The following is a 72,089-nucleotide window of genomic DNA, read 5'->3' on the forward strand; positions in this document are numbered from 1 at the left end:
GAGCGAGGTTAAGCACCAGATTTGGCGAATCGTATAGATGCCCCTTTTTTGGGGGGTGGCTGAGAGCTGATGCTTTTAGTATGGGAGGGGCCAATATCCAAGGCTCCTTCCTAGACTATTAATATCAGCCCGCAGCTGTCTGCCTAGCTTTTGCTGGTTATATTTTAAAGCGGGACCCTATGTCAATTTTTTCTGGGGTCCCCCTGTAAACTAGCCTGTAAAGGCTAAGCAAACAGCTGTGAACTGATATTAATAGCCTGGGAACCTTTATGGCTATTGAATCCTTCCCAAAATATTAACATCAGAGCTCAGCCCTTGGCTTTTCTACTGCTGTTTTATTAAAATTACGTGGGAGCCCATGCAGTGTTTTTGATTTTTTTTTTCTTTATAAAAAACAGTTGCTGTCTGGTTACAGCCTATGTATGTTTGTTCTGTTAACGCTCATACATAGGCTGATGTCAATTTGTGTGTATATGTGTGCGTTTGTTTGTGTTTACTTACCGACTTAGTAATGAGGGTGTCGGGCTGACACCTTTTCATTATTAAGCCTAGGGCTTGGTGTCAATGACAGCTGCTGACACCAAGCCCTAATCTCATTACCCTTATGCTACTGCATCAGCATGAAAAAGGTGGTGTTGAACCAAGAAATTACGTCACAAAACTTATTTAGCTCAAAAAAACACTCATTGCTGTATAATAATGCATGCAAAAACACACAAAAAACACATACAAAAATGTGAGATTTTGCAGCAGCATTTTTCCTGCCAAGAGATGCTTAAACCTTGCAGAAATTTCTTCAAGCAAATTCACAACGTGCACACATAGCCTAAGGCTTAAACATTGCTTCTCCTCTTATCTTGGATATTACTGTTTGATCCAGAAATTTGCTTTGCCTGTCATTTTTACAGTGAGAAATATATATTTTTTTATAAATTAAGCAACTCATATTTTTCATGATGCATTAAAACTCTAGCAAGATAAACTTAACATTTGAAACCCTATTCACTGCAATATTAAACATAGTCTTATCCTCGTGCCTAGGATAGCATATTCTTGTGCCAATATTAGAATATATTTTATAGCTCAGACTCACTTGCTTAAATTTAGGATTTTAACCTCTTAACCCCTTTCCGACATAGGGAATAATAGTATGTCGATGTTGGACTCCCTCCCTTTGATGAGATCCACCCTTGGCTATTAACCCGTTAAATGCCACTGTCAAATGCCGACGCGGCATTTAAAATGTGATTCCGGCAATTGCGCTGGAAATGCACCCATAGGTGAACCCCTCACGTGATTGCGAGTCACCGATGTCTTGGCATGACAACCAGAGGTCTCCTGCAGACCTCTATGGTTGTCACTACCAGATTGCTATGAAAAATGGAGACGCTATGAGTATCGGAAAATGGCTCTTTTTTTTAACAAAGTTTTTAATTTTTTTTCACCACTTAGATAAAAAAGAATCTATACAAGTTTGGTGTCTATGAACTTTTAATGACCTGGAGAATCATAATAGCAGATCAGTTTTAGCATTTAGCGAGCATAGTAAAAAAGAAAAACAAAAATCAACTGTGCACTTGGAATTTTTTTCTCACTTCCAGTAACATAGTAACATAGTAACATAGTAACATAGTAAGGCCGAAAAAAGACATTTGTCCATCCAGTTCAGCCTATATTCCATCATAATAAATCCCCAGATCTACGTCCTTCTACAGAACCTAATTGTATGATACAATATTGTTCTGCTCCAGGAAGACATCCAGGCCTCTCTTGAACCCCTCGACTGAGTTCGCCATCACCACCTCCTCAGGCAAGCAATTCCATGCATGATATGTTAAAACCTATGGTGTCATTCAAAAGTACAACTCGTCAAAAAACACGCCTTCCCATGGTCATATTGACCATATTATGGCTCTGGAAAGACAGGAAGCAAAAAACAAAAATGCTAAAACGAAAATACCTCCGGTCATGAAGGGGTTAAGGACTAGGCGATTTTTGTATTGATCTCCATATTTTTCCTCACCTCCTTCAAAGAGTTATTTAATTGCATTGCTTAAGAAAGACTGGTGTGCAAACAAAACACAATTCTGCCATTTTTTCTTAATACAATGTTAACCCATTGGGTGCTATAATTTTATATTTTGATAAGTGGCATTTTAAGGACACAGCGATGTCAAATATGTTTATGTGTTTGTTTTTATTATTTTTAATTTGGGAAAAGGATGGTGATTCAAATTTTTTATTTTTTTTTAATTTTTGAAAAAAATATATTGTTTACTTTATTCTTTTAGTTAAATTTGGAGACTCGATTTTGATATTGTCCAATTGCTGATAGGTATACTGCAATGCAAGTGAATTGCCACATTGCTATGATCAGGTTACCTTGGAGCAGCATGAAAACTTTCACTGGAGTAGGTGGTAACTATACTGACCGCAAACCCTGATCTTATCACCGCAACTAGAAGTAGCCGTGGGGTGTGCCTAACAAAACCTAGACACCTCGACACAGCCAGAGGACTAAGTACCCCTATAGATAGAAATAGGAATTTCTACCTTGCCTCAGAGCAGAACCCCAAAGGATAGGCAGCCCCCCACAAATATTGACTGTGAGTAGTAGAGGAAAAGACACACGTAGGCAGGAAACAGGATTTAGCAAATGAGGCACACACTAGCTAAATAGGAAAGGATAGGACAGGATACTAAGCGGTCAGTATTAAAATCCTTCCAAAAATATCCACAGCAGAAAATACAAAAACTCCACCATCTAACTAAAGATGTGGAGCGTATATCTGCATCTCCAGAGAATCCAACAAGACCGAGAAAACACTGACACAGTCTAAGCTGGACAAGAGAAAAACAAATGAATAGCACAGAATATAAGCACACTGCATGTGTGCCACAGAAACAAAAACCAGACACTTATCTTTGCTGAATTGACAGCTGAGCAGGAGAAGCCAGAAAGTGATCCAACACTTCAGAAGAAACATTGACAACTGGCAAGGACTAATGAATCCTGCACACCTAAATATCCCAGTCAGAACTGCAATCAGCAGATACACCTGGCCAGAACTGTGACTCAGAGACAACTGCATTCCCACCTACAACCACTGGAGGGAGCCCAAGAGCAGAATTCACAACACACATATACTGTAAATCTAGGTCCTCTATAGAGCTTACGTTGTGGTTGAGCTTCTCAAGAGTACCAATATGGCAGCAAGTAGGGCCTTCAGCAGCAGCAATCGTAGTTCAGCTCCTGCCGCAGCTGTTAGACACAGATACCAGGCATACAAAATAAGCAGGCATCTATCTTGTGTGGAGAAAGTTCTGCTTCATCTACAGGAGCCTCCTCTATCACTTACATGTATGTGATTTTATGTTCAGGGCTACATTTTCGTAGTTCACAAATATACAACAAAATTCTCCAAGTAATAAGTGTCAAAAATATGTAGAAAACTTCCTTTAATGGAATCTTTCACCACATTTGGCCTATCTAAACTTTTAAAATGGCATACAGGATATAGAATACTGAAAAAGTCATACCTGTATGCCTCATATCAAATGTATTGTTATTGATAAATCATCTTTTATCACTTTATATAAATGACTTGTTCCATGCTATGGGGAGGACGCTGCCTGGAAGATAGTAATATATAATATATATAATAGTTAATTTTACTTCAAGGGAGATTTACCAGTGTGATGTGTAATGCTAATGGCCCCTTTCTGCTCTCCTAACCTCACTGCAGAACTGTGTGTAATTATACCTGACACATCTGCAGGTTCCTCTCAGCTTCAGCTTCAGACAGGCAGACAGTGCTTTATTATTTTTGCAATACAGCAGAGCTGAAGAGCTCCAAAAATGTATTTGCAAGAAGAAAAATTTAATTTCTCCTGTTTTGTGTTAGCTACATGTCTCACACTGGTAACTTTCCCTTATATTTAAAATATTTGGTGGCAGAATTATCTTACAGGCAAAATCCTCCCAATAGCCTGGAAAAGGTCATTTACATAGAAGAAAAACATGGAATTTTCAGGAATAAGATATCAGATCACAGATATCAAGGTATTATTTTATTCAGCTTCCTATGACCTGCATGCCCATATAGACGGCTTAGGAGCGTTGATCCTACTGACAGATTCCCTTAAAGTTTGCAAAAGAGTTTATTTGACAATTTTCTACTAATGTCTCCTATTTCTTCTACAAACAATTTAGTAATTACTTTAAATTTAAGTCACTCTGTAAAACATGCATTGCATGCAAACCTGTAAGCAACATTATAACTTTTTGCATAGTTCTTAATTTAGTCTCTGTTTTTTAATTTTCTTCTTTACTCAGTCAGTAAAATTAATTTATAAAAATATCAGTTTAAAATGTAAATAAAAAATGTAAATAATTATAAATACTAGTATAAAACTAGCACACTGAACTCACCTTTCCAGTGCATGGCAAAAATAATTATTTAACCCCTTAATCCCATATGACGTACTATCCCATCAAGGTGACCTGGGACTTAATTCCCAGTGATGGGATAGTATGTCATATGCGATCAGTCGCGCTCACGGGGGGAGCGCGGCCGATAGCGGCCGGGTGTCAGCTGAATATCGCAGCTGACATCGGGCACTATATGCCAGGAGCGGTCACGGACCGCTCCCGGCACATTAGCCCCCGGCACACTGCAATCAAACATGATCGCAGTGTTTCGGCGGTATAGGGAAGCATCGCGCAGGGAGGGGGCTCCCTGCGTGCTTCTCTGAGATGATTGGTACAAGGCGATGTGCTTACCTTGTACCGAGCGTCTCCTCCCTGCAGGCCCCAGACATTTACACCCCCACACCCTCACCGTTTTCTGCCGAACTGCATGCAATGATTGTAACCAACTGATTGGACTATTAAAGACTACAGTTTCACGCGAGCTGGGTGAGTGCCCATATATGCCTTTCTTTTGTCGTGGATTTGAAAACTAAGTTATTCTATATATATATATGCTGAGCACCATCTCACCAGTGGGGCGTAACGCCGCATGTCACCTGGAAAGTTGGAAAAAAAAGGGTAGAAATTGTGATAAATTTCCTCTAATGTTGGCAGTGTTCCTAGTGCCATTCAGTCTGCTGTTGCTTTTAAAAATAATTACTTTTTCTATAAAATAGTTTTTATTGTATAAATGCACCAAAACATAAAAAAATAATCTAAATGAGGTATCGCTGTAATCGTACTGAACCAAAGAATAAAACTGCTTTATCCATTTTACCAAACGTGGAACGGTATAAACGCTCCCCCAAAAGAAATTCATGAATAGCTGGTTTTTGGTCTTTCTGCCTCACAAAAATCGGAATAAAAAGCGACCAAAATATGGAAAAATTATGGGTCTCAAAATGTGGTAACGCAAAAAATATTTTTTGCAATAAAAAGAGTCTTTTAGTGTGTGTCGGCTGCCAATCATAAAAATCCACTAAAAAACCCCTTACAAAAGTAAATCAACCCCCCTTTCATCACCCCCTTAGTTTAGGAAACATAAAAAAATTAAAAAAATGTATTTATTTCCATTTTTCCATTAAGTCTAGGGTTAGGGTTAGGTTTAGGGTTAGGGTTAGGGCTAGGGTTAGGGCTAGGTCTGGGGTTAGGGTTAGGGCTAGGGTTAGGGCTAGGGTTAGGGTTAGGGCTAGGGTTAGGTTTAGGGTTGGGGCTAGGGTTAGGGTTAAAGTTAGGTATATGGTTAGGGCTAGGGTTAGGGCTGGGGTTGGGGTTAGGGCTAGGATTAGGGCTAGGGATTGGGTTAGGGCTAGGGTTAGGGCTATTGTTAGGATTAAGGCTAGGGTTAGGGCTATTGTTAGGGTTAGGACTAGGGCTATGGTTAGGGCTAGGGTTAGGGCTAGGGTTGGGGTTAGGGTTGGGGTTAGGGGGGGCTAAGGTTAGGGTTGGGGCTTGGGTTGGGGCTAGGATTAGGGTTAGGGCTACAGTTAGGGTTGGGGCTAAAGTTAGGGCTGGGGCTAAAGTTAGGGTTAGGGTTGGGGCTAAAGTTAGAGTTAGGGTTAGGGCTAAAGTTAGGGTTAGGGTTGGGGCTAAAGTTAGGGTTAGGGTTTAGATTACATTTACAGTGGGAATTAGGATTAGGGGTGTGTCAAGGTTAGGGGTGTGGTTAGGGTTATGGTTGGGATTAGGGATAGGGGTGTGTTTGGGATAGTGCTTCAGTTAGAATTGGGGGTTTCGACTGTTGAGGCACATCAGGGCTCTCCAAACGTGACATGGCGTCCGATCTCAATTCCAGCCAATTCTGCGCTGAAAAAGTAAAACAGTGCTCCTTCCCTTCTGAGCTCTCCCATGCACCAAAACAGGGGTTTACCCCAACATATGGGGTATCAGCATACTCAGGGCAAATTGGACAACAAATATTGGGGTCCAATTTCTCTTGTTACCCTTGGGAAAAAAAATGTGGGGGCCTAAAAAAACATTTTTGTGGGAAAAAAATAATTTTTATTTTCATGACTCTGCATTATAAACTGTAGTGAAACACTTAGGGGTTCAAAGTTCTCACAACACATCTAGATAAGTTCCTTGGCGGTCTAATTTCCAATATGGGGTCACTTGTGGGGGATTTCTACTGTTTAGGTGCATCAGGGGCTCTGCAAATGCAACGTGATGCCTGCAGACCAATCCATCTAAGTCTGCATTCCAAATGGCGCTCCTTCCCTTCCCAACTCTGCCATGCGCCCATACGGTGGTTCCCCCCACATATGGGGTATCAGCATACTCAGGACAAATTGGACAACAACTTTTGGGGTCCAATTTCTCCTGTTACCCTTGGAAAAATTCAAAACAGGGGGCTAAAAAATAATTTTTGTGAATTTTTTTTTTATTTTCACGGCTCTGCACTATAAACTGTAGTGAAAAACCTGGGGGTTGAAAGTTCTCACAACACATCTAGATAAGTTCCTTAGGGGGTTAGTTTAAAAAATGGTATCACTTGTGGGGGGTTTCTACTGTTTAGGTGCATCAGGGGCTCTGCAAATGCAACATGATGCCTGCAGACCAATCCATCTAAGTCTGCTTTCCAAATGGTGCTCCTTCCCTTCCGAGGTCTGCCATGCACCCAAACGGTGGTTCCCCCCCCCCCACATATGGGGTATCAGTATACCCAGAACAAATTGGATAACAATTTTTGGGGTCGAATTTCTCCTGTTACCCTTGGGAAAATACAAAACTGGGAGCTAAAAAATAATTTTTGTGAAAAAAAAAGAATCTTTATTTTCACGGCTCTGCGTTATAAACTGTAGTGAAACACTTGGGGTTCAAAGCTGTCAAAACACATCTAGATAAGTTCCTTAGGGGGTTCTACTTTCCAAAATGGTGTCACTTATGGAGGTTTCATTCTTTAAGCACATCAGGGGCTCTCCAAACTTGGCATGTGTCCCATCTCAATTCCAGTCAATTTTGCATTGAAAAGTCATATGGCGCTCCTTCCCTTCTGACCTCTGCCATGGGCCCAAACAATAGTTTACCGCCACATATGTGGTATTGCAAGAGATGTGGTGCACTCCGCATGGAAAAAAGGTGCAGGCTGAACACAAAGTCACAGTGTCTATAGACTCAGTGTGACGGACTCAGTGCTACAGGACCCTTGCAGACTTCGCCTACTCCAGACTGCTTCTGCACCTTTTTTACCCTCCATTAGAAGTGTGGTTTTGACAAAGACCAGCCTTGGTCGAAACGTTAACCGTAACTTAAAGTATCCGTCATTTTCTCTGAACACTAGTAAGCATTTGGTGATGCCTGTACTAATAATAAAAAATACAACTTTCACGTAAAAACCTGCAAGTCTTGAGTGTGCGGCTGTTTTTTCTATAGACATATGTGGTATTGTCGTACTCAGGACAAATGGCACAACAACTTTTGGGGTTCAATTCCTTCTCTTACCCTTGGGAAAATAAAAAATAGGGGGCAAAAAATCATATTTGTGAAAAAATATGATTTTTTATTTTTACGGCTCTGCATTATAAACTTCTGTGAAGCACTTGGTGGGTTAAAGTGCTCACCACACATCTGGATAAGTTCCTTAGGGGGTCTACTTTCCAAAATGGTGTCACTTTTGGGGGGTTTCAATGTTTAGGCACATCAGGGGCTCTCCAAACTCAACATGGCGTCCCATCTCAATTCCAGTCAATTTTGCATTGAAAAGTCAAATGGCGCTCCTTCCTTTCCGAGCTCTGCCATGCACACAAACAGTGGTTTACCCCCACATATGAGGAATCAGCATACTCTGAACAAACTGTACAACTTTTGGGGTCCATTTTCTCCTGTTACCCTTGGTAAAATAAAACAAATTGGAGCTGTAGTAAATTTTTTGTGAAAAAAAGTTAAATGTTCATTTTTTTTTTAAACATTCGAAAAATTCCTGTAAAACACCTGAAGGGGTAATAAATTTCTTGAATGTGGTTTTGAGCACATTGAGGGGTGTAGTTTTTAGAATGGTGTCACATTTGTTTATTTTCTATCATATAGACCCCTCAAAATAGCTTCAAATGTGATAAGGTCCCTAAAAAATATTGGTGTTTTAAAAGAAATTGCTGGTCAACTTTTAACCCTTATAACTCCCTAACAAAAAAAAAAATTGGTTCGAAAAATTGTGCTGATGTAAAGTAGACATGTTGGAAATGTTACTTATTAATTATTTTGTGTGACATATCTCTGATTTAAGGGCATAAAAATTCAAATTTTGAAAATTGCAAAATTTACAAATTTTTCGCCAAATTTCCATTTTTTTCACAAATAAACGCATGTTATATCTAAGAAATTTTACCAATATCATGAAGTACAATATGTCACAAGAAAAACAATGTCAGAATCGCCAAGATCCTTTGAAGCGTTCCAGAGTTATAACCTCATAAAGGGACAGTGGTCAGAATTGTAAAAATTCGTCCAGTCATTAACGTGTAAGCCACCCTTGGGGCTTAAGGGGTTAATATAAGTCCAAGCAGAAGCCAGAACTCGCAAATTACACAAAAATGTGCTTTGTTAGATCAAATTCAAAAACAGTGATGAAAGAGACAGTGACATAATATTAGCAAAATGTCAGAGAGAGAACAGCTACAAACTCCAGGATGTGCAGGGTCAAAAGATAACAGATGGAGTAGAAAAAAAAATAGAGGAAAGTTACTCACAGAGAAAATTTTCTATTTTAGTGGTAGGGCTCTAATAAACCTGCTCACATTCAAAATAGTGTTATATAAATCAAATTAGTGAGATAGTGCAAAATGTAGACCTCTAGATTAAATAGATAATTGCGCAGTAATAATAAAGTACAATGATAAATTTACAAAATTATATTCATTTTTCTTCATACTCTGTTCCTGCAATCTCTCCGTGGATATCTTTCCTTGATGTCTTATACAACCTCTTCTACAATTTTTTATATTTTTTCCTTTGTTCTCGATTAAAGTATCACAACAGTCTCTCTTGGGGTAAGGAATCTTTTGTAAAGTCTCTTCTAAATTCATCAGAATTCAGACCAGAATTGTCAATGTCATTACAGCTAAAACTCACGTGTATATATTTTTTTGCATCTGTGAAATTGTTCCAAGATGGATTTGAGGGATAAATATCCTCGATCCCACATGCCCCATTCATATATAATATTAGTGTCCTAGTAATTTTTGTCAAGTTTAAATGCATTTTCCTTTGTTGAAGTAACCTCCTACAATTTTTGCATATTTAATTTGAGGTTGCGATCCAGCTCCTGAAGTTCATTGGAACCCTTAAAGGGCAGTAATTTGTTATGTAATTTCATTGTATTCCCTTTAACATGATCAAGTTCAATCTCTTCAAGTGAAATGATTAAATTTATAAGTCGCAGTGAGCAATCAGATAAAATTTTGCTCCACGCTTTATAAAGTTTTCAGTGGAAATCGTGCTAGGAATTTTCTTGAACATTAAACCTCTCAAGACCATGTTTTTATCAACATATGTTTTAAATGTAGTAAGGTCCCACTACGTCTTTGTTTCACGGATTAAAAATGTTTCAGTTATTGACATTTGTTGATTTGAAGGGAACCTGTCACCACTCCAGGGCGTAAAAGAGGCACCGTCAGCAGCACTAAGGCTGCATTCTGTGCCCTGGTGGGGGGTGACAGGTTCCCTTTAAAGTGCTATTTCTGTGTAAACCATCCTTATTAGTGCTGAGTGAATGTGCTCAGATAACGTCTTATCTGACCATGCTCGGTTGTTATCAGAGCATGTGGACGTGCTCGTATATTAAGGTACTGTCACACTAGACGATATCGCTAGCGATCCGTGACTGTGCAGCGTCCTCGCTAGCGATATCGTCCAGTGTGACAGGCAGCAACGATCAGGCCCCTGCTGGGAGATCGCTGGTCGGGGAAGAAAGTCCAGAACTTTATTTCGTCGCTGGACTCCCCGTAGACATCGCTGAGTCGGTGTGTGTGACACCGATTCAGCGATGTCTTTGCTGGTAACCAGGGTAAACATCGGGTAACTAAGCGCAGGGCCGCGCTTAGTAACCCGATGTTTACCCTGGTTACCATCCTAAAAGTAAAAAAACAAACACTACATACTTACCTACCGCTGTCTGTCCTCCAGCGCTGTGCTCTGCTCTCCTCCTGCTCTGGCTGTGAGCGTCGGTCAGCCGGAAAGCAGAGCGGTGACGTCATCGCTCTGCTTTCTGGCTGCCCGGCGCTCACAGCCAGACCAGAGAAGCAGAGCGCCGAGGACAGACAGCGGTAGGTAAGTATGTAGCGTTTGTTTTTTTACTTTTTAGGATGGTAACCAGGGTAAACATCGGGTTACTAAGCGCGGCCCTGCGCTTAGTTACCCGATGTTTACCCTGGTTACCGGGGACCTCGGGATCGTTGGTCGCTGGAGAGCTGTCTGTGTGACAGCTCTCCAGCGACCAAACAGCGACGCTGCAGCGATCCGGATCGTTGTCGGTATCGCTGCAGCGTCGCTATGTGTGACGGTACCTTTATGCTCGAGATCCTGCCTGCTGGATGATTTGTGGCTCAGACAGCCTCAAGACATGTGGGGGTTGCCTGTTTGATATGCAATCAATCAATCAATCCCTACATGTGTTAAGGCTGTCTAACTGCTGCAAATCATGCAGCCGCAGGGACTTGAGAATAATATACGAGCACCCCCAGATGCTCAATTAAAACCCACACACGGTATAAGACGTTGTCTGACCACATTCACTCATCACTTCTTATAAAAAATATACGTTAATCTATCTATAGAGTCCGAATAATTTTGCACATTTTTTAATAAATGAACATCCTGATTCATGCTAATTTGCATGTTATTCAATTCTATATAACCACATGGGGATACAATGTATTAGCGGAGCAAATGCTTCAAAAGAAATAGTAAGAGCGGAGCACAATCAGATAACGTGTCTGGTGCACAGCAATAGTATTACTCCAGCAATATACTGTAAGTCCAAGCAGAAGACATCATCAAGGTATTCCACAAAAAGGTGCTTTATTAGATCAAAATTAAAAATGGTGATGGTAGATGCAGCAGCATAAAATTGAGCAAAATGGCAAGCAAGGAACAGCTCAAATCTCCAGTCTGAACATTGGCAAAAGATAATGGAGAAAAATGAGGAGAGAAAAGCTCCTCACAGACAATTTTTTGTTTACCGTTAGTGACCTAATAAACCTGTTCAGATCCAATATAGTGTTATACAAATCAAAAGTTACTAAAATTAAGCTTCCCGACAACTCTATTAGAATGATTTCATCTTCAAAACTCCTTAGTGAAACATACTGAAAAAAGCTTTTAAAGTGTCTGTGAAAATAAGAGCATATTATCAAAATGAACAGTGCTTGAAAAAATAATTGATAAAGGTGCAATTAATTTCGAAAAAGGAGAGACAATATGCAAGCAGCAATTTATGTCAATTTTATCATTGTTTTATTTTCAAAAGTAATTTGGTCTTATAATGCTTTCTTAATGTTGTTTTTATCTTTTGAATATTTCAGAGAAGGAAACAGGTGTAACTTGAAATTGATAAATTACAATGAGGTAAGTGACAAATCACAAAATTATCCAAAATACACTTTCGATAGCTGACATTATATAAATTAAATAAATGAAATTAGTTGGCTATGTGCTATTAGTTAACATGGTTTAATAAAAGATTAGAAAGTGAAAAGTTTGAGCTAGTATTCATGTAAGCTATGAGTTTTATATAAAAAATAACTGCACGTTTTAGTAAAAATGAAAAGTAAACTTTGGCGAATTCATAAAGACTAGGTTCTCATACAGTACAGACCAAAAGTTTGGAAACACCTTCTCATTTAAAGATTTTTCTGTATTTTCATGACTATGAAAATTGTACATTCACACTGAAGTCATCAAAACTATGAATTAACACATGTGGAATTATATACTTAACAAAAAAATGTGAAACAACTAAAAATATGTCTTACATTCTAGGTTCTTCAAAGTAGCCACCTTTTGCTTTGATGACTGCTTTGCACACTCTTGGCATTCTCTTGATGAGCTTCAAGAGGTAGTCACCGGAAATGGTCTTCCAACAATCTTGAAGGAGTTCCCAGAGGTGCTTAGCATTTGTTGGCCCTTTTGCCTTCACTCTGCGGTCCAGCTCACCCCAAAACATCTCGATTGGGTTCAGGTCTGGTGACTGTGGAGGCCAGGTTATCTGGCGTACCACCCCATCTCTCGCCTTCTTGGTCAAATAGCCCTTACACAGCCTGGAGGTGTGTTTGGGGTCATTGTCCTGTTGAAAAATAAATGATGGTCCAACTAAACCCATACTGGATGGAATAGCTTGCCGCTTGCCGCTGCAAGATGCTGTGGTAGCCATGCTGGTTCAGTATGCCTTCAATTTTGAGTCCCCAACAGCGTCACCAGCAAAGCACTCCCACACCATCACACCTCCTCCTCCATGCTTCACGGTGGGAACCAGGCATGTAGAGTTCATCCGTTCACCTCTACTGCATTGCACAAAGACACGGTGGTTGGAACCAAATTATTAACTAATGAAAGAACAAATAAGACCCTATCTCAGCAGCAGCTCTCCCTACACTAGCTGAGTCTAGAGCAGAATGCGCCGAGCATTATGTTATATTTATATTTAAATGACTGCTGATGGAGCAGCTGGTGACCAGAGCACCATTCCATCAGCCTCTTCCATTAGAAAATAAGTTTTCCCATGCTCCATCAGCCGTCATTGCATTATATTATCTAACAAGAGAGGATGGTATGTAATAAAGACTGAGGGAGCTTAGGGATGAACAAGTACAGAGGGTACAGGTAGATGGTCCAATGGATGTGGTTTGGACTGCAGCGATTGGTAGAATATTGGTTGCTGCTTCGTATATTGTGAAAAAGGTTATCAACCTATACTATGCACAGCTGCACGTAATCAGTTTGCACTTACTTATGCTGCTCTGTAGGTCCAGCGGCTTGCAATAGGAGTGGCGCTGTAGTCCGTAATTCCTGTGCGGTCTTAAGCCAGCGAGTAGCAAGGATGCCACTACCTCGTGCATTCGCTGTCTCTCTCGCGCACCCATCCCTGCTACTTGTGACGTCACACTAGCTCTGCCCCATCTTTACGCCGTGTCCTCAGCGTTGCTTCTGGCCAGAGCTCATGAGGTACTGGCATCCTTGCTATTCACTGGCATACTACCGCACGGACTACAGCGCCACTCCTATTGCAAGCCGCTGGACCTACAGAGCAGCACAAGTAAGTTCAAACTGATTATGTGCAGCGGTGCATAGTATAGGTTTATAACCATTTTCACAATATATGAAACAGCAACCAATATTCTACCAGTCGCTGCAGTCCATACCACATCCATTGGACGATCTACCTGGACCCTCTGTATTTGTTCACCCCTAATTGAATCAAGTGAGTGCTAATTGACATCAATTTATGCTCTTTGTACAGAGGCAGGATATATTAATCGATGGATCTAACTAACTAATGAGACTTCACTTTATTCTCTACTAGCACTGCTCATCGCAGCGCCGTGTCAAATACCAATCCCATATTGCACTGTTTTATTAGCAGACTGCACACTTGCAAAGTAAATGGAATATACTAACACCACCACCAACAAATTCACGGACTACCCTTATTTAGTGCATCTATTTAATACATTTTATATTCTATTCCCTGTATTAGCAAGCTGATAAAGCCAAGGACAACCTTCTACACACAGTGATCCCCCATGCACATACAAGAACAGCAGCAACAATATAAGTAAGTACTGGAAAACATAAACAATTGTTGATACTAATCACAAATAATTTGTATCCTTTCTAGTCTCAGCATAGCGCAGTGACTTTTTCTATTCAATTCACTGGTAAAACTTCTCAACAGGGACCTGCACAGAACCTGTTTATGCCTCAAGCTGCATCTGAGGACCCCATCTTATCCTCCCTAGGTGACTAGCGCCAGTGTAAAAGTGATCAGGATCCTGCTGTGATGTCGTTGGTCGATGCAGAAAGTCCAGAACTTTATTTCGTTGCTGGACTCCCTGCAGACATCGCTGAATCGGCATGTGTGATGCCGATTCAGCGATGTCTTCACTGGTAACCAGGGTAAACATCGGGTTACTAAGCGCAGGGCCGCACTTAGTAACCCAATGTTTACCCTGGTTACCAGCGTAAAAGTTAAAAAAAACAAACACTACATACTTACCTTCCGTCTGTCCCCGGTGCTGTGCTTCTCTGCACTGGCTGTGAGCGCCGGCCAGCCGGAAAGCACAGCGGTGACGTCACTGCTCTGCTTTCCGGCCGCTGTGCTCACAGTCAGTGCAGGAAAGCACAGCGCCGGGGACAGACAGCGGAAGGTAAGTATGTAGTGTTTGTTTTTTTTAACTTTTACGCTGGTAACCAGGGTAAACATCGGGTTACTAAGCGCGGCCCTCCGCTTAGTAACCTGATGTTTACCCTGGTTACCGGCATCGTTGGTCGCTGGAGAGCTGTCTGTGTGACAGCTCTCCAGCGACCAAACAGCGACGCTGCAGCGATCGACATCGTTGTCGGTATCGCTGCAGCGTTGCTGAGTGTGAAGGTACCTTAAGTGGCAAACGTATAGTTGCAGCTTTATTTGTGGAGGCTGAAAAAATTAAATATATTTTGATCCAACAAGTATTACATGCTTTGAGGTCCCTTTTTGTAGTAGATAACACATTTAAAAATCATTGAACCATTTTCATTGGCTATATTTCTCAGCCATACACTATTCCGTGTGGATTACATTTCTGTGACCTCTAAAACTTAGAAAAAGCTTTGAAAAATGTTGAATGCTTCCATTGCTCAACCATACAGTGTTACATGGTCTGTGAAAATTTCTGTCATTGTGAAAGCTGAAAAAAGATTTTAAAAATTTTGTAAACTTCCATTTGCCAGCCAAGAGTGTTGAAATCATCTGACATGTGCCAGTAAAGATGTGTGCTCAGCATCAAAGCCCACATCAAAGGGAGAAGACCTAACATATGTGATACATGAAGGGTTTAAAAGAGGCCAGAGAGATCTGTGATTTTTGCAGTTCTCCATGACTTTGAGGACTCCAGAAAGATGGTGAGAAATGATGACACTGTAGGCAGTGCAACTATCTTGCTCCTGTGAATACTTAAACAATCTTTGCTCACAATTAATTTCAGGGAGAAAGGCGTGCACTCTGTAGAGAGGAGCTGGTGCCGGCTGAACCTGGACTGGATCCAGATCAATCATAGATTTGGGCAAACAACCGCACTCAGACAATATTTTGCATCAGAGATGTGAAGTATTTATTAAGGTAACACCACAGTGGTCAACAGATTTCTGAGGAGGAACGTTTCGACCTGAAAGGTCTTTCTCAAACCTCACTGAAAAAACATGAAATATACTACATTAGAGATGGTGAAAATCAAAACATCAAGACAAAATACAGCAAAATCAAGATAGTAGAACATAATAGGAGGTAAAAACACAGTGGACGCAATGAACAAAAAAAGGGGGGGGGGCGGCGGGGGGCAGAATATGCATAGTATGATACACATGTAAAAAGTAACTGTGTTGCCAGAGATCTATAGAAATGCTGTATACGTCAAAAGAACAAAAATAAAGTACAGTAAATAACCATATTCTGTGAGAAAAAATATATACATATGTACAAATCTTAAAAATAAACCATGAACGAGGCCCAGAGGAGTATACATGTAGTATGAATATTGAATCAGCGTTCAGGCAGGCAGATAAACGGATGGCGGCAAGCTTCACAGACTACTGTAAACATACAGATATATATATAAATACATAGCTTAATGAAAACAATGGGTAGAGCAAAACTGACCTTAGTGAATTGTAATGGAGAAAAGAGGAGGAGGACGAAACTTGTCCGGTAAATGGAGACAGAGGCTCCTATAGAGGGTGACAGAGAGTGAGACAAAGCACACATACTATGGAGGAGGCCAGAGGCCGAACCTAATAGACACATACCACAAATGGTCCAGGAGACAGGGGAACGGAGGTCCGGAACGGCACGGACAGGGCACAGAGTCCCTAAAAGCACTGTGGATAAGAGACCAGGAGTGAGGATGCTGATCATGTGGAAGTAAAGCAGGGAGTGAGCCAGAGGGAGAAAAATACCTGTGGGTCCTGTAAGTAAGAAGGAGGCGGTAGTGTCCGGCATAGTGGACGGTCAGGGGAGAAATACCCAGGAGACAGGAAGTGTGGTGTGAAGAAGAGGCTAGGAACGCACGCTGAGGGGCTGGGACAGGCGCGCCCGGAAAGGAACGAGGGAGAGGCCCGGCACGCAGGCTGGAGCGCAGAAGACAGAGCGCACGCGTGGGAAGAAAGAAGGAGGAGGCGTCAGGAATGAAGGGCCGGCAGAGGGCAAGCAGCGGCGCATAGAGGGCAAAGCGCTATGTCGGCACGTGCGTAGAGTAACACAATGGGGGCGTGTCAGCACTAGGAGCTCTGTGTAGAAGGGGAGGGGAGGGGAAGGGGATAGGAAAAGGCCGGTGTATAGAGCAGAGGGAAAGAGAGTGAGAGTAAGGATGACGGTTAGATGCCAGAGGAGATTGTATGAATGGATTGTAATATACAAAGATGGAAAAATGAGGAAAAAGAAAAGAAGGAGATAAGTATAGAATAAAGGAATAAAGTAAAGAATGACAAAAAATATGATAAAAACAAAAAAAGGGGGGGGCCAGATGTGGAAGAGAAGAGATATGGAAGAGAGAACAATATGAAAAATGGATAAGAATGGAGAAAAATAAAATAGAGATAAATATAAAAAAAAAAATATATAAAGAAAACGGAAGAAAAAATAATGAAAAAAAGAAGAAAAAATATATGATGAAAAAAGTGAAAAAATGAAGAGAAATAAAAAATGAAAAAAATGAAAAAAATGAAAAAAATGAAAAAAAATGAAAAAAATGAAAAAATGAAAAAAATAATAAAATAAAGAAGAGAAAAAAGCAATAAAATGAAAAATAAGAGAAAAAAGCAATAAAATGAAAAATAAAAAAATAATGAGAAGAAAAAAAGAAATATAAAAATGAAAAATAAAAAATAAAAATAAAGAAGAAAATAAAAATAAAAATTGTAATAAAACCAAAACAAAAAATGAACAAAAACGGGAGGGGGGTCAGGCGAGTACTTACCCCAAATGGAAGAAACAGTATATGGAAATCAGACCGCCTGAAAGTAGGAGAAAGGTTAGTGATCATGGAACAAAATGAGAGGTCAGCATGCTCTACGAACATAAAATGGCACATATGATAATAAATACAGTATCATTGATCATCAATTTGTAGGTATATGTAGCAGCATTGAAGTTCTACAAGTCTTGACATAGCGACAATGTAGTTCAAGAGGACCCAGAGCAAGCAGGACAGCACGTGGTCCCATGACGAACAACTATCGGACTCAATTAAATCAGATCAAGTTCCCTATTCAAACCCCTGGGTGTGAGGGTTTGTAAAGTATAAATCCAATAGGACTCCCGTTGCCTAAGCAGTTTAGTGTGATCACCACCCCTCCTAGGGCGATCCACCTGTTCTAAAACCTGGAAGCGAAGCTGAGAGACTGAGTGGTTGGCGGACACAAAATGATGGGGAAGAGGGAGCCATGTTTTTTTACATCTTATGGTAGATTTGTGGCTAGAGATGCGGTCACGGATGTGTTGTGTGGTCTCTCCGACATAAAGTAGCCCACAGGGGCATTTGATAACGTAAACTACGTTATTGGATTCACAAGTGAAGAATCCCTTAATTTGGTATTGTCTACCCGAGTGTGGATGAGTGATGGTGCTGGACTTAATGACGTTAGAGCAGCATGCACAGGCCAAACATGGGAACGTGCCACGTTTTGCAGTACCTAAAAAGGTTTGTTTGGGTATTCTAGAAGAACTGCCCATGTCTGCCTTAACGACTCGATCTCTGATGTTGGTAGGTCTCCGTTTACACATGAGAGGAGGTGTCGTGAAAGCCTCGATCTGTGGATATGAACGTCTCAGGAGGGGCCAATGTTTGCGGATAATATTATAGACTATAGGCATGACAGGGTGGTGAGTGTGAATAAAGGGAACGCGTTCTGGTTTTGTAGAGGCACTAGGGCGTGGGGATGGATTTAAGGCCAACACTTTTTCTCTGTCCAGTAGATTCCTAGGGTAATGCCGTACTTCAAATTTACGGGACATGTCATCGAGACGAGCGGGTAGTAGTCCGGGGTCTGAAACTATACGAGCCACACGTTTGAATTGTGACCGAGGTAGGCTTTGTTTGGTAGAGGTGGGATGACAGCTATGATAATGAAGAAGACTGTTGGAATCAGTAGGTTTAACAAATAGGTCGGTGTTGAGAGTCCCATTGGGACCCCTACTGACCAGCGTATCCAAAAATGAAATTTGGGTATTATCGTGGTTTAATGTAAACTGAAGTTCATCTCGAATGGTGTTCAGGTAGTTGGTGAACGTATCCAAAGACTCTAGGGGCCCTGTCCATAGACAAAAAACGTCATCTATGTAGCGAAGCCAACATAGGTTGTAAGATTGGAACAGAGGATTGGGGTATACATAATTGCGCTCAAAGGAATCCATGTAGCTATTGGCGTAGGCTGGGGCTACGTTTGCACCCATGGCGGTGCCTTGGGTCTGTAGGTAATATTGATCACCAAAAAGAAAGAAATTGTTATGTAAAATTAAAGAAAGTAAATCAAGGCACAGGTTTTTGGAATGATGTGTGAGGGTTGATTGTTCGAGGAGTTCACCCGCCGCTTGTATGCCCAAATCATGTCTTATAGATGTATAGAGACTTTTGACGTCAAATGTAGCAAGGATGCATTCTAGTGGAACTGTGGGGAGTGCCCTAAGGGTCTGGAGAAAATGACCTGTGTCAAGTATGTAGGACTTCATGTTCTTTGTCAATGGGGTAAAGATTTTTTCTAAGTAAACTAAAATAGGGGCCAGGATGGAATCTGTGGATGCGACTATAGGTCGTTCTGGTGGATTATTGAGGGATTTATGTATTTTAGGTAAGGTATAGATGACCGGGGTCACAGGATGTGGATTGGTGAGAAAAGTAGCTGTCTTAGAATCAATTGTGTTGAGGGATTGGTATTTTTGGAGAATAGTACTAATTTGGAGTCTGATGTTGGGGGTTGGGTCCGAGTGAATCTTTTTGTAGGTGGTCGTATCAGACAGTTGTCTCAGAATTTCAGCTGAGTAGTCGGCTGTGTTCTGTATGACAATTGATCCGCCCTTATCAGCAGGTTTAATTGTAATATTTTTGTTAGTTTTGAGTGATTCGATAGCTTGTCTGTCAACCGCGGATATATTGCTGTGGGTAGGAAAAATACCTAGGCGATGTTGTTCTAGCATGATATCAATGTCCCTCTGAATCAGACTAATGTAGGCCTCAGTAGCATGGTAGTTGTGTGGGGGATTGAAGCTGCTGGATGTGCGTAAACCTAATCTTATTATGCTTAGTTCAGGGATAGGATTCTCCACGGTTGCGGGGATCCTATTCCTTGGAGTGTCATTCTGTAGTCCAAAGTGAGTCTTGAGGCGGAGGTTGCGATAGAAGTGTTGAAGGTCCTGGGACAGTTTGAACTTGTCCCATGGTGGGGTAGGGCAAAAGGATAAGCCCTTTTGGAGGACCGATAGTTCAGGAGGACTCAAGGTGTAAGAAGAGATGTTGATGACAGGGTTTGGGGCCTTACCTGGGACCTTGTAGTCATCCGATCTCGATTTCCGGGCGGACCTCCTTGTCGGTCTCCTCCTGGGCGGGTATTGGGTCTCGAGTGGGGTCGTCCTAAAAAACGGTTCTGGAAGGAACTGTTTGTGGAGCTGTCGCTGTCTGAGCTGTAGGGTCCGTAACGTCGAGGTCCAGTATTTCCTTGTCTGGAATTTGTGGATGCTGAGTCGTTCCATCTGTATACCCGATTAGAGGCGTAATCTTCAGAGTCCCGTTGGAATTTGGATCGTTTCTTGTCCTGTAGGTATTTGCGGTGTTCTTCTATGACTTTGTCGGTTTTGGCCTTCAGGGTATTCCAATCAGTTGCAGAAAGTGAAGTGGATAATTGCTCTTCGATGGCAGAGAGTTTTTCTTCGGATTCACCAATAGCTGTCTGAAGGAAGTCGATAGTAAGTAAGATAATGTCTAGCGAACACTTGTTAAGGATCCTTTGGAATTTCTCACAGTAGTCTGGTTTGTCAGAGAAAAGTGTAGGTCTAAGGTGGCATCTAAGGCCACGTGGTATCCTGCTCAGTCTATGATACTCAGCCAATGTTATAGATTGTAGGTCAAATGAAGTCAACCGCCTCCGTATCCGCTCGTAATCCTTAGTGCGGAGTTCTTGAGCTGGGATCTTCAGGAAATCTCCTGGGTTGGTTACTTTGCCAAGAATCCTTGTAGCAGCTGTATCATCGAAAGCGAAGGTATCTGTAGACATCTAGGGCACAGGTGCGTACGCCAACAGAAGAACTGATTGGAGGGAGAAAGGCGTGCACTCTGTAGAGAGGAGCTGGTGCCGGCTGAACCTGGACTGGATCCAGATCAATCATAGATTTGGGCAAACAACCGCACTCAGACAATATTTTGCATCAGAGATGTGAAGTATTTATTAAGGTAACACCACAGTGGTCAACAGATTTCTGAGGAGGAACGTTTCGACTTGAAAGGTCTTTCTCAAACCTCACTGAAAAAACATGAAATATACTACATTAGAGATGGTGAAAATCAAAACATCAAGACAAAATACAGCAAAATCAAGATAGTAGAACATAATAGGAGGTAAAAACACAGTGGACGCAATGAACAAAAAAGGGGGGGGTGGGCGGCGGGGGGCAGAATATGCATAGTATGATACACATGTAAAAAGTAACTGTGTTGCCAGAGATCTATAGAAATGCTGTATACGTCAAAAGAACAAAAATAAAGTACAGTAAATAACCATATTCTGTGAGAAAAAATATATACAAATGTACAAATCTTAAAAATAAACCATGAACGAGGCCCAGAGGAGTATACATGTAGTATGAATATTGAATCAGCGTTCAGGCAGGCAGATAAACGGATGGCGGCAGGCTTCACAGACTACTGTAAACATACAGATATATATATAAATACATAGCTTAATGAAAACAATGGGTAGAGCAAAACTGACCTTAGTGAATTGTAATGGAGAAAAGAGGAGGAGGACGAAACTTGTCCGGTAAATGGAGACAGAGGCTCCTATAGAGGGTGACAGAGAGTGAGACAAAGCACACATACTATGGAGGAGGCCAGAGGCCGAACCTAATAGACACATACCACAAATGGTCCAGGAGACAGGGGAACGGAGGTCCGGAACGGCACGGACAGGGCACAGAGTCCCTAAAAGCACTGTGGATAAGAGACCAGGAGTGAGGATGCTGATCATGTGGAAGTAAGACAGCTACTTTTCTCACCAATCCACATCCTGTGACCCCGGTCATCTATACCTTACCTAAAATACATAAATCCCTCAATAATCCACCAGGACGACCTATAGTCGCATCCACAGATTCCATCCTGGCCCCTATTTCAGTTTACTTAGAAAAAATCTTTACCCCATTGACAAAGAACATGAAGTCCTACATACTTGACACAGGTCATTTTCTCCAGACCCTTAGGGCACTCCCCACAGTTCCACTAGAATGCATCCTTGCTACATTTGACGTCAAAAGTCTCTATACATCTATAAGACATGATTTGGGCATACAAGCGGCGGGTGAACTCCTCGAACAATCAACCCTCACACAACATTCCAAAAACCTGTGCCTTGATTTACTTTCTTTAATTTTACATAACAATTTCTTTCTTTTTGGTGATCAATATTACCTACAGACCCAAGGCACCGCCATGGGTGCAAACGTAGCCCCAGCCTACGCCAATAGCTACATGGATTCCTTTGAGCGCAATTATGTATACCCCAATCCTCTGTTCCAATCTTACAACCTATGTTGGCTTCGCTACATAGATGACGTTTTTTGTCTATGGACAGGGCCCCTAGAGTCTTTGGATACGTTCACCAACTACCTGAACACCATTCGAGATGAACTTCAGTTTACATTAAACCACGATAATACCCAAATTTCATTTTTGGATACGCTGGTCAGTAGGGGTCCCAATGGGACTCTCAACACCGACCTATTTGTTAAACCTACTGATTCCAACAGTCTTCTTCATTATCATAGCTGTCATCCCACCTCTACCAAACAAAGCCTACCTCGGTCACAATTCAAACGTGTGGCTCGTATAGTTTCAGACCCCGGACTACTACCCGCTCGTCTCGATGACATGTCCCGTAAATTTGAAGTACGGCATTACCCTAGGAATCTACTGGACAGAGAAAAAGTGTTGGCCTTAAATCCATCCCCACGCCCTAGTGCCTCTACAAAACCAGAACGCGTTCCCTTTATTCACACTCACCACCCTGTCATGCCTATAGTCTATAATATTATCCGCAAACATTGGCCCCTCCTGAGACGTTCATATCCACAGATCGAGGCTTTCACGACACCTCCTCTCATGTGTAAACGGAGACCTACCAACATCAGAGATCGAGTCGTTAAGGCAGACATGGGCAGTTCTTCTAGAATACCCAAACAAACCTTTTTAGGTACTGCAAAACGTGGCACGTTCCCATGTTTGGCCTGTGCATGCTGCTCTAACGTCATTAAGTCCAGCACCATCACTCATCCACACTCGGGTAGACAATACCAAATTAAGGGATTCTTCACTTGTGAATCCAATAACGTAGTTTACGTTATCAAATGCCCCTGTGGGCTACTTTATGTCGGAGAGACCACACAACACATCCGTGACCGCATCTCTAGCCACAAATCTACCATAAGATGTAAAAAAACATGGCTCCCTCTTCCCCATCATTTTGTGTCCGCCAACCACTCAGTCTCTCAGCTTCGCTTCCAGGTTTTAGAACAGGTGGATCGCCCTAGGAGGGGTGGTGATCACACTAAACTGCTTAGGCAACGGGAGTCCTATTGGATTTATACTTTACAAACCCTCACACCCAGGGGTTTGAATAGGGAACTTGATCTGATTTAATTGAGTCCGATACCTGTTCGTCATGGGACCACGTGCTGTCCTGCTTGCTCTGGGTCCTCTTGAACTACATTGTCGCTATGTCAAGACTTGTAGAACTTCAATGCTGCTACATATACCTACAAATTGATGATCAATGATACTGTATTTATTATCATATGTGCCATTTTATGTTCGTAGAGCATGCTGACCTCTCATTTTGTTCCATGATCACTAACCTTTCTCCTACTTTCAGGCGGTCTGATTTCCATATACTGTTTCTTCCATTTGGGGTAAGTACTCGCCTGACCCCCCTCCCGTTTTTGTTCATTTTTTGTTTTGGTTTTATTACAATTTTTATTTTTATTTTCTTCATTATTTTTATTTTTTATTTTTCATTTTTATATTTCTTTTTTTCTTCTCATTATTTTTTTATTTTTCATTTTATTGTTTTTTTCTCTTATTTTTCATTTTATTGCTTTTTTCTCTTCTTTATTTTATTATTTTTTTCATTTTTTCATTTTTTTCATTTTTTTCATTTTTTTCATTTTTTTCATTTTTTATTTCTCTTCATTTTTTCACTTTTTTCATCATATATTTTTTCTTCTTTTTTTCATTATTTTTTCTTCCGTTTTCTTTATATATTTTTTTTTATATTTATCTCTATTTTATTTTTCTCCATTCTTATCCATTTTTCATATTGTTCTCTCTTCCATATCTCTTCTCTTCCACATCTGCCCCCCCCCTTTTTTTGTTTTTATCATATTTTTTGTCATTCTTTACTTTATTCCTTTATTCTATACTTATCTCCTTCTTTTCTTTTTCCTCATTTTTCCATCTTTGTATATTACAATCCATTCATACAATCTCCTCTGGCATCTAACCGTCATCCTTACTCTCACTCTCTTTCCCTCTGCTCTATACACCGGCCTTTTCCTATCCCCTTCCCCTCCCCTCCCCTTCTACACAGAGCTCCTAGTGCTGACACGCCCCCATTGTGTTACTCTACGCACGCGCCGACATAGCGCTTTGCCCTCTATGCGCCGCTGCTTGCCCTCTGCCGGCCCTTCATTCCTGACGCCTCCTCCTTCTTTCTTCCCACGCGTGCGCTCTGTCTTCTGCGCTCCAGCCTGCGTGCTGGGCCTCTCCCTCGTTCCTTTCCGGGCGCGCCTGTCCCAGCCCCTCAGCGTGCGTTCCTAGCCTCTTCTTCACACCACACTTCCTGTCTCCTGGGTATTTCTCCCCTGACCGTCCACTATGCCGGACACTACCGCCTCCTTCTTACTTACAGGACCCACAGGTATTTTTCTCCCTCTGGTTCACTCCCTGCTTTACTTCCACATGATCAGCATCCTCACTCCTGGTCTCTTATCCACAGTGCTTTTAGGGACTCTGTGCCCTGTCCGTGCCGTTCTGGACCTCCGTTCCCCTGTCTCCTGGACCATTTGTGGTATGTGTCTATTAGGTTCGGCCTCTGGCCTCCTCCATAGTATGTGTGCTTTGTCTCACTCTCTGTCACCCTCTATAGGAGCCTCTGTCTCCATTTACCGGACAAGTTTCGTCCTCCTCCTCTTTTCTCCATTACAATTCACTAAGGTCAGTTTTGCTCTACCCATTGTTTTCATTAAGCTATGTATTTATATATATATCTGTATGTTTACAGTAGTCTGTGAAGCCTGCCGCCATCCGTTTATCTGCCTGCCTGAATGCTGATTCAATATTCATACTACATGTATACTCCTCTGGGCCTCGTTCATGGTTTATTTTTAAGATTTGTACATATGTATATATTTTTTCTCACAGAATATGGTTATTTACTGTACTTTATTTTTGTTCTTTTGACGTATACAGCATTTCTATAGATCTCTGGCAACACAGTTACTTTTTACATGTGTATCATACTATGCATATTCTGCCCCCCGCCGCCCCCCCCCCCCCTTTTTTGTTCATTGCGTCCACTGTGTTTTTACCTCCTATTATGTTCTACTATCTTGATTTTGCTGTATTTTGTCTTGATGTTTTGATTTTCACCATCTCTAATGTAGTATATTTCATGTTTTTTCAGTGAGGTTTGAGAAAGACCTTTCAGGTCGAAACGTTCCTCCTCAGAAATCTGTTGACCACTGTGGTGTTACCTTAATAAATACTTCACATCTCTGATGCAAAATATTGTCTGAGTGCGGTTGTTTGCCCAAATCTTTGCTCACAATTAAACATGAAGCTCAACATATGAAGCAGCTGGGGATGGAGGAAGGCATACTCTTCACTATGTAATTTATTGGATTGGACTGGACTTTGCCTTTTATCCTGAATAAATTTGTAAGTTTTTGGAAGCTGGATTTTTTTCTCTTTTTTGGATTGCTTGCTCACGTGATGACTACACGTTGTCCGTGCTTCCCCACAACACATGCCGACAGGTGAGCTGGTATATATTTTTTTCTTTTTTCTGCTATAACAAAGAGAGATTGTAGCCATCCCCGACTCATCTCATTTGCTCAAAGCGGATGAGGTATAAATGAGGAGTTGGATGCTGAGGAGGAGGACGAGTAGGAACAGGATCTTGTGATTTGTGCAACAGAGGCTAGTAGCTAAACAACCTTCGTTCTCTCTCTCCTACATGAATGTACTTCGGATGAGAATGAGAAGGAAGTAAAGGAGGAGGAGGAAGAGGAGGAGGAGGAGAAGGAGAGTTATCATCATGGTGTAGACAGGAAAGCGTTGATTGTATGGAACTTGGCAACATGACAACTTTATATACCACTGCCTTTCCTGTTACCCTAATGTTACATTCATCTTGGCCAAAAAAAGTTCTGTTTTTTCACCCCGCTAGACTCATGCTCCAAAGAGAACTCTGCATCTCTTCTTCTTGAGGCGGAGAGGTCTTCTAAAATTGTGTTCATGCCAGAAGGCCATTGTGTAATATAGGTTGAAAATATACTCATCAGACAACGCTAGTTGCAGGGGGTAAACTTTTTTGTCCAACCAAGGAGAAGTAGACATACATGAAAGGAAGGGGTAATCTTTCAAAGGCTTGTGACAATTTGATGACAACAGTACAGCGCCCAGGGCCTGATGACCAGTTGTTTTTGACAAGGAGGGAAAGGTTTTTAAAGATTGTCAAGCAATACCTGGCTGACTACATCGGCATACTCCCTAATCTCTCTGTGACTTCCAACTATTGGGTCTCAAAGACAGACACCTGGCATGAGCTGTCCCTCTATGCCTTAGGGGTGTTGTGCACTTTCTGCAAAGCATTTATGACTGCATAGGTACATCAACTATACTTTCAAAATATTTGTGTTCAACTTTTTTTATGGATTCAATTACTCATGGCATCATGTGTGGCCATTATATAGTATGGGGCATCTTGTGTGAGGCAATTATATACTATGCAGCATCATATTTGGCCATTATACAGTACGGAACATCACGTGTGGGGCAATTATATAGTATGCAACATTATATGTGGCCATTATATAGTGTGGAGCATCAGGTGTGGGGCAATTATACAGTATGGAGCATCATGTGTGGGGCAATTATATAGTATGGAGCACTGTGTGGGGCAATTATATAGTATGGAGCATCATGTTTGGTGCAATTATATAGCATGCAACATCATGTGTGGCAATTATGCAGCATGCAGCATCATGTGTTGGGCAATTTTACAGTATGCATCATCATGTGTGGCCATTTTACATTAAGTTGCACAGTGTGGCCATTATATAGTATGGAGCATTATGTGTGGGAATTATACAGTATGGAGCATCATGTGTGGCAATTATTTAGCATACAGCATCATATGTGGCCATTATACAGTATGGAGCATCATGTGTGAGGCAATTATACAGTATGGAGCATCATGTGTGGGGCAACTATAGAGTACGGAGCATCATGTGTGAGGCAATTATACAGTATGGATCATCATATGTGGGGCCATTATACAGTATGGACCATCATGTGTGGGGCAATTATATAGTATGGAGCACCATGTGTGGCCATTATATAGTATGCAGCATCATGTATGGCCATTATATAGTATGGAATATCATGTAACATAGTAACATAGTTAGTAAGGCCGAAACAAGACATTTGTCCATGCAGTTCAGCCTATATTCCATCATAATAAATCCCCAGATCTACGTCCTTCTACAGAACCTAATAATTGTATGATACAATATTGTTCTGCTCCAGGAAGACATCCAGGCCTCTCTTGAACCCCTCGACTGAGTTCGCCATCACCACCTCCTCAGGCAAGCAATTCCAGATTCTCACTGCCCTAACAGTAAAGAATCCTCTTCTATGTTGGTGGAAAAACCTTCTCTCTTCCAGACGCAAAGAATGCCCCCTTGTGCCCGTCACCTTCCTTGGTATAAACAAATCCTCAGCGAGATATTTGTATTGTCCCCTTATATACTTATAAATGGTTATTAGATCGCCCCTCAGTCATCTTTTTTCTAGACTAAATAATCCTAATTTCGCTAATCTATCTGGGTATTGTAGTTCTCCCATCCCCTTTATTAATTTTGTTACCATCCTTTGTACTCTCTCTAGTTCCATTATATCGTTCCTGAGCACCGGTGCCCAAAACTGGACACAGTACTCCATGTGCGGTCTAACTAGGGATTTGTACAGAGGCAGTATAATGCTCTCATCATGTGTATCCAGACCTCTTTTAATGCACCCCATGATCCTGTTTGCCTTGGCAGCTGCTGCCTGGCACTGGCTGCTCCAGGTAAGTTTATCATTAACTAGGATCCCCAAGTCCTTCTCGCTGTCAGATTTACCCAGTGGTTTCCTGTTCAGTGTGTAATGGTGATATTGATTCCTTCTTCCCATCTGTATAACCTTATATTTATCATTGTTAAACCTCATCTGCCACCTTTCAGCCCAAGTTTCCAACTTATCCAGATCCATCTGTAGCAGAATACTTTTTTCTCTTGTATTAACTGCTTTACATAGTTTTGTATCATCTGCAAATATCGATATTTTACTGTGTAAACCTTCTACCAGATCATTAATGAATATGTTGAAGAGAACAGGTCCCAATACTGACCCCTGCGGTACCCCACTGGTCACAGCGACCCAGTTAGAGACTATACCATTTATAACCACCCTCTGCTTTCTATCACTAAGCCAGTTACTAACCCATTTACACACATTTTCCCCCAGACCAAGCATTCTCATTTTGTGTACCAACCTCTTGTGAGGCACGGTATCAAACGCTTTGGAAAAATTGAGATATACCACGTCCAATGACTCACTGTGGTCCAGCCTATAGCTTACCTCTTCATAAAAACTGATTAGATTGGTTTGACAGGAGCGATTTCTCATAAACCCATGCTGATATGGAGTTAAACAGTTATTCTCATTGAGATAATCCAGAATAACATCCCTCAGAAACCCTTCAAATATTTTACCAACAATAGAGGTTAGACTTACTGGCCTATAATTTCCAGGTTCACTTTTAGAGCCCTTTTTGAATATTGGCACCACATTTGCTATGCGCTAATCCTGCGGAACAGACCCTGTCGCTAGAGAGTCCCTAAAAATAAGAAATAATGGTTTATCTATTACATTACTTAGTTCTCTTAGTACTCGTGGGTGTCTGCCATCCAGACCCAGAGATTTATCTATTTTAATCTTATTTCGCCGGTTTCGCACCTCTTCTTGGGTTAGATTGGTGACCCTTAATATAGGGTTTTCATATACAGTATGCAGCTTCATTTGGGACAATTATATAGTACGGAGCATCATGTGTGACTATTATACAGTATGAAGCATCATGTATCACAATTATACAGTATGGAGCATCATGTTATATAGTATTGAGCATCATGTGGGACCATTATACAGTATGGAACATCATGTATGGCTATTATACAGTATGCAGCGTCATGTGGGGCAATTATATAGTATGGACCATCATGTGTGGCCATTATCTAGTATTCAGCATCATGTGTGGCCATTATATAGTATGCAGCATCATGTGTGGCCATTACACAGTATGAAGCATCATGTGTGGCCATTATACAGTATGAAGCATCATGTGTGGCCATTATATAGTATGGGGCATTATGTGTGGAGCAATTATACAGTAGGGAGCATCATGTGTGGGTCAATTATATAGTGTGGAGCATCATGTGTGGGGCAATTACTGTATATAGTATGCAGCATCAAGTTTGGCAATAATGTAGTACTAGATGGTGGCCCGATTCTAACGCATCGGGTATTCTAGAATATGCATGTCCACGTAGTATATAGCACAGTCACGTAGTATATTGCCGAGCCACGTAGTATATTGCCCAGTCACGTAGTATATTGCCCAGTCACATAGTATATTGCCCAGCCACATAGTATATTGCCCAGTTACGTAGTATATTGCCCAGTTACATAGTATATTGCCCAGCCACGTAGTATATTGCCCAGTCACATAGTATATTGCCCAGCCACGTAGTATATTGCCCAGAAATGTAGTATATTGCCCAGTTACATAGCATTTTGCCCAGCCACGTAGTATATTGCCCAGTCACATAGTATATTGCCCAGTTACCTAGTATATTGCCCAGTCACGTAGTATATTGCTGAGCAACTTAGTATATTGCCCAGTCATGTAGTATATTGCCCAGTGACCTAGTATACAGCACAGTACCACTTCTCCTGTCTTGCATATATACACTGCACAATACCACTCCTCCTTTCCTGTTTATATACACTGCACAGTGCCACTTCTCCTGTCCTGTATATATGCACTGCACAGTACCACTCTTTCTGTCCTGAATATATACACTGCACAGTACCACTCCTCATGTATGTATACACAGCACAGTACCACTCCTCCTGTCCTGTATGTATACACTGCACAGTACCTCTCCTCCTGTCCTGTATATATACACTGCACAGTACCACTCCTCTTGTTATATATACAGTGGGGCAAAAAAGTATTTAGTCAGTCAGCAATAGTACAAGTTCCACCACTTAAAAAGATGAGAGGCGTCTGTAATTTACATCATAGTTAGACCTCATCTATGGGAGACAAATTGAGAAAAAAAAATCCAGAAAATCATATTGTCTGTTTTTTTAACATTTTATTTGCATATTATGGTGGAAAATAAGTATTTGGTCAGAAACAAACAATCAAGATTTCTGGCTCTCACAGACCTGTAACTTCTTCTTTAAGAGTCTCCTCTTTCCTCCACTCATTACCTGTAGTAATGGCACCTGTTTAAACTTGTTATCAGTATAAAAAGACACCTGTGCACACCCTCAAACAGTCTGACTCCAAACTCCACTATGGTGAACACCAAAGAGCTGTCAAAGGACACCAGAAACAAAATTGTAGCCCTGCACCAGGCTGGGAAGACTGAATCTGCAATAGCCAACCAGCTTGGAGTGAAGAAATCAACAGTGGGAGCAATAATTAGAAAATGGAAGACATACAAGACCACTGATAATCTCCCTCGATCTGGGGTTCCACGCAAAATCCCACCCCGTGGGGTCAAAATGATCACAAGAACGGTGAGCAAAAATCCCAGAACCATGCGGGGGGACCTAGTGAATGAACTGCAGAGAGCTGGGACCAATGTAACAAGGCCTACCATAAGTAACACACTACGCCACCATGGACTCAGATCCTGCAGTGCCAGACGTGTCCCACTGCTTAAGCCAGTGCATGTCCGCGCCCGTCTGAAGTTTTCTAGAGAGCATTTGGATGATCCAGAGGAGTTTTGGGAGAATGTCCTATGGTCTGATGAAACCAAACTGGAACTGTTTGGTAGAAACACAACTTGTCGTGTTTGGAGGAAAAAGAATACTGAGTTGCATCCATCAAACACCATACCTACTGTAAAGCATGGTGGTGGAAACATCATGCTTTGGGGCTGTTTCTCTGCAAAGGGGCCAGGACGACTGATCCGGGTACATGAAAGAATGAATGGGGCCATGTATCGTGAGATTATGAGTGCAAACCTCCTTCCATCAGCAAGGGCATTGAAGATGAAATGTGGCTGGGTCTTTCAACATGACAATGATCCAAAGCACACCGCCAGGGCAACGAAGGAGTGGGTTCGTAAGAAGCATTTCAAGGTCCTGGAGTGGCCTAGCCAGTCTCCAGATCTCAACCCTATAGAAAACCTTTGGAGGGAGTTGAAAGTCCGTGTTGCCAAGCGAAAAGCCAAAAACATCACTGCTCTAGAGGAGATCTGCATGGAGGAATGGGCCAACATACCAACAACAGTGTGTGGCAACCTTGTGAAGACTTACAGAAAACGTTTGACCTCTGTCATTGCCAACAAAGGATATATTACAAAGTATTGAGATGAAATTTTGTTTCTGACCAAATACTTATTTTCCACCATAATATGCAAATAAAATGTTAAAAAAACAGACAATGTGATTTTCTGGATTTTTTTTTCTCAGTTTGTCTCCCATAGTTGACGTCTACCTATGATGTAAATTACAGACGCCTCTCATCTTTTTAAGTGGTGGAACTTGCACTATTGCTGACTGACTAAATACTTTTTTGCCCCACTGTATATATATATATATATATATATACACTGCACAGTACCACTCCTCCTGTCCTGTTTATATACACTGCACAGTGCCACTTCTCCTGTCCTGTATATATGCACTGCACAGTACTACTCTTTCTGTCCTGAATATATACACAGCACAGTACCACTCCTCTTGTATGTATACAATGCACAGTACCCCTCCTCCTGTCCTGTATATATACATTGCACAGTACCACTTCTCCTGTCCTGTATATATACACTGCACAGTACCACTTCTCCTGCCCTGTTTATATACACTGCACAGTACCACTTCTCCTGTCCTGTATATATACACTGCACAGGACCACTCCTTCTGTCCTGTTTATAAACACTGCACAGTACCACTCCTCCTGTTCTGTTTATATACACTGCACAGTACCACTTCTCTTGTCCTGTTCTCGGATTTGTGACATTGGTCTTTGGGAAGGTCAATACTAGGGTTGAGCGACTTTTGTTTTTATAGGATTGGGTCGGGTTTCACGAAACCCGACTTTTTCAAAAGTCGGGTCGAGTGAAATCGGCCGATCCTATAGAAAAGTCGGGGTCAGGGTCGGCCGAAACACGAAACCCAATGCAGTGCATTGGGTTTCTAATGGTTCTTAGGGTCTGAAGGAGAGGAAACTCTCCTTCAGGCCCTGCGATCCATATTAATGTGTAAAATAAAGAATAAAAATAAAAAATATTGCTATACTCACCCTCGGACGCGCCCTGGTTGTAACCGGGAGCCTTCCTTCCTAAGAATGAGCGCCTGAAGGACCTTTCGATGACGTCGCGGCTTGTGATTGGTCGCGTGATTCCCATGTGACCGCTCACGCGACCAATCACAAGCCGCGACGTCATCGAAAGGTCCTGCAGGCGCTCATTCTTAGGAAGGAAGGCTCCCGGTTACAACCAGGGCGCGTCCGAGGGTGAGTATAGCAATATTTTTTATTTTTATTCTTTATTTTACACTTAAATCTGAATTCCGATACCGATTCCCGATATCTTAAACATATCGGGAATCGGTATCGGAATTCCGATACCAGATTCAGAAGATCGCCGACCTCATGGCCGACCCCACACAGGGGTCGGGTCGGGTTTCATGAAACCCGACCTTGCCAAAAGTCGGTGACTTCTGAATCTGGCCGACCCGTTTCGCTCAACCCTAGTCAATACTGGTTTATTATTTTCATTTTTTCTATGAGAAAAAAATATATATTGGAAAACCCATTTAAATGGATTATCCCAAGTAATATCCTATCCTGAGAACTTTCTAATCGCTAGGGTCCGACCACTGAGACCCCCATGATCACGAGAACTGGAGCTCTAAAAAGCACCACGTAAATGAACCTGTGGTCGATCACGTGCACATTCACATGTGGCTCTTCAAATAATGCCTTTTTTATGAAGAGTGTTGAAGGGCGTGACAAAGTATAGCAAAATCCAATGATCGGGAGTGGAGAGTGTTATAGTATGTGGGCTGGTGGGGTTTATGTGGCATGGCTGCTTCTTTGTCCCAGTCCGGCCCTGCATCTGAATACTTATGTGTCATATATTTGTGCTGTGTTTCACAAGTTTACCGCAGCGTCTGATTTCTTCTACTCCTACACTGATTAGAAATAGTTCACCTTCTTATAAAATGGTGTAAATTTCTTTTGGCAGCACAGAGGTTAATCTGCTCAGTTGACAGCTCTGGGAGCATTAAGACTTTCGGCTATGCACTGTTAGTCACTCCCATCTCCTATATAAACTGGGCCCTGGCTAGCACTCATTATAAGAGATAGCTTATGCTACAGGGCTGGATGAGGTTGGTGGTTATTATTGGAGAAGGAGTTTGGTGGATTTATCTTTGGTTGTAGCTAGGTGCTAGTGTGTGATTATTCCCTTTCTTCTCCTGCTTTGGTTTAACTCCATCCTCCACTCCCCAGTGGATTCCTCAGTTAAATGTATGAGTATATTGTTATGTTTGGAATTTTCGTTACCCCTGTTCCTATAACCTTGGTCAGTCTAGTTGATGTAATATGGTACACTACTACTCCCCTCTTCCCTGGGCGATGAAGGATACAGACTGAGGGCAGGAGCTAAGGCAATGTGCATAGCCCTGACCAACTTTAATCAACGGTAGATCTATGTATGGACCTTCAGTGATAACATTGCTTATTCCCTTACACTACTGTGCCTACTGTACATAAGCTATGTCTTACTACAACATATGACATAAGAAAACATATACTTTAGCATTTTAGTATAAATGTCATCTTTTTTATTAATTTTGGTACCTTCAAATTTCTTCTACCTTTTTAAAATCTAGTTTCAGATGGAATGTACGATCTTTCAATAAATTGTTTTTTTTATATCTTTATTTCTTAGCTTCTCCCAAGTAAAACGTTATCTGAAAATTGTAATATTGAGAAGGAACATACAATGTCAAGGGTGGTGTTTGTAAATGATTTATGCATTTTTCTTACAACATTTCAGTATTCCAATTCAATGTGTGATTTGAACTTGGCATCTTGTTCCACCTGTTATAAATTGATTTTTGTGTCAAATATCTTCAGAGAGAAAGATTGAGCATAAACACCAGCTAGTTTATAATGTTTTTGCTGCTAGTATTTGGAAAACTATAATAAAGTAGTTACAGTTATTTGATTTCCAATTTTTAAAATAAACTCCACAAATCAGTATATATATTTGTTTACTTTAATAAATTTGGAGAAGATATTTGGCAACAATTACATACACAGCTTTAAAATCTGGTGTATTGCATGTGAACATTTTCTTTACTTCTATTACGAACAACCATACACATGTGTTAATGTTTTACAAATTGGTTACCCTTTGTCTTTCTTAGGGCTCATGCACATGAACAATTTTCTGGGATGAGTGCTATCCATGGTATTACATAGTTACATAGTTATATAGGTTGAAAAAAGACCTAGGCCCATCAAGTTCAACCTTCCTCCACCAATTGTACATATTGTCACTAATTTGTCAATAATGCACAATGTTATGTGCATTGATCAAATCATACAGCCCTTCTTAAAGCTGTTTTGGTGTCTGCCATTACTACCTCTTGTGGTAGGGCACTCCACATTCTAATTGCTTTAACCCTTTCCTATTAAGCTGAATTATTCCACCCTTTAATGAGTGTCCTATGGTCAGGGCCACCATCAGGGCATTACTGCCCGGCCTAGCATATGGGGCTTGGTGGGAAGAGGGGGCCTGCATCAGGCCCCATCTCTTCTGCTGATCGGTCCTCAGCGTCAGGCTTCTGCTGGTACAATAAGTTACTCTATTGCCTTGCGGGTACGTGCGGGCTCGCACGGCAGTAGTTAAAGCCGCCAGCCAATCGGAGGCTGGCAGCTGGTGTCAACGCGCATGTCAGCGGGGTATGATCTCACTGTCATTCGCCAGCTGGTCTGCGCTGAGATGCCTGGGGTGGACATTGGCGCAGGACCACAGCCAGGAAAGAGGAAGGTGTTTTTTATTTTCATTGAATGCGGCAAGCCCAGGCAGAATGGGAGACACAGAAGGCAGGATGTGAGATACAGGAGGCAGGATGTGACACAGGGGCCAGGATGGGAGACACAGGGGGCAGAATGTGAGTAAAGGGGCAGGATGTGAGACACAGGAGACAGGATGTGAGACACAGGGGTCAGAATGTGAAACACGGGTCAGAATGTGAGAAATGGGTCAGAATGTGAGACACGGGGGGCAGAATGTGAGGCACAGGGGGCAGGATGTGAGACAAAGGGGGCAGGATGTGAGACACAGGGGGCAGGATGTGAGACACAGGGGGGCAGGATGTGAGACAAAGGGGGCAGGATGTGAGACACAGGGGGCAGGATGTGAGACACAGGGGGGCAGCATACGAGACACGGGGCAGTATGTGAGACACAGCGGGCAGAATGCGAGACACAAGGGGACAGGATGTGAAACACAGGGGGCAGGATGTGAGACACGGGGCAGGATCTGACACACAGGGGGCAGGATGTGAGACACAGAAGGCAGGATGTGAGACACAGAAGGCTGGATGTGAGACACAGAAGGCTGGATGTGAGACACAGGGGCAGGATGTGAGACACATGAGGCAGTATGTGACACAAGGGGCAGGATGTGAGACACAGGGGACAGAATGTGAGACACAGGGGCAGGATGTGAGACACAGGAGGAATTATGTGAGACACAGGGGGCAGGATGTGAAACACGGAGCAGAATGTGAGAAAAAGTCAGAATGGGAGACACGGGGGCAGAATGTGAGACACAGGGGGCAGGATGTGAGACACAGGGGGGCAGGATGTGAGACACAGGGGGGCAGGATGTGAGACACAGGGGGGCAGAATGTGAGACATGGGGACAGAATATGAGACACAGGAGGCAGGATGTGAGACACAGGGGGCAAGATGTGAAACACAGGGGGCAGAATGTGAGACACAGGGGGCAGAATGTGAGAAAAAGTCAGAATGTGAGATGCGGGGGCAGAATGTGAGACACAGGGGGCAGGATGTGAGACACATGGGGCAGGATGTGAGACACAGTGGGAAGAATATGATATACAGGGGGCAGGATGTGGGACAGGGGGGAGGATGAGAGACACTGGGTCAGAATGTGATACACAGGAGGCAGAATGTAAGACACAGGGGGAAGGATGAGAGATACAGGGAGCAGGATTTGAGACACAGGGCGCAGAATGTGAGACACGGGGCAGGATGTGAGACACCAGGGTTAGAATGTGAGACAGGGCAGAATGTGAGACACAAGGGGGAAGAATGTGAGACACTGGGGTAGGATGTGAGACACATTGGTCAGAAAGTGAGACAACAGGGGCAGGATGTGAGACACGGGGGGCTGGATGGGAAAGAGGGGGCAGGATTGAAACAAATGAGGCAGGAATATGTGGCAGGAATATGGGGAAGGATGGAGACAGATAGGGCAGGATGGAGACATATAGGGCAGGTTCATGGTGCAGGATCATGGGCAGAATGGATACGATGGAGACAGATGGGGTGGCAGGATCATGGGACAGATGGGTTAGGATCATGGGACAAATGGGTCAGAATCATTGGGAGAGATGGGTCAGGATTAGGGTTGAGCGAAACGGGTCGAACATTTTCAAAAGTCGCCGACTTTTGGCTAAGTCGGGGTTTCATGAAACCCGATCCGACCCCTGTGCGGGGTCGGCCATGCGGTACGCGACTTTCGCGCCAAAGTCGCGTTTCAATGACGCGAAAAGCGCCATTTCTCAGCCAATGAAGGTAAACGCAGAGAGTGGGCAGCGTGATGACATAGGTCCTGGTCCCCACCATCTTAGAGAAGGGCATTGCAGTGATTGGCTTGCTGTCTGCGACGTCACAGGGGCTATAAAGAGGCGTTCCCGCCGACCGCCATCTTACTGCTGCTGATCTGAGCTTAGGGAGAGGTTGCTGCCGCTTTGTCAGAAGCAGGGATAGCGTTAGGCAGGGTCCATTAACCACAAAACCGCTTGTGCTGCAGCGATTTGCACTGTCCAACACCACCCTCGGTGTGCAGGGACAGTGGAAGTTTTTTTTTTTTTTTTTTTCCCCTCAGCGCTGTAGCTCATTGGGCTGCCCTAGAAGGCTCCCTGATAGCTGCATTGCTGTGTGTACGCCGCTGTGCAAACCAACTGCTTTTTTCAAAGCACAAATCCTCTTGTTCCTTCCTTTCTGCACAGCTATCTTTTTTGTTTGTCCACACTTTTTATTTCATTTGTGCATCAGTCCACTCCTTATTGCTGCCTGCCATACCTGGCTGAGATTACTGCAGGCAGGGAGATAGTAGCTGCCTGCCATACCTGGCTGAGATTACTGCAGGCAGGGAGATAGTAATTGTAGGACATTCCCTGTTTTTTTTTTTTTTTTGGTGGGAGATTAAGATTGGCAATTTGGCATTTCTGCTAGAGTGCCATCCCTGTGTGTGCCATCTCTCTCACATAGTGGGCCATAGAAAGCCTTTTCATTTTTCTGTATTTTTTTTTGTGGGGTGTATAAATTCTCCCTGATAAAAATACAGTGGGAGATTAATATTGGCCTTTGGGCTTGTGTGCCAGTCCTGAGTGTGCCATCTCTCTCACAAATAGTGGGCCATAGAAAGCCTATTTTATTTTTTTTTGGGTTTTATAAATTCTCCCTGAAAAAAAGGGAGATTAATATTGGCCTCTGGGCTTGTGTGCCAGTCCTGAGCGTGCCATCTGTGCCAGCCCTGAGCGTGCCATCTCTCTCACAAATAGTGGGCCATAGAAAGCCTATTTATTTTTTTTTTTGGTTTTATAAATTCTCCCTGAAAAAAAGGGAGATTAATATTGGCCTCTGGGCTTGTGTGCCAGTCCTGAGCGTGCCATCTGTGCCAGCCCTGAGCGTGCCATCTCTCTCACAAATAGTGGGCCATAGAAAGCCTATTTAATTTTTTTTTTTGTTTTATAAATTTTCCCTGAAAAAAGGGAGATTAATATTGGCCTCTGGGCTTGTGTGCCAGTTGTGAGCGTGCCATCTGTGCCAGTCCTGAGCGTGCCATCTCTCTCACAAATAGTGGGCCATAGAAAGCCTATTTAATTTTTTTTTTGGTTTTATAAATTTTCCCTGAAAAAAGGGAGATTAATATTGGCCTCTGGGCTTGTGTGCCAGTTGTGAGCGTGCCATCTGTGCCAGTCCTGAGCGTGCCATCTCTCTCACAAATAGTGGGCCATAGAAAGCCTATTTAAATATTTTTTTGGTTTTATAAATTCTCCCAGAAAAAAAGGGAGATTAATATTGGCCTCTGGGCTTCTGTGCCAGTCCTGAGCGTGCCATCTGTGCCAGTCCTGAGCGTCCCATCTCTCTCACAAATAGTGGGCCATAGAAAGCCTATTTTTTTTTTTTTTTGGGTTTTAGAAATTCTCCCTGGAAAAAAAAAGGGAGATTAATATTGCCCTTTGGGCTTGTGTGCCAGTACTAAGCGTTCCATCTCTCTCTCTCTCTCAGTCAGTGGGCCATAGAACGCCTATTTTTGGTTTTATTTGTTTTCTAAATTCTCCCTGAAAAAATCATTTTATTTTATTTGGTTTCTAAATTCTTCCTGATAAAATCATATTTTTTTTATTATTTTTTTTTCTAAAGTCTCCCTGAAAAAAAAAAAAAAAAACAGTGGGAGATTAATATTGGCCTTTCTGCTTGTGTGCCAGTCTTGACTCCTGGGTGCGTCATCTCTCAGTCAGTGGGCCATAGAACGCCTATTTTTGGTTTTATTTGTTTTCTAAATTCTCCCTGAAAAAATCATTTTATTTTATTTGGTTTCTAAATTCTTCCTGATAAAATCATATTTTTTTTATTATTTTTTTTTCTAAAGTCTCCCTGAAAAAAAAAAAAAAAAAACAACCAAAAAAAACAGTGGGAGATTAATATTGGCCTTTCTGCTTGTGTGCCAGTCTTGACTCCTGGGTGTGCTATCTCTCTCTCTCTCTCTCTCTCTCTCTCTCTCTCTCTCCAATTGTGGTCCATAGAAAGCCTATATTTTTTTTCCTTGATTTGGGTTCTAAAATCTACCAGAGAAAATAACTACATCAATCATTGGTAGAAAAATATTGGCCTCTGGGTTTGTGTGCCACTCCTGACTCCTGTGTGCGTCATCTCTCAGTCAGTGGGCCATAGAACGCCTATTTTTGTTTTTATTTGTTTTATAAATTCTCCCTGAAAAAATCATTTTATTTTATTTGGTTTCTAAATTCTTCCTGATAAAATCATATTTTTTTTATTATTTTTTTTTCTAAAGTCTCCCTGAAAAAAAAAAAAAAAAAACAAACAAAAAAAACAGTGGGAGATTAATATTGGCCTTTCTGCTTGTGTGCCAGTCTTGACTCCTGGGTGTGCCATCTCTCTCTCTCTCTCTCTCTCTCCAATTGTGGTCCATAGAAAGCCTATATTTTTTTTCCTTGATTTGGGTTCCAAAATCTACCAGAGAAAATAACTACATCAATCATTGGTAGAAAAATATTGGCCTCTGGGCTTGTGTGCCACTCCTGACTCCTGTGTGCGTCATCTCTCAGTCAGTGGGCCATAGAACGCCTATTTTTGTTTTTATTTGTTTTATAAATTCTCCCTGAAAAAATCATTTTATTTTATTTGGTTTCTAAATTCTTCCTGATAAAATCATATTTTTTTTATTATTTTTTTTTCTAAAGTCTCCCTGAAAAAAAACAAAAACAAAAAAAAAAAACAAAACCCCCCAAAAAATGGGAGATTAATATTGGCCTTTCTGCTTGTGTGCCAGTCTTGACTCCTGGGTGTGCCATCTCTCTCTCTCTCTCTCTCTCTCTCCAATTGTGGTCCATAGAAAGCCTACATTTTTTTTCCTTGATTTGGGTTCCAAAATCTACCAGAGAAAATAACTCCATCAATCATTGGTAGAAAAATATTGGCCTCTGGGCTTGTGTGCCACTCCTGATTCCTGTGTGCGTCATCTCTCACTCAGTGGCCCATAGAAAGCATATAGTTTGTTACATTTGTTTTCTAAATTCTCCCTGCAAAAATCTATTTTTTTTTTTGGGGGGGTTTCTAAAGTGTTCCTGAAAAAAATAAAAATAAAAAAAAAATAATAGTGTGACATTAATATTAACATTTGTGCTTCAGTGACAGTCCTGCGTGTGGGGCATCTCTCTAATTTGCAGCCACCAAAAAAAGAGTGTGTAACATTGGGCCTGATTTTCGCTGTGGTCTCACCAACCTGTAAAGGGGTAGCTAAATCATACTGAAGTTATAGCTCACCGTGTAAGTTGTGTGACTGCAACAAATAACGTTAGTTTGGTTACGTTTTTAAAACAATGAGGAAGTCTAGTGGAAGAGGTCGTGGCCGGGGGCGTTCATTGTCAGCTGGTAATGAGGGTAGTGGTAGTGGTGGAGCATCAGGTGGTCGTGGGGAAAAAAATATTGCACCTAAGTCTGGAGCTGTGGAGCCAGGTTCGTCGTCCGGCTACACAAGGCCTCGAACGCTCCCTTTTCTGGGATTAGGAAAACCGCTTTTAAAGCCGGAGCAGCAAGAGCAAGTTTTGGCTTATCTTGCTGACTCAGCCTCTAGCTCTTTTGCCTCATCTCGTGAAACTGGTAAAAGTAAAAGCAGCGCGTCGTTAGTGGATGTTCACGGTCAGGGACAAGTCACTTCCTTGTCCTCTTCAGCAAAAACAACAACAGAGAAGAATGCAGCAGGCGACACAACGGGTTACTCCATGGAGCTCTTTACACATACCGTCCCTGGCTTAGAAAGTGAAGCAGTTAACAGTCCATGCCCATTACAAATTGAATCTGACATGGAGTGCACTGACGCACAGCCACAGCCAGACTACTATGCTGGTCCTTTGACTCAGACCACAACATTGCCCTCGCAGGGTGCTGATCAAGAATCAGACCCTGATGAGACTATGTTGCCCCATCACGAACGCTATACCACCGAACGACACGGTGACACAGACGAAGTTGCGCAGGAGGTACAAGAAGAGTTATTAGATGACCCAGTTCTTGACCCCGATTGGCAGCCATTGGGGGAACAGGGTGCAGGCGGCAGCAGTTCTGAAGCAGAGGAGGAGGAGGGGCCGCAGCAGGCATCAACATCGCCACAGGTTCCATCTGCCGGGCCCGTATCTTGCCCAAAACGCGTGGCAAAGCCAAAACCTGGTGGAGGACAGCGTGGCCATCCGGTTAAAGCTCAGTCTGCAATGCCTGAAAAGGTATCCGATGCTAGAAAGAGTGCAGTCTGGCATTTTTTTAAACAACATCCAATTGATCAGCGCAAAGTCATCTGTCAAAAATGTTCTACTTCCTTAAGCAGAGGTCAGAATCTGAAAAGTCTCAATACTAGTTGCATGCATAGACATTTAACCACCATGCATTTGAAAGCTTGGACTAACTACCAAACGTCCCTTAAGGTTGTTGCACCCTCGGCCAATGAAGCTAGTCATCAACGCAACATCCCTTCCGGCAGTGTAGGACCACCATTTAGCGCACCACCTGCTGTATCTGTGCAGGTATCTTTGCCAGGCCAAAGCAGTCAGGGTCAGGGAATCACCAGTTTCGTAGTAGGAAACACTGCATCTAGGGCACCGGCGGCAACAATACCATCTCCCACCGTCTCTCAGTCTGCCATGTCCACCGGCACCCCCGCTAGTTCCACGATCTCCAGCTCTCCAGTCCAGCTCACCCTACATGAGACTATGGTTAGAAAAAGGAAATACTTAGCCTCGCATCCGCGTACACAGGGTTTGAACGCCCACATAGCTAGACTAATCTCGTTAGAGATGATGCCCTACCGGTTAGTTGAAAGCGAAGCTTTCAAAGACCTGATGGACTACGCTGTACCACGCTACGAGCTACCCAGTCGACACTTTTTTTCCAGAAAAGCCATCCCAGCCCTCCACCAGCATGTTAAAGAGCGCATCGTCCATGCACTCAGGCAATCTGTGAGCACAAAGGTGCACCTGACAACAGATGCATGGACCAGTAGGCATGGCCAGGGACGTTACGTGTCCATCACGGCACACTGGGTAAATGTGGTGGATTCAGGGTCCACAGGGGACAGCAAGTTTGGGACAGTTCTGCCTAGCCCACGGTCTAGTAAACAGTTGTCTGTAGCCGTTCGCACCCCCTCCTCCTCCTCCTCCTCCTCGTCCTCCTGCAGAAGCAAGAGCTCGTCCACAGACCGCAGTCGCACAAACACTCCATCCGCACCTGCCACTGTTGCACACCAGGTCTCCCATTATGGGGCAGCTACTGGCATACGTCAGCAGGCTGTATTGGCTATGAAGTGTTTGGGCGACAATAGACACACCGCGGAAGTTCTGTCCGAGTTCTTGCAGCAAGAAACGCAGTCGTGGCTGGGCACTGTAGATCTTGAGGCAGGCAAGGTAGTGAGTGATAACGGAAGGAATTTCATGGCTGCCATCTCCCTTTCCCAACTGAAACACATTCCTTGCCTGGCTCACACCTTAAACCTGGTGGTGCAGTGCTTCCTGAAAAGTTATCCGGGGTTATCCGACCTGCTCCTCAAAGTGCGTGGACTTTGCGCACATATCCGCCGTTCGCCTGTACACTCCAGCCGTATGCAGACCTATCAGCGTTCTTTGAACCTTCCCCAGCATCGCCTAATCATAGACGTTGCAACAAGGTGGAACTCAACACTGCACATGCTTCAGAGACTGTGCGAACAGAGGCGGGCTGTTATGTTTTTGTGGGAGGATACACATACACGGGCAGGCAGTAGGATGGCAGACATGGAGTTGTCAGGTGTGCAGTGGTCGAAGATTCAAGACATGTGTCAAGTCCTTCAGTGTTTTGAGGAATGCACACGGCTGGTTAGTGCAGACAACGCCATAATAAGCATGAGCATCCCCCTAATGCGTCTGCTGATGCAAAGTTTGACGCACATAAAGGATCAGGCGTCTGCACCAGAGGAAGAGGAAAGCCTTGATGACAGTCAGCGATTGTCTGGTCAGGGCAGTGTACATGACGAGGTACCGGGCGAAGAGGAGGTGGAGGATGAGGAGGATGATGGGGATGAGTATATTTTTAATGAGGAAGCTTTCCCGGGGGCACGGGAAATTGGTGGCGTGGCAAGGCCGGGTTCTGGTTTTTTGAGGGACACAAGTGACGTAGATTTGCCTGCAACTGCCCCTCAACCAAGCACAACCGCAGATTTGACAACGGGAACTTTGGCCCACATGGCGGATTATGCCTTGCGTATCCTCAAAAGGGACACACGCATTACAAAAATGATGAACGATGACGATTACTGGTTGGCCTGCCTCCTTGATCCTCGCTATAAAGGCAAATTGCAAAATATTATGCCACATGAGAACTTGGAACTAATATTAGCAACAAAACAATCAACTCTTGTTGACCGTTTGCTTCTGGCATTCCCTGCACACAGCGCCCGTGATCGTTCTCACACGAGCTCCAGGGGCCAGCAGACCAGAGGTGTTAGAGGGGCAGAAATCAGAAGTGGCGTTGGCCAGAGGGGTTTTCTGACCAGGTTGTGGAGTGATTTTTCTATGACCGCAGACAGGACAGGTACTGCAGCATCAATTCAAAGTGACAGGAGACAACATTTGTCCAGTATGGTTACAAACTATTTTTCATCCCTTATCGACGTTCTCCCTCAACCGTCATTCCCATTTGATTACTGGGCATCCAAATTAGACACCTGGCCAGAATTGGCAGAATATGCATTGCAGGAGCTTGCTTGCCCGGCAGCTAGTGTCCTATCAGAAAGAGTATTCAGTGCTGCAGGTTCAATACTAACAGAAAAAAGGACTCGTCTGGCTACCCAAAATGTAGATGATCTAACCTTCATTAAAATGAACCACAACTGGATTTCAAAATCTTTTGCCCCACCCTGCCCGGCTGACACCTAGCTTTCCTATGAAAAGGTCTTGCCTGTGGACTATTCTGAATGACTTTTCCAATCTCGTAATTTTCTTCACCTGATTGTCCAGCATACGACATGTTTCCACCTCACGAAATGGCCAAACTCCCCACACGGGGCCGTGCTATCGCCACTTTGCGCTTGGACCCTTGAGAGTGCTGTTTGTCTGAAGAGGTGGGTGTGGCCGCTTTTGGTCGACGGCACTGCCACTGGGTCCCTCATAGTACAATAAAGTGTCTCTGGCGGTGGTGGTGCGCACCCAACGTCAGACACACCGTTGTAATATGAGGGGCCCTGTGCCTGTACCGCCGGCCACAAGACAGTTCCCCCCCCCAGCTCAAACAGTGCTCTACCACTAGCAAAATTATCTCTCACAGCTTCACCAATGTGTAGTCTAGGCGCTGACATCCTTCAATGCCTGGCACTGACAATACCATTGTTTTGACATTTTTGTTATGTTAGGCCTTCGAAGCCTGTCTGCGGTCACTCCTTCCACTAGACTTCCACAGACCAGACCACTGCTGCCCGTGTACCCCTGGAACCAATTTAAAAGTGCCTACAGCCAGCCCAAGTTTGTTATGTTAGGCCTTCGAAGCCTGTCTGCGGTCACTCCTTCCACTAGACTTCCACTGACCAGACCACTGCTGCCCGTGTACCCCTGGAACCAATTTAAAAGTGCCTACAGCCAGCCCAAGTTTGTTATGTTAGGCCTTCGAAGCCTGTCTGCGGTCACTCCTTCCACTAGACTTCCACTGACCAGACCACTGCTGCCCGTGTACCCCTGGAACCAATTTAAAAGTGCCTACAGCCAGCCCAAGTTTGTTATGTTAGGCCTTCGAAGCCTGTCTGCGGTCACTCCTTCCACTAGACTTCCACTGACCAGACCACTGCTGCCCGTGTACCCCTGGAACCAATTTAAAAGTGCCTACAGCCAGCCCAAGTTTGTTATGTTAGGCCTTGGAAGCCTGTCTGCGGTCACTCCTTCCACTAGACTTCCACTGACCAGACCACTGCTGCCCGTGTACCCCTGGAACCAATTTAAAAGTGCCTACAGCCAGCCCAAGTTTGTTATGTTAGGCCTTCGAAGCCTGTCTGCGGTCACTCCTTCCACTAGACTTCCACAGACCAGACCACTGCTGCCCGTGTACCCCTGGAACCAATTTAAAAGTGCCTACAGCCAGCCCAAGTTTGTTATGTTAGGCCTTGGAAGCCTGTCTGCGGTCACTCCTTCCACTAGACTTCCACTGACCAGACCACTGCTGCCCGTGTACCCCTGGAACCAATTTAAAAGTGCCTACAGCCAGCCCAAGTTTGTTATGTTAGGCCTTCGAAGCCTGTCTGCGGTCACTCCTTCCACTAGACTTCCACAGACCAGACCACTGCTGCCCGTGTACCCCTGGAACCAATTTAAAAGTGCCTACAGCCAGCCCAAGTTTGTTATGTTAGGCCTTGGAAGCCTGTCTGCGGTCACTCCTTCCACTAGACTTCCACTGACCAGACCACTGCTGCCCGTGTACCCCTGGAACCAATTTAAAAGTGCCTACAGCCAGCCCAAGTTTGTTATGTTAGGCCTTGGAAGCCTGTCTGCGGTCACTCCTTCCACTAGACTTCCACTGACCAGACCACTGCTGCCCGTGTACCCCTGGAACCAATTTAAAAGTGCCTACAGCCAGCCCAAGTTTGTTATGTTAGGCCTTCGAAGCCTGTCTGCGGTCACTCCTTCCACTAGACTTCCACAGACCAGACCACTGCTGCCCGTGTACCCCTGGAACCAATTTAAAAGTGCCTACAGCCAGCCCAAGTTTGTTATGTTAGGCCTTGGAAGCCTGTCTGCGGTCACTCCTTCCACTAGACTTCCACTGACCAGACCACTGCTGCCCGTGTACCCCTGGAACCAATTTAAAAGTGCCTACAGCCAGCCCAAGTTTGTTATGTTAGGCCTTCGAAGCCTGTCTGCGGTCACTCCTTCCACTAGACTTCCACAGACCAGACCACTGCTGCCCGTGTACCCCTGGAACCAATTTAAAAGTGCCTACAGCCAGCCCAAGTTTGTTATGTTAGGCCTTGGAAGCCTGTCTGCGGTCACTCCTTCCACTAGACTTCCACTGACCAGACCACTGCTGCCCGTGTACCCCTGGAACCAATTTAAAAGTGCCTACAGCCAGCCCAAGTTTGTTATGTTAGGCCTTGGAAGCCTGTCTGCGGTCACTCCTTCCACTAGACTTCCACTGACCATACACTGCTGCCCATGTACCCCTGGAACAAATTTAAAAGTGCCTACAGCCAGCCCAAGTTTGTTATGTTAGGCCTTCGAAGCCTGTCTGCGTCCCGTTCTTTCAACTACAACTACACTGACCAGGCCACTGATGGCCGTGTTCCCCTGGAACCAATTTTAACTTGCCTACAGCCAGCCCAATGTTAGGCCTTTGATGCCTGTCTGCCGTCACTCCTTCCACTAGGCCTCCACTGACCTGTCTATTGCTGCCCGTGTACCCCTTGAACCAACATCATTAAATATAAAAAAAATTAATTTGATTATAAAAAATAAGATCGTGTTGAGATCTCAAATGCAGACATTTTAACAATCAAAACAAACACACAACAAATATCTGGAACTGTACTACAAAGGTCCAACAGCTACAATTTCTTTCTCCTGCAAGAAGTTAACTGAAAGTTTTTTGGAGTTGTTAACACAGATATGGCATCCACCGAGTGTTGTCCTGTCGCGTCTCCTTTAAATTATTTCCAATAAGATGTTAAACTATTAATTTAATAAAATCAATAATTAAAAAAATAATTGAGTAAGTCAAAAGCACATTGCAAATAAACATTAATTACAAATCAAGAAGCATGGCGCGTCCGAGGGTGAGTAGATACCGAATAAGAATATAATCACCCTCGGACGCGCAATGCTTATTTACAACAGCCTTCCTTCCTAAGAATCAGCCCTTTCGTGGTGTAGAGAGAGGTTGTGTTACACTCCAAGGTGTTCCCCGGGTTGCCTTTCATGAGCTTCGATCTTCCGGCTCTCGTTTAGTAGTTGGTGGAAAAGTACACAGCATTAGGCCTACAAAATGGGTATGGGGTGGAGAGAGATGGTGTGTTACACTCCAAGGTGTTCCCCAGGTTGCCTTTCCTGAGCTTCGATCTTCATGCTCTCGTTTAGTAGGTGTCGGAAAGTAGGCTGCATTAGGCCTAAAAAATGGGGAATGGGGTGGAGAGAGATGGTGTGTTACACTCCAAGGTGTTCCCCAGGTTTCCTTGCCATTGCTTCGGTCTTCCGACTCTCGTTTAGTAGTTGTAGAAAAGTACACTGCATTAGGCCTAAAAAATGGGTATGGGGTGGAGAGAGATGGTGTGTTACACTCCAAGGTGTTCCCCAGGTTGCCTTTCCTGAGCTTCGATCTTCATGCTCTCGTTTAGTAGGTGTCGGAAAGTAGGCTGCATTAGGCCTACAAATTGGGTATGGGGTGGAGAGAGATGGTGTGTTACACTCCAAGGTGTTCCCCAGGTTTCCTTGCCATTGCTTCGGTCTTCCGACTCTCGTTTAGTAGTTGTAGAAAAGTACACAGCATTAGGCCTACAAAATGGGTATGGGGTGGAGAGAGATGGTGTGTTACACTCCAAGGTGTTCCCCAGGTTGCCTTTCCTGAGCTTCTATCTTCAGGCTCTCATTAAATTGTGGTTAAATGGAACAACTGCATTTGGCGTACTAGTTGGTTTGGGGCCTACTATCGGTATCTGCCACTCCTTGCTGTTCTCCTCCACTGAACAAAGCTGTGCCGCCTGTTTACTACGGTTGCCAATTTTGAACTGCATTTCGACTACTTACTGATTTGGCCCTACTCTCTGTGTCAGCCTCTCATTCCAGTTGTCCTCCACTGCAATGCCCCCTGGTTATTCCTGTGTTACCAATTTTGAACTGCATTTAGCCCACTTTCTTCTTTGGGCCTATATCTGTGTTTCCACTTCATCGTGCCCATTGCCCAGCCAGTGATAGATGAGTCTGCTGGTACATTGACCCATAACGCAACATTCCCCGTGCACGCTACACAACAACATTGTGACCCTGCTGAAAGTCAGGTTGCTCTTCCCGCATACCATACCACCTTACACGGGGACAAAGAGGAAGGTGCAGATGAAAGTGCAGGTTCCTTCATCAGGTGGGGGGAGGAATACTAGTTGGCGACGTCACTGGCACAGGGCCTCTCATAGTACGCAAAAGTGTTGCTGCCGGTGGGAGGCGCCCCCGCCGTGCAAACACACCGCTGTACTTTGAGGGGCCCTGTGCCAGTGCCAATGCCAACGAGTGGGCCCCCCCTGCTTGCTCAGGTTCACAGCACTTGCAAAGTTGAAATACTTACCTCTCCCTGCTCCACTGCCGTGACGTGGTCCAGATTTCCTGGGCCCACTAATTACTTGAACCAGCCCTACCCCCCACAACTTTAGCCAAATGACCCCCAATTTCAAATGCCTTCCAATTATTATAAGGTAAATTACGCTTGACAAGCTTCATTAAGAAGAATGGATGGTTTTGACATTAAAATGGGCACTCTAGGTGTTTTCCTGGCCCCCACTCACTGCCGACTATGCTGCCCCATTGACTTGCATTGGGTTTCGTGTTTCGGTCGATCCCGACTTTACGTCATAATCGGCCGATTTCACTCGACCCGACTTTGGACATAGTCGGGTTTCGCAAAACCCGGCTCGACTCTAAAAAGGTCAAGGTCGCTCAACTCTAGTCAGGATCATTGGGACAGATGGGTCAGGATCATTGGGACAGATGGGTCAGGATTATGGGACAGATGGGGCAGGATCGTGGGACAGATGGGGCAAGATCATGGGACAGATGTGAGACACAGGGGGAAGAAAGTAAGACATAGGGGGCAGAATGTGAGACACAGGGTCAGAATGTGAGACAAAGGGGCAGAATTTGAGACACAGGGGTCAGAATGTGAGACACAGTGGGCAGAATGTGAGACACAGGGGGACAGGATGTGAGACACAGGGGGCACAATGTGAGACACAAGGGGAAGAATGTGAGAAACAAGGGGCAGAATGTGAGACACTTGGCAGGATGTGAGAATCAAGGGGCAGAATGTGAGTCACAGGGGCAGCATGTGAGACACAGGGGGCAGGATGTGAGACACGGGGTCAGGATGTTAGGCACAAGGGGCAGGATGTGAGACACAAGGGGCAGGATGTGAAACACGGGACACAATTTGAGACACAGGGGGGCAGGGATTGAAAAACAGGGGGAGAATGTGAGACACAGGGGGCAGGATGTGAGACACTTTGGGAAGAATATAAGACACACGGGGCAGGATGTGAGACAGGGGGCAGGATATGAGCCACAGGGACAGGATGAGAGACACAGGGGATCAGAATGTGAGACACAGGGGGCAGAATGTAAGACACAGGGGGCAGAATATGAGACACAGGTAGCAGAATGTGAGACACGAGGGGGCATAATGTGAGACATGGGACAGGAAGTGAGACACAGGGGGTAGAATGTGAGAAAGGGCAGAATGTGAGACACAAGGGGGAAGAATGTGAGACACGGGGGTAGGATGTGAGACGCATTGGTCAGAAAGTGAGACACAAAGGGCAGGATGTGAGACACGAGGCAGGATTCAGACAAATGAGGCAGGAATATGGGGCAGGATGGAGACAAATGGGGCAGAAATATGGAGCAGGATGGAGAAAGAAAGGGCATGATGGAGCCAGAGGGGGCAGGATTATGGTGCAAGATGGAGACACATGGTGCAGGATCATGGGCAGGATAAATATAATGGAAGCAGATGGGGTGGCAGGATCATGGGACAGATAGGTCAGGATAATGGGACAGATGGGTCAGGATCATCGGGACAGATGGGTCAGGATCATCGGGACAGATGGGTCAGGATTATGGGACAGATTGGCAGGATAGTGGGACAGATGAGGCAGGATCATGGGGCAGATGGGGCAGGATGGGGAGATCATATGGGGGCAGAATGGATACTCATAAGGGCAGGATGGCAGAATATATAGCTGGAGCCAGGAATGAGATACCTGGAGCCCAGATGGAGAATATTATTACCATAGGGGCTGATTAAGGGATATTATTACTGCAGTGATGTATTTATTTTATATTTTGAGGATACTGTTTAAAAATGGGAGGCGGTCCTGTTACTGTGCAGAGCGACACTATGTCACCTTTTTTTCTTCATCTGGTGTATTGTAGAAGTTGGGAAAAAATTAAGTAATGTGTTCTGCAAGCGGAGTTCTAGATAACTGTGTTGTTTCCTGCAGAGACGAGTCCTGGCTGGAAGAAGTGATTGCGGTCTGTGCTGGATGAAGATGAAAAGCGAAGCTGATGGACTTCACTGGTGAGTCAGTGTGTTACCTGTCCACTGACACTATACACTATATACAGAGTTCCTGTGTACAATGTCACCAGTGATCACTGTATTACCTTTACGCTGTCACTATATAGAGAGCTCCTGTGTATATTGTCACTGGTGATCACTGTATTACCTGTACAGTGACACTGTATACAGAGCTCTTGTGTACAACCCCTGGAAAAATTATGTAATCACCGGCCTTGGAGGATGTTCATTCAGTTGTTTTATTTTGTAGAAAAAAAGCAGATGATAGACATGGCACAAAACTAAAGTAATTTCAAATGGCAACTTTCTGGCTTTAAGAAACACTAAAAGAAATCAAGAACAAAAAATGTGGTAGTCAGTAATAGTTACTTTTTTTAACCAAGCATAGGGGGAAAATTATGGAGTCATTCAATTCTGAGGGAAAAATGTCAGAATCACCCTGTAAATTTTCATTCCCAAAACTAACACCTGCATCAAATTAGATCTGCTCATTAGTCTGCATCTAAAAAGGAGTGATCACACCTTGGAGAGCTGTTTCACCAAGTGGACTGACCTGAATCATGGCTCCAACAATTTTCAATTGAAACAAAAACAAAGGAGAGGATTATCAAACTATTGAAAGAGGGCAAATCATCACGCAATGTTGCAAAAGATGTTGGTTGTTCACAGTCAGCTGTGTCTAAAATCTGGACCAAATACAAACAACATGGGAAGGTTGTTAAAGGCAAACATATTGGTAGACCAAGGAAGACATCAAAGCATCAAGAACGGAAACTTAAGGCAATATGTCTCCAAAATAGGAAATGTATAACAAAACAAATGAGGAAGGAATGGGTGGGAACTGGAGTCAACGTCTGTGACCCAACTGTAAGAAACCGCCTAAAGGAAATAGGATTTACATACCGAAAAGCTAAACAAAAGCCATCATTAACACCTAAAAAGAAAATAACAAGGTTTCAATGGGCTAAGGAAAAGCAATCACGGACTGTGGATGACTGGATGAAAGTTATATTCAGTGATGAGTCGCAAATCTGCATTGGGCAAGGTGATGATGCTGGAACTTATGTTTTGTGCCGTTCCAATGAGATTTATAAAGATGACTGCCTGAAGAGAACATGCAAATTACCACAGCCATTGATAATATGGGGCTGCATGTCAGGCAAAGGCACTGGGGAGATGGCTGTCATTACATCTTCAAAAAATGCGCAAGTTTATGTTGATATTTTGGACACTTTTCTTATCCCATCAAGTGAAAGGATGTTTGGGGATGATTAAATCATTTTTCAAGATGATAACACATCCTGCCATAGAGCAAAAACTGTGAAAACATTCCATGAAAAAAGACACATAAGGTCAGTGTCATGGTCTGCAAATAGTCCGGATCTCTATCCAATTGAAAATCTTTGGTGGAAGTTGAAGAAAATGGTCCATGACAAGGCTCCAACCTGTAAAGCTGATCTGGCAACAGCAATCAGTGAAAGTTGTATCCATGTTGATGAAGAACACTGTTTGACACTCATTAAGTCCATGCCTCAGAGACTGCAAGCTGATATAAAAGCCAGAGGTGGTGCAACAAAATACTAGTGATGTGTTGGAGTGTTTTTTGTTTTTTTGTTTTTCATTATTCCATAATTTTTTTCCTCAGAATTAAGTGACTCCATAATTTTTACCCTAAGCTTGTTTAAAAAAAAGTAACCATTACTGTCCACCACATTTTTTGTTCTTGATTTCTTTTAGTGTTCTTAACCTTGATGTTCTGTTCGGGTCATAGTGACCCGAACAGACTTTTTGCGGCCCTGTAGATTTTTTTCTGTAAGTCTCTAAAACTTGAGACTCCTTGACTTTTCCTCATTTGGGGGGACCTACCTATGAGTATTTTTATTTTTTTTCGTTTACTTTTTGCTACACGCAAAAAGTTACACTTGTGTTTGGGTCATAGTGATCCGACATCGTTTTTTACAGCTGTGAGGCCATATTTTCAGTGAAATAAAGGAGTTATAACCTCAGTTGGGTCTATTTATTGCATCTACTATTGTATATCAATTGATTTATTTCCTAAATTATTTCAATGGGGTCGTACACGCGCTCTACCGGGGGTATGCATTGAGATCTGCGCACCATAAAATGGCTTTATATTGATTATTTTTGGTGCGCAGTCTATTCTAAAATGTAGAGTGCATCCGGAGAGATCACTAGGTGTGCACTACACATGTATATTATGCGCAGAACGGACTGCTCAGAACGCGCTGTCTAAGATGTTTTTTTTTGTAAAGCTGAGCTGTAAAGTCTTGCAAATAATTTTTTTTGGCTAAGTAAGTCTGTCTTCCTGGCTTATCTGCTTGTTTTCAGAAGGGTTCTTATCTTCTCTGCTCTTATCAGTACACATATGCTAGCCCAGACATGTTACCTTTCAGTTTCTTTGGAGAGCAGCTGTGTACATACCTCTGTTCCAGGATATCTCTGTTCCAGGCAGTATCTTTGTTTTCTACAGGTATGTTGCTTGTTATGCTTTTACTAATCAATTCTATTGATAGATTGTATATTGTAAAGGAATACTTTCATTTTATTTTATTACATGTAATTAGTGTTATTACTGTGTGATACACTGCTCTACACTTAGCATGATAGATTGCTGGATATTGAGCACTGGTATGCTTTGATGTAGTATAAAAGCTCTTATTGTTTTTGAAGCTGTTTTTTTTCTCAGACTTTATTATTATTGTTTACTTACAAAGGTTTTTTTTTATTACAAAATATGTGTAGTTTTCTATTTTCGTTTTGCTCATTGATCTGTTTTTTCAAAATAAAAACAAAAAAAAAAGATTTCTAGTTCATTTTTCTTTTTTTTTTTACTACCAAACATGTTCACAAACAGTCTAGTAAGCAAAAAGTATAAAAAAAATGGAGTTAGAGTGTCTAAAATCAAGGTTTAATAAGCCGGGTCATGGTGACCCGGAACACTACAAGTGTATAGTAAATGCGAACAAAACAGCAGGGTAAAAGCCAGACAGTTGCCATTTGAAATGACTTTAGTTTTGTGCCATGTCTGTGTTCTGCTTTTTTTTCTACAAAATTGAACAACTGAATGAACATCCTTCAAGGCCGGTGATTACATAATTTTTTCAAGGGGTTGTATAATGTCACCAGTGATCACTTTATTACCTGTACACAGACACTGCATACTAAGTACAGATCTCCTGTGTATAATGGCACTTAGGGTGATAGTATTGTGTTGTTTTACACTGCTCAAAAAATAAAGGGAACACTAAAATCCCACATCCCAGATACAACTGAATGAGATATTCCAGTTGTAAATCTCTATTCATTACATAGTGGAATGTGTTGAGAACAATAAAACTTAAAAGTGATCAACGTAAATAACAACTAATATCCCACGGAGGTCTTGAGTTCGAAGGATGCTCAAGTGGAAAATGAAGTTACAGGTTGATCCAACTTCAGTGGAATGCCTCAAGACAAGGAAATGATGCTCAGTAGTGTGTGGCCTTTACGTGCCTGTATAAACTCCCTACATTGCCTGGGCATGCTCCTGATGAGGCGGCGGATGGTTTCCTGAGGGATCTTTTCCCAGACCTGGACTAAAGCATCCAACTCCTGGACAGTCAATGGTGCAATGTGACATTGGTAGATGGTGCGAGACATGATGTCCCAGATGGGTTTAATCGGATTCAGGTCTGGGGAATGGGCGGGCCAGTCCATAGCTTCAATGCCTTCATCTGCTGACACATTCCAGCCACAAGAGGTCTGGCATTGTCCTGCATTAGGGGGAACCCAGGGCTAAACGCACCAGCATATGTTCTCACAAGGGATCTGAGGATCTCATGTGAGGATCTCATGTCAGTACCTAATGGCAATAAAGGCACAGATGATTGGCCTCGGGGAGACCAAAAGATCCAACACCGCGGAGACACCATCACGTGTTTCTCAACGCAGTGATTCCAGAACACTGCCCCCATCCCTTATGGGAAATATGCAGATGCATGTAAAGAAGCTGCGGAGACACCATCACGTGTTTCTCGACGCAAGCAGTGAATAGCCAGGCCTTTCCCCGGGAAGGAACAACCACGGGAAGGGCAGCATCCCATGAAGGAAAGCCACCTATGCCAAGCATGGTATCCATCCACAGACAGCTGTTTCGGGGTTTTTGCCCCTCATCAGTGTGGAGTAGGAATCTGGCTATTAGGAGCAGTGCCTAGTAAAAAGGCTATAAAGGCACAGATGATTGGCATCGGGGAGACCAAAACATCCAACACCGCGGAGACACCATCACATGTTTCTCAACGCAGTGATTCCAGAACACTGCCCCCATCCCTTATAGGAAATAAAACACGTGATGGTGTCTCCAAAGCTTCTTTACATGCATCTGCATATTTCCCATAAGGGATGGGGGCAGTGTTCTGGAATCACTGCGTTGAGAAACACGTGATGGTGTCTCCGCGGTGTTGGATGTTTTGGTCTCCCCGAGGCCAATCATCTGTGCCTTTATAGCCTTTTTACTAGGCACTGCTCCTAATAGCCAGATTCCTACTCCACACTGATGAGAGGCAAAAACCCCGAAACAGCTGTCTGTGGATGGATACCATGCTTGGCATAGGTGGCTTTCCTTCATAGGATGCTGCCCTTCCCGTGGTTGTTCCTTCCCGGGGAAAGGCCTGGCTATTCACTGCTTGTGTCGAGAAACACGTGATGGTGTCTCCGCAGCTTCTTTACATGCAAGTACCTAATGGCAGTCAGGATACCTCTTGCGAGCACATGGAGGGTTGTGTGGCCCTCCAAAGAATTACCACCCCACACCATTACTGACCCACTGCCAAACCAGTCATGCTGAAGGATGTTGCAGGCAGCAGATCGCTCTCCACAGTGTCTCCAGACTCTGTCACGTCTGACACATGTGCTCAGTGTGAACCTGCTTTCATCTGTGAAGAGCACAAGGCACCAGTGGTGAATTTGCCAATCCTGGTGTTCTGTGGCAAATGCCAAGCATCCTTCACGGTGCTGGGCTGTGAGTACAACCCCATCTCTGGACCTGGGGCACACAGACCATTCTCATGGAGTCAGTTTCTAACATTTTGTGCAAACATATGCACATTTGTGGCCTGCTGGAGGTCATTTTGCATGTCTCTAGTAGTGCTCTTTCAGTTTATCCTTGCACAAAGTCAGAGGTAGCGGTCCTGCTGTTGGATTGTTGCCCTCCTACAGCCCCCTCCAAGTTTCCAGGTGTACTGGTCTGTCTCCTAGTAGTGCCTCCAGCCTCTGAACACTATGCTGACTCACCCAGCAAACCTTCTTGCCACAGCTAGCATTGATGTGCCATCCTAGATGAGCTGCACTGAGCCACTTGTGTGGGTTGCAGAGTCCGTCTCATGTTACCATGAGTGTGAAAGCACAACCAACATTCACAAGAGACCAAAACATCAGCTAGAAAGCACCTGCAGAACCACTCCTTTATTGAGTGTGTCTTGATAATTCCCAAAAATGTCCATCTGTTGTCTTTTCCATTTGCACAACAGCATGTGAAATTGATTGTCAAACAGTGTTACTTCCTAAGTGGACAGTTTTACTTCACAGAAGTTTGATTTACTTGCAATTATATTCTGTTGTTTAAGTGTTCCCTTTATTTTTTGGAGCAGTGTATTAATGATTAGTATTGCAGTATTCAGTCACTATGTGGTCGGAAAATTTTGTCCGGCCATGGTGTGGCGGTATTTGTCCCTTGTATGTGATATTATTCGGTCACTGTGGTGGTAATATGTGATCTGTGGGCAGCACGGTGGCACAGTGGTTAGCACAGCAGCCTTGCAGCGCTGGAGTCCTGGGTTCTAATCCCACCTTGGACAACATCTGCAAAGAGTTTGTATGTTCTCTCCGTGTTTGCGTGGGTTTCCTCCGGGCACTCCGGTTTCCTCCCACATTCCAAAGACATACTGATAGGGAATTTAGATTGTGAGCCCCATCGGGGACAGCGATGAAAATGTGTGCAAACTGTAAAGCGCTGCGTAATATGTTAGCGCTATATAAAAATAAAGATTATTATCTGTACATGGTGGGGTGGTATTTGTTCCTTGTTTGTGCTATTATTCGGTAACTGTGGTGGTCATATGTGATCTGGACATGGTGTTACAGTATTTGTTCCTTGTATGTGGTATTATAGGTCTCAATGTGATGGTAATATGGTGTCTAGACATGGCGTGGTGTTATTTGTCCCTTGCATGTGACATTATTCGGTCACTGTGGTGGTAATATGTTATCTGTAATGGTCTGGTAATGGTGTGGTGGTATTTGTCCCTTTGAATGTAACATTATTGGTCTTTTTAAAAATTGAAAAATAAATAAAAATATACCTAAATTGTATTGCATATTTTAACAAATTTTTAATAGGTTAGCGTAGAGTAGGGCCCGGCCAAAAGAGTCTACCTTGTCGTGGTGGCAGATTAGAAAATTTTTTGGGCTGAAACAAAAGCTGCTGACCATATGTGTGATCTGGTGATGGGAACTGTTAATGTTTGATTGGTGAGAAGTGGAGTTTTTCCAAGAGAGAGCGGTGTGACTGTGGACAGTTTGAGGGGTGGAGCTGGGATGGAGCCTGGGTGGAGTCTCAAGGAGGCCCAAAAAATGTTGCCAGTATGGGGCCCCAAAATTCCTAGTGGCAGCCCTGCCCATGGTCCTTACTATTGTCTTCCACAGCACTTTACAATGTGAAAACATGCCAATTTCAGTTTTGGGCTTTTCCCGCCACCACCACCACGTCCGCTGTATTATCATTTTTCGGCCCTCGCTTATCATTTTCAGAGGGCCAGCAGGTGCCATTTAACCTGAGTTTGGAAAGGGCCCTGAAGGGGCCCTGTAGCATACATTTGGGAGAGCTCTCATTCCAATATTTGAGAGGTCCTTCACTTATTCCAAATTGTTAGCTACAACACGTAGTCAAAATTGTTGGTACCCCTCGTTTAATGACAGAAAAACACACAATGGTCACAGAAATAACTTGAATCTGAAGTAATAATAAATAAAAAATCTATGAAAAAGAAGAAATGAAAGTCAGATATTGCTTTTCAACCATGCTTCCAAAGAATTTAAAAAAAAAAAATAAAAGTCATGAAATAGGCCTGAACAGAAATGATGGTACCCTTAACTTAACATTATGTTGCACAACCATTTGAGGCAATCACTGCAATCAAACAATTCCTGTAACTGTCAATAAGACTTCTTCACCTCTCGACAGGTATTTTGGCCCACTCCTCAAGGACAAACTGCTCCAGTTGTCTTGTGTTTGAAGGTTGCCTTTTCCAGATGGCATGTTTCAGCTCTTTCCAAAGATGCACAATAGGATTTAGGTTAGTTCTCTTTGAAGGCCACTTCAGAATATTCCAATGTTTTCCTCTTAGCCATTCTTGGGTGTTTTTAGCTGTGTGTGTTTTGGTTCATTATTCTGTTGGAAGACCCAAGGCCTGCGACTGAGACCAAGCTTTCTGACGATGGGCAGCATATTTCTCTCTAGAATCCCTTGATAGTCTTGAGATTTCATGGTACCCTGCATAGATTCTAGACACCCTGTGCCTGATGCAACAAAGCAGCCCCAAAACAAAACATAGCCTCCTCCATGTTTCTTGGTATACATCATTTTTCCATCTGTGAACATAGAGCAGATGTGATTTGCCAAAAAGTTTCATTTTTGTCTCATCTGTCCACAGGATATTCTCCCAGAAACTTTGTTGCTTGTCAACATATAGTTTGGCAAATTCTAGTATGGCTTTTTAATGAGTTTTTTCAACTTTGGTATCCTTCTTGGTCGTCTCCCATGAAGTTCACTTTGGCTCATACAGTGATGGATGGTGCAATCTGACACTGATTTTGCTTGAGCTTGAAGTTGACTTTTAATCTGTTTAGAAGTTTTTCTGGGCTCTTTTCTTACCATTCGTATTATCCGTCTCTTGATTTGTCATCAATTTTCCTCCAGCAGCCACATCCAAGGAAATTGGCTACTGTCCCATGGAACTTACATTTTTTAACAATATGTGAAACTGTAGTCACAGGAACATCAAGCTGCTTGGAGATGGTGTTAGGGCTAGCGGAACGCACCAAATAATTAGAGAAAAGGAATAAGGTGCGTTCGCAGCCCGGGGTCCACCGTGCAGAGATGGAACCTGCTGCTAAGCAATGACGGACTATAAGGCGGTACAATGAGGATACACATGGGTTAGCTTCACCCTGTGTGAAAAAAGCAAACCCTGTTGCGTCACAGGGCCGCAGTACCGCACGTAACAAAACTAATAATTAAATAGCAAGAGAGTGCATGCGATGCCGCACTGGCGGACGCCACTAACCACCCTGACTTGGGTTTGGAAAGTGCGGTGATAGCGCACGGCACCGCACTGGCGGTCACAGCATTAGACACTGTTTGTGTACCAGTGTTGGTTACAAGTCGGGTGCTAGATTACAGTCATCCTCCTTATGTGAGCATTCAAACACAAAGGAGGGGATGATTTAAAGAGTGACTTTCACTCACAACACACACACATAAACAAGTGTATACTAGCGCATGGCCGTATGGCCATGCAAACCTTTTATAGCTGCAGCATGTACAGGACCTTCCCAGAAGGACCAATGGGAGACTGCCACAGAAGTTGAGCAACTTCAGGACCTTCCCGGAGGACCAATGGGATCTGCTGCAGTATCTGAGCATGTGATCCTCATTCTCCAACGGGAGATCTTGCCCTGGGCATGCTCAGAAGGGGAAAAGCAGGACTTAGTCCCAAAAGCATCTGCTCACCGCTGCCCAGCACTGGCTTCCATGGCAGAAGCTGGAAAAGCAGCAGTAACACTTTGCACAGAGTGAGACTGAGAAGACGTTAGGACCGACGTCTCCGCTGAGCAGGCTCCACTGTGGCTGATGCAGAATGAGAGACCGCAGTAGACGTGGTTCGAGATTCCTCCTGTGTAGCGGCGGGAACTCAACTCCTAACAGATGGTCTTATAACTTTTGCCTTTAACATGTTTGTCTATAATTTTCTTTCTAATCTCCTGAAACAACTCCTTCCTTCCCTTCCTCTGGTCTGTGTTGAGTGTGATACATACCATATCACCAAATAGCGCAGTGATTATCTGTAGCCCTTTATTCAGGAACACTCACTGTTTCCAATTTTGCAGACACTTGTGATGCAAATTAGCGGACACACCTTGATTTAACATGTCCCTTTTGTCACATTATTTTCAGGGATACCATCATTTCTGTCCAGGCCTATTTCTTGACTTTTATTTTATTTATTTTAATACTGTGGAAGCATAGTTGAAAAGCAATGTCTGTATTTCATTTGTTCATATTCATAGATCTTTTATTTATTATTACTTTTGTCAAATTCAAGTTCTTTCTGTGACCATTGTGGATTTTTCTGTCATTAAACGAGGGGTAGCAACAATTTTGACCAGTGTGTAGATGGTGGAATACATATTTCCCATCACTTTAGAATGCCAGCTAAAGCATGCCCATGTGAATTTTATTCTTTGACCCTCACCGCCACCACATCCACCACCATACCATATCACCAAATAGCGCAGTGATTATCTGTAGCCCTTTATTCAGGAACACTCACTGTTTCCAATTTTGCAGACACTTGTGATGCAAATTAGCGGACACACCTTGATTTAACATGTCCCTTTTGTCACATTATTTTCAGGGATACCATCATTTCTGTCCAGGCCTATTTCTTGACTTTTATTTTATTTATTTTAATACTGTGGAAGCATAGTTGAAAAGCAATGTCTGTATTTCATTTGTTCATATTCATAGATCTTTTATTTATTATTACTTTTGTCAAATTCAAGTTCTTTCTGTGACCATTGTGGATTTTTCTGTCATTAAACGAGGGGTAGCAACAATTTTGACCAGTGTGTAGATGGTGGAATACATATTTCCCATCACTTTAGAATGCCAGCTAAAGCATGCCCATGTGAATTTTATTCTTTGACCCTCACCGCCACCACATCCACCACCATGTGATTGTGCGGCCCTCGCTTCACATTGGCAGAGGGCCAGTAAGTGCCATGAAACCTGAGTTCTTTAAGCTCCACAGTTCATTTTGACCACCGGATGCCAATGGAGCCACTGTCATAGCGGGTAAAGCCACTGTAAGGTAAATATTCTCCCCCTCAGTTGCAAATCTGTTGATGGCATGGTGGGAGGAGAATTATATTTTTTTTGACAATAATCCTTTTTTTGCTCTATACAGTGGTATTCACATTATATAGACGATCTACTCATTGTTTGGAAAGATGATGTTTCATCCATTCCCCTTATTAAGGATTATTTGCATGACAAACAATGTAATTTAAAATTTACAATTTTTTTTCCATAAAACTCGGATTTGTTTTCTGGACCTATGCCTTACGGGTACACCATACCAACCTATCTCAAGTTACACTTATTGCAAAGAGAACGCTGGTAATACTACACTGCTCAAAAAACTAAAGGGAACATTTAAACAACAGAATAGAACTCCAAGTAAATCAAACTTCTGTGAAATAAAACTGCCCACTTAGGAAGCAACATTGTTTGACAATCAATTTCACATGCTGTTGTGCAAATGGAATAGACAACAGATGGAAATTATTGGAAATTATCAAGACACACTCAATAAGGAGTGGTTCTGCTGGTGGGGTCCACAGACCACATCTCAGTACCAGTGCTTTCTGGCTGATGTTTGGTCACTTTTAAATGTTGGTTGTGCTTTCACACTCATGGTAGCATGAGACAGACACTACAACCCACACAAGTGGCTCAGGTAATGCAGCTCATCCAGGATGGCACACCAATGCGAGTTGCGGCAAGAAAGTTTGCTGTGTCTGTCATCAAAGTGACCAAAGTGGAGGCCACTACACCAGGAGAAATGGAGGGGGCCATGGGAGGGCAACAACCCAGCAGCAAGACCACTACCTCAGCCTTTGTGCAAGGAGGAACAGGAGGAGCACTGCCAGAGCCCTACAAAATGACCTCCAGCAGGCCACAAATGTGCATGTGTCTGCACAAATAGTTGGAAACCGACTCCATGAGAATGGTCTGAGTGCCTGACGTCCACAGATGGGGGTTGTGCTCACAGCCCAACACCGTGCAGGATGCTTGGCATTTGCCACAGAACACCAGGATTAGCAAATTTGCCACTGGCGCCCTGTGCTCTTCACAGATGAAAGCAGGTTCACACTGAGCACATGTGACAGATGAGACAGAGTCTGGAGACGCTGTAGAGAGCGATCTGCTGCCTGCAATATCCATCAGCATGACCGATTTGGCAGTGGGTCAGTAAAGATGTGGGGTGGAATTTCTTTGGAGGGCCGCTCAGCCCTCCATGTGCTCGCCAGAGGTAGCCTGACTGCCATTAGGTACCAAGATGAGATCCTCAGACCCCTTGTGAGACCATATGCTGTTGCGGTTGGCCCTGGGTTCCTCCTAATCCAGGACATTGCGAGACCTCATGTGGCTGGTGTGTGTCAGCAGTTCCTGAAAGATGAAGGCATTGAAGATATGGACTTCCCCGCCCGTTCCCCAGACCTGAATCCGATTGAACACATCTGGGACATCATGTCTCACACCATCCACCAACGTCACGTTGCACCACAGATTGTCCAGGAGTTGGCGGATGCTTTAGTCCAGGTCTGGGAGGATATCCCTCACGAGACCATCCACCGCCTCATCAGGAGCATGCCCAGGCATTGTAGGGAGGTTATACAGGCACATGGAGGCAACACACATGCAACTGAACATCATTTCCTTGTCTTGAGGCATTTCCACTGACGTTGGATCAGCCTGTAATTTGATTTTCCACTTTGATTTTGAGTATCATTCCAAATCCAGACCTCCATGGGATATTCATTTTTATTTACATTGATCATTTTTTATGTATTATGGTTCTCAACACATTCCACTATGTAATGAATAAAGATTTGCGACTGAAATATTTCATTTAGTGATATCTAGGATGTGGTACTTTAGTATTCCCTTTATTTTTTTGAGCAGTGTATATTACATGCATGAAGTTTTCATCCACCTCAAACAATAAAGTCTATAACTTTTAGGTGAGATTATCAGAGCTAAACGCAATTGCAACTAAACTGCCAAATTTAATCAAGAGACACAATCAATTAAAAAACGTTTAAATAAAAGGAGGTATCCAAATTGGCTATAAATCGAGCTTGCTTTATTGCTGACAAAAAAACTCAGACAAGACCTTATTAGCAGTAATAACACTTCCAATAAAAGGGATGAATTAATTGACCAGCCAACTTTAGTTCTCACCTATAGCACCCATTTTAAATCAATTTCAAATATAGTGCAACGTAATTTAAATATATTAAGCACTGATGATATTATGGATAAAATCTTGGAAAATGGTATAAAAATAGTGTCTAGGCGAGTACCCACAATTGTTAACGAACTGTCACCTAGTTTTCATAATCCAAATAAAAATTCCATATCACATCCTGTGTGGGATACCGTAAGTGTGGACAGTCTCGATGCAAAATGTGTCCTTTTTCTCAAAAACTTTATCTTTTTTTTATTCCACCAACACAAAAAATTATTAGATCAAACAATTTCTTAATTGTGATTCTGGCTGTAAAATATTTTAACCCCTTCAGATGGATTTACAACGTGGGACGTTACAGATCTACGGAAGGTATGTATATTGTTGGTTTATTATTTTGTATTTGTTACAGAGCGAGGGTCTTCAGGTGGATTGGCAGTACAATAAAATATTAAAACAACCTGTGTCTTTATTTCATTAAAATACTTTTTAATAATGTGTGTGTGTTTTTTTAACCATTTAATGCAATTGGATTAACAATGGATAGGTGTCAGAATTGACACCTTTCCATTATTAATCTGGCTTAATGTCACCTTACAATAGCAAGGTGGCATTAACCCTTCATTACCCCATATCCCACCGCTACACGAGAGTGGGAAGAGAGAGGCCAAGTGCCAGAATAGGCGCATCTTACAGATGTGCCTTTTCTGGGGTGGCTGGGGGCAGATGTTTTTAGCCAGGGGGGCCAAAAACCGTGGACCCTCTCTAGGCTATTAATATCTGCCCTCTGTCACTGGCTTTACTACTATGGCAGAGAAAATTGCGCGGGAGCCCACGCCATTTTTTTCAGCGATTTAACCCTTAAATTGCTGAAAGCTATTAAATTTAAGGGTTAAAGGCAATTTAAGGGTTAAATCGCTGAAAAAATTGGCAGCAGTTGCAAACCCATAGATCTTACGCAAATAGATATGATTGACGTGGTGAATATAGAAATGCCCATAAGAGACCAACCTGAATATAGGACATGGAAAATAAGACCAAGGGGTCTGGATGGAATTAATGGTTGTTACCATTGGTATCTGTGCACATGTTTTACCAACTTTGCTGCTTACTTTGTGTACTGTATGTGCATATTCATAAGCATGTGGTACAATTATGCCCTTTTGACTATACCAGCCATTTATTGGACGTGGCACTAAGGTGTCACTCTACCCCTTTTGTCTTTTCTTTTTTTCTATGGGTTCAATAGCTAGTATACTGTATATATATATTTATTTTTTTGCTTGTTTGTTTGTTCGAACACTTTTGCAGCAGTTTTATCATTATTCTCTTATGTGCGTTTTTCACACGTAGCTCCATATGGTACTTTTGTTTAATTATGAGACTTTATCATGTGACTGACCATCTGTGTTCCAATTGGTTTATGGTTGTATAAATTACTCTGCATTCAGCACGTTTAATTTTGTTAAAGAGCATAATGGATGTTTCAAGCGCGTAGCTGTGTCTAAACCCATGATGGAATCTATTAATATTTTTAATCCAATAATTTTTTCAAATGTGGAAGCAGGATCATTTCCTCTCTTCATTTCTACAAGTGGTTCCATGCAGATTCGTGCCTCCTGGGACGCCTAGCTGGGGTGAGCTTATTTGAATGTCTCTTGCAATGTTATTATTTACTTTGTATTAATTGAAATAAACCGAGGTTGAGTATGGTGATATTCCCTTATATGGGGGAAAACTACTGTTTGGGCACACGGCAGTGCTGCGTAGGGAAGGAGCACAGTTTGACTTTTTGAATGCAAAAATGGCTGGAATCGATAGTTGTTGATGCCACATCGCTTTTGGAGAGCCCCTAATGGGCCTAAACTGTGGAACCCCCCCTCCCCCAAGTAAACCTATTGTGGAAACTAGACTCTTTAAGGAATGTATCTAGATGTGTATTGAGCACCTTGAACCCCCAGGTGTTTCATAAACCTTTATAATGCAGAAACATGAAATGAATAATCATATTTTCCCACAAAAATTTACTTAAAGACCAAGATTTTTTTTATTTTCACAAGGGGAACAGGAGAAAATGCACTGTACAATTTTGTGCAATTTCACCTGAGTGTGACAATAACCCATATGTCATCTACAACTAATTTTGAGGCATAGTGCAAAGCTCAGAATGGAAAAAGCATCATATTGGAACTCAGATATTGCTGGAATGGTTTCAGGGTGCCATGTCACCTTGGCAGAGCCCCTGAGGTGCCAAAGTAGCAGAAACCCCCTATAATTAATGTAATTTTGCAAACTATACCTCTCAATTAATTCATCTAGGAGTGCAGTGTGCATGTTGACGCCATATGTGCCTCACAGAAATTCATACCACTTGATGATTATGAAAAAAATAATTACATTTGTAAGGCTGAAAATGTTGTTTTAGCCCAAAATTTTAAATTTTTATAAGGGCCATGGGGAAAAATTGACCTTTGAGTTTAAAATTATTGGGAAGTGAAAAAAAAAATAATTACATTTTTAACCTAAATGTTTTAGCCTCATATTTTACACTTACACATGGAGACATGGGTAAAAATGGCACACACAAATTCATCTGAACATGAAAATACCCCATACAGTACTACTTAGCCATACAGAGAGATTCAGGAGGGATGAAGCGCTGTTTTCCTCCTGGAGCACAGAATTTCTTAAAATAGTTCACAGACTCCATATACAGAGTTCCTAATAGCTAAAAGAGCAGAATACCCCCATCAAGTGACCCCTGTCAAACATGTGGATGCTAAATTTATTTTAGACACACTGTGGGGCTCAGAGGGGAGGGGGGCACTTGGATTTGGGAGCACAAAATTCTCTGAATTTCTTTTGGGGGGCAATGAGCCAATTCGCTTTTCAAGAGCCTTTGTACTACTAGTAATGTGAAAGCCCCCTATAGTTCCATTGACAGATGACAAACCTGGGTGGGGACTTGTTTTTTTCTGTGGATTGACTTGAAGATTTAGTTCTGAACATTTTACATAACATTTTGATTGTGAATCACATTTATCCTGTGATCTACACTGAGCACTTACATCATGGTTTCCATCTAAATTGCCAAATGATGTCATTGAGATGAAACCCCCGAGGGATCCATTTTTACTTCAGGTCCCCATATCTACCTACCACCTCCTTCATGAGTTTTTGAGCAGTAACCTTAGCTGCAGTTTTCTGCACTGGATATGTCTCAAACCAATCTGAAAAGAGATGAACATACATAAGCACAAACTCATTTACACCTACTCGTGGTAGCTGTATATAGTGAATTTACAATATCCGGAATTGGTAGAGCGGACAAAGGGTATAATTATGCGGGGTCTTTACAGTTTTTCCTACATTTTGTGGGGCACATGTCATGCAAGACTGGGTGTAACTTGATGCCTGGGTACTAAACCCTGGCACCACAATACCTTGTCTCCAAAAGCACACATAGCTGTTTTTGACAAATGTGTAAGTCCATGTGTTACCTGGGCCATCATTAAATAAAGAGCACGTGGCAGACAGAGCTTACTGTCCTTTTTCCACAAACCTTTCTCAGTCAGCTGGGGTCCCACCCCTTCTTTTCTTGTTGTACAGCCTGTTTCTTCAGGGTTTTAAGAATATCAGGAGTGACAAGTGCCAATGAGGTCACGGTCTGTACCAATGCTAAACTCTCAACTCCCATTCTCTATGCTGATTCCTTGGTGATGGCATCTGCATGAGCATTTGCTCTGGTTTTCTTTGTGTCAGCTCGAGTGTGAGCTTTTATCTTCAGCCCGCCAAGCTTAGTTGGTAACAGAAGATCCTCCATCAAAGCTTGCATGCTTTCCGCATTCTTTATATGTTTCCCATTTGATGTTAGAAAGATCTGACTTTCCATACTGGACCATAATCATGTCAAATTCCCCCCCAAAAATGCTATCTACATACACGTTTGCAATCTTACACTCAGCCGCTCTGCATGCCTCAGTTAGTTCCTACTGAGCTGGTAGGTGAGGAGGGAGTGGTTCAGCTGTTATTAACTCATGTTATGTGACCACAGTATATCCAGAATAGAACTGACCAGCATCATGATATCTGGATCCATCTACACAACATTCTAATCTGCATTAGCATTGGGTTCATCTGAGACATGTTTTATTCCTGTTGTTTCCTGTTGCATCAGAGCTATACAATCGTGGGGGATTGTATGTTGGGGATTTCGTGCTCTGTCAGAGAATTTAAAAATAGGTCATTTTCCCCATCTTTCCCTTCCTTTTGAATCCAATGGAAAAAACATAGACGGATTCAAAACTGTGCATTTTTTGAGTTTTACATTTGGGGGCATGATAAGAGCACATTGTAGTTGAAGTTGTTGGGTCATTGAAATATGTCTAGGTTCTACCTGACTGATGATGTCATGAATGTCATGTTGAGTGTAAAGTGTGACCTTGAAATCAAGAACTATTTCTGTGGCCTTTTCAATCATGACTTGAAGTGCAGAAATGGCTCTCACACAAGAAGATGCACCCTTGGCAACAGGATCCAGCATAGTTGAGTTGTAAGTCAATGGTCTTTGTCGTTGTCCATATTTTTGGGTAAGTACTGAAGTGGCATGAACTGTCATTTAATATAGTTGGGTAAACTAAGATCACGGGTAGAGGTAATCAAGAGTTTTAGAGAGTACCGTATTTTTCGCTTTGTAAGACGCTCCGGATTATAAGACGTACCCCAAATTTTGAGGAGAAAAATAGGAAAAAACTTTTTTTTAACAAAATGGTGGGGCGTCTTATAATCCATGTGGCTTATTACTTACCAGGGGTTGTGGCTATGGTGGATCAGGGTCCCAGGGTCGTTGCTGGAGGCAGGAGTGGAGCATTGCTGCAGGCTGGGATGAGGGGGTCTGCAGGGGGCTCCTGTGCTGCAGGGGGGCTCCTGTGCTGCAGGGGGGCTCCTGTGCTGCAGGCTGGGATGAGGGGTCTGCAGGGGGGCTCCTGTGCTGCAAGCTGGGATGAGGGGTCTGCAGGGGCTCATGTGCTGCAGGGCTGTCTCCGTTGCTGTGGGGGGCTCTGGCGACATTTTGTGAAAGGCCAGAGCCCTCAGCAGTTCGTCCATGCGTTCCTGTATGATTGACTCGGGGAAAATGGACACCAAAATCTCGAGAGATGAGATCTCAGCGCTGAAATCTCATCTCCCGAGATTCCGGCGGCCATTTTCCTGGAGTCAGTCATACTGGAAGTAACTCCGGGAAAATGGCCGCCGGAATCTCGGGAGATGAGATTTCAGCGCTGAGATCTCATCTCTCGAGATTCCGGTGGCCATTTTCCCGGAGTCAGTCATACTGGAACGCATGGACGAACTGCCGGGGGCTCTGGTCTTTCACAAAATGTCGCCAGAGCCCCCCGCAGCACCGGAGCCTCCAGCATCACCCGGGGCAGCAGCGGACAACCCCGGCAGCGGTGGCGGATGACAGTGGCGGAGGGCGGTTGCGGCGGCGGACACCCCCTCATCCCAGCCTGTAATGGTAAGCAGTATATCTGCTTTGTTAGACGCACCCACATTTCCCCCCCAAATTTGGGGGAAATAAAGTGTGTCTTACAAAGCGGAAAATACGGTAAATATTTTGTTTAGCTTCTAGGGCCAGATGGAAAGTTGGTTTAGGCAGACAATCATACAGGGTTGGTATGAGCTTGGGTGTTGATCGTATCCATGGACTGTAATATGACACCAGACCCAAGAAATTTCTAAATCGTGATGTTTTGGGGCAATGTAAGCTGTTGTATTGCAACTTTCCTTTCTTCTGTTAGCTGTTTAGTACCTTGAGTGAGGCAATGACCTAAAAAGACTAATTTCTGCTGACTAAACTGTAGTTTATTTACAGAGACCTTACATCCATGTTCTGTTAAGAAACACAAAAGCGAGATAGATGACTCTGCACATGACAGAGTGGCAAGCACTGGATGTTCGGACCTCCCATTCAAGTGAATTTGGTCCGGGTTAAGGTACTGTTCTGGCACCCGAATCAGACCTTATTTTTAACAGTTCAGAAGAACCTGCCAGACCCGAACATCCAGGAGTCTACCAATAAAGTGTGAGGATTTGGTGCTATAGGTGTTATAAGTTCAGTGACCTCATATACAGCCCTGAAATCTTGAACCATAGTTTGTTAGTTGACCTTTTCTGACCTTTTGCTTTTTCTGGTACAGGGACATTTTATAAGTAAAGGTAGTAGGAATGATTGTCCAAAACTTAAGTAACTCTTGCATTGATACTCCAATGGCTGCATCTTGTGCAGGGCTGAAGGGGTACTGTTGGCAGTGGGCCACCTGTTTTTAACTTCACCTCCACTGGTAGGACTGGTAGTCTGCCGACATCAGTCTTCCCTGTTGCCACAATGTTTCAGGAACCTGAGCTAGAAAATTCATTTGGTAAATTATTATTATCCTCAGATGTAGACTTGTGAAGATACAAAAACACACTCCAATTGCATGGAGTTGCTCTTCTGTAGCATGAGAGGTTAATGCTACAGAGCCATCTCCATTGTGTTGAAAATTAGCTTGCAGGGTATGAAAGACAACTGCTCCCAGCAGATTTGTTGGTGCTGTATCACTGATTAAAAAAATAGCAGCTTTTCGGGAAGTAATTTTAGATCTACAATTTGGACAGTTATTTTTCCATCCTAGTTTCTGTGCTCTACATGCTGTACATGTCCACTGTGCTGGTCTGTTATAGGGAGGAGGTACTTATCATTCTGACTGATTATGTCCATCTATTTCTTTGTCAAACATTCATGCAAAATTCTATTTCCTGTAGTCGTTTCTTTGCAACCTCCACTTATTACTTCTTCAGCCACATTCCTTCACTGTTCACCTTTTTCTGTTAGCCCATTAGCCAACAACCAACCAGGATGCTCTTTCATAAACAGTTTTCATGTAATCACATGCAGACTTCCCTCAGGGGGTTTCTTTGCCTTCATGTTCCTTAACTATTCTTTTTGCTGTCTTTCCGATTGAGGCCTCTTTTTTTCTCCATTTACTCGACAAGTTTCCTATATTGCCTTAAAATTAGTGCTAGAACAATCTTTAACCAACAATAAGCACAGAGCCACGGGTCCAATAGTTAGAGAACAATATTCTATCTCAATGTTAAAATTAACCTACCCTTAAATTTATAGACTGTTCATTTGGCAAACTTACAAAATAAGCAATGGATCAAAAAAATATTCCCTTCACAGCACAGGTACGTCAAATTTCACGAAAGGGTAAAAGGAGTTGTACTTTTTTTTATTCCACTGTCATCTTCCTCTAAAAATATCAAACTCTACATTATTAACACCCTGCCACATAAGTGCTGCATCTCCCACACTGTTCCTTTGTTGAAATGGGGGCTACAGCAGTGATGTAACATCTATAGCACATGAACACTGCAGCCAATCACTGCACTCCGCAATCTCGTTTCATGTACCTGAACATCACCCCTGAGCCCAGTGATTAGCTACAGCTGGCACAAGATGTACTTATAATGTCACTATTACAATCATTTAAAAAATTACAGGAAATGCTGAGATGAAGTACTGGAAAAGTAATAGGTAACTAAAATATATTTTGTTATTTTCTAATAACTCATACCTATAGAGTAAAAAATAAATAAAGAGGGCCCCTACATAAATAATTGAGAAAGGGTTCCCTCTACTCTGATTTTAGCATGTGGGTTGAGATGGAGTTTGAGAGCAGCACAGATAAAGTGGTAAGGTAAGTAGAAATATGTTAAATGGAGGAACAGTATTAAAAAGAAAATAATAAAGTGCTATCTGCAGAAACTGTCCTAAATTATAGAGAAATTTATGATAAAACTGACAAAAAGAATTTTCAAATGGTTTATTCCATATGTCAGATAATTAATGAACATATTGACTCACATGCATTAAAGAATACTTGGACACCATATGTGCTGTTACCCAGAGCAGTGTAACAAGCATGAGTGTGTATTTGTCTGACTATTCTAGACTGCTAAAAGCTGGCATCTCATATGGTTCACAATGCATGACTGATCTTTCTCTCCTGTCTAAATAAGCTATGTACACAATATATACTGACAATATTTACTATTTAAATTGTACTACATATCTATTTAATGCTCATTTAAAGGTATTTTCTCAGGATAGACATTGCGGCGTTACCCAAAAATGTTTGACTTGGTTCTTTGAATTTGCTATCAGGCACTACTTGACCCACACAGTGGTGGATATCTAACCTTCACGATCTTGAGATTTTCCGTTTTTGGGTTCATTCTCCCCTTCTTCCCAGAGCCATAACTTTTTTTATTTTTCCCTCAATATGGCCATGTGAGGGCTTATTTTCTTATTTTTTGTAAGTCAATTTGTACTTTTGAATGACACCATTGAATTTATCATAAATTGTACTGGAAGACAGAAAAAAAAATCCAAGTGCTGTGAAAGTGCAAAAGTACAATTCCACAATTGTTTTTTCTTTTTTTACCATGTTCACTATATGCTAAAACTGACCTACCAATATGATTTTCCATAGTTCATAAGTATCGAGCATGTATAGGTTCTCTTTTATTTATGTGGTTAAAAAAAATCCAAAATTGGTAATAAAAAGGAACCATTTTCCAATACCTATAGGGTCTCCATTTTTCGAGATCTGGGTCTGAGCGAGGGATTATTTTTGTGTGCTGAGCTGATGTTTTTGTTTATAACATTATGGTGTAGATACAATGTTTTGATCACCTGTTGTTGCCTTTTTATCGCAAAGTTACGGCTACCAAAAGATGTAGCCCTGGTGTTTTGATTTTTTCTCTCGTTACACCCAATTGGTTAATTCATTCTAAGTTTTAATAGAAATAGTTTCTGAAATCAGCTATACCATACAGTATATGTGTATGTTTTTTAATGTTTTTCGGGGGGATGGGGTAAAAAGGGGGGTGATTTGATC

The sequence above is a fragment of the Ranitomeya imitator genome, chromosome 2, assembly GCF_032444005.1.
Source record: "Ranitomeya imitator isolate aRanImi1 chromosome 2, aRanImi1.pri, whole genome shotgun sequence".
Classification (NCBI taxonomy): Eukaryota; Metazoa; Chordata; class Amphibia; order Anura; family Dendrobatidae; genus Ranitomeya; species Ranitomeya imitator.